Source organism: Zingiber officinale, chromosome 9B, assembly GCF_018446385.1.
Source record: "Zingiber officinale cultivar Zhangliang chromosome 9B, Zo_v1.1, whole genome shotgun sequence".
NCBI classification, from domain to species: Eukaryota; Viridiplantae; Streptophyta; class Magnoliopsida; order Zingiberales; family Zingiberaceae; genus Zingiber; species Zingiber officinale.
In genome coordinates this window covers 21,726,761-21,798,849 of record NC_056003.1, presented here as the reverse complement: position 1 = coordinate 21,798,849, position 72,089 = coordinate 21,726,761, and the positions used below count along the sequence as shown (strand labels likewise).

General features: G+C 40.7%; 2 protein-coding genes and 1 long non-coding RNA gene across 3 annotated transcripts; all 3 read left to right on the top strand.

Moving 5' to 3' along the window:
• Positions 1-5,209: 5,209 nt before the first annotated feature.
• On the top strand, positions 5,210-5,683 carry LOC122025748. The gene is made up of 3 exons (XR_006123823.1): positions 5,210-5,241; positions 5,409-5,494; positions 5,626-5,683. It is a non-coding gene; the product is annotated as an uncharacterized LOC122025748 (long non-coding RNA).
• A 36,543-nt stretch (positions 5,684-42,226) lies between these two features.
• Positions 42,227-43,063, top strand: LOC122025241 (NDR1/HIN1-like protein 1). Its single transcript, XM_042584007.1, has one exon. It carries the CDS (start codon positions 42,255-42,257, stop codon positions 42,891-42,893), a length of 639 nt encoding a protein of 212 aa, XP_042439941.1. The 5' UTR covers positions 42,227-42,254; the 3' UTR covers positions 42,894-43,063.
• A 620-nt stretch (positions 43,064-43,683) lies between these two features.
• Positions 43,684-49,177, top strand: LOC122025227 (peptidyl-prolyl cis-trans isomerase CYP18-2-like). Its single transcript, XM_042583996.1, has 7 exons — positions 43,684-43,834; positions 43,932-44,027; positions 44,119-44,180; positions 44,484-44,617; positions 47,535-47,619; positions 48,742-48,810; positions 48,926-49,177. Exons 1-6 carry the CDS (start codon positions 43,763-43,765, stop codon positions 48,785-48,787), a joined length of 495 nt encoding a protein of 164 aa, XP_042439930.1. The 5' UTR covers positions 43,684-43,762; the 3' UTR covers positions 48,788-48,810; positions 48,926-49,177.
• The last annotated feature ends 22,912 nt before the right edge of the window (positions 49,178-72,089 follow it).

Genomic DNA, 72,089 nt, shown 5'->3' with positions numbered 1-72,089 from the left:
TCTAACACTTCTTTGGCTCTATACCCCTTGGCCTTAAAAGGCCTCTTGGTCATTTTACCTTCCAAGCAAGATTCACAAGTTGGAAAATTTTCCAACTCTAATGAACCCAAGAGTCCATCGGCTATAAGCCTTTGAATCCTGCTTAAATTAATATGACCAAGCCTTATATGCCAAAGATATGCTTGGTTCATTTCTGAAGGTTCTTTTCTCTTATTTGAGTTAGAAGATGTGTTATTAATTTCCATATTTTACTTTGTGGGAGAAATTGGATTTAAAGTATATAAATTGCCAACCAATGCACCAGAACAGATAATCACTTTATTTCTCTTAATAACCACATCGTTACTAAAGGAAACTGAATATCCATCCAAAAATAGTTTAGAAACTGAAATTAAATTCTTTCTAAAACTGGGTACATAAAGATAATTTCTTAAAACCAAATTTCTATTTCTATTAAAAGATAAGTAGACGTCTCCCACTGTAACAGCCGCCACCTTAGTAGCATTGCCCATGTAGACGGTAATCTCTCCTTCAGTTAGTCGTCGAGTTTCCTGGAACCCCTGTAAGGAATTGCAGACATGATCAGTGGCTCCTGTATCTACACACCAGGTGCTGGTAGATAACACCGCTAAACATGTTTCAACAACTAGAGCATGAGATATACCTTTGTTGTTTTGATTTCTACGAGGACAATCCGCCTTCCAATGCCCTGACTGCTTGCAGATGAAGCACTTGCCATTCGGCTTCTTCATTTCAGCTTTAGGTCCTGTACTCTGAGATTTATTCACCTTCTTTGCTGAGCTAACTTGTTTCTTCTTCTTCTTTCCTTTCGGTTTAGAAGTAGAACCATTTTCAGCATAATAAATATGAGAATTGTGACGAAACAAACCTTCTGCTGCTTGAAGTTCTGTCAGTAGTTCCGCCAATGAATATACCCTTTTATTCATGTTGTAATTCAGACGGAATTGCTCAAAACTTCTAGGTAGCGTTTGGAGGATCATATCGATCTGGGTTTCCCCATCAATTTCTCCTCCAAGGATTTGTATTTCATTTAGATAAGCCATCATCTTTAGGATATGATCCCTCACGGGAGTACCCTCTTGCATGGTGGTCGTCATTATCTTTCTCATGGCTTCTTGCCTAGAGGCCCGATCCTAGTGACCAAAGAGTTCCTTGAGATTGTTCATAATATCATAGGCTGTTGGTAAATCTTGATGCTGATGTTGCAATACATTTGACATTGAAGTCAAAATGTAACACCGTGCCATCTCATCTGCTTTTACCCATTTCCTATGATACTCAATCTCCTCTTGGGTAGATTCACCATTGGGTGTATCAGGGCAAGGTTCAGTCAGTACAAACTTATAGCTTTCAGCAGTAAGAACAATGTCCAGGTTCCTTTTCCAATCTATGTAGTTAAGACCAGTAAGTCTATTCTCTTTTAGTATGATGGCCAGTGGGTTGAAAGTCATCCTATGAATCACAAATAAATTTTGGTCAGAACTCTAAATTTAGAATAATATTGATTCCTCAAACAATACTATTTTAAATTAACCAACACCTCAAAACACTGTGAATTTTATATGTCACGATAGTGTGGACGTATACAAATTCAACATTTGTAAAAGGAGGGTTTAACCCATTAATTTTATTATCTTGTCAACTTAACTTTTTGACAAATAAAATTAATAGTTGGTTTCCTTTGGTCACATGTATAATAGCAGTGACTCCGATGGGGAGGATACTATTAGACATGCCTAAGTGTATACCATTACTTGACACTAAGTCCATTAATAAGATTGTGCCCCTTCCGATAGGGAAGATCACACGCTCTTAATTAACTTCCTATAGTCATCCTAAATGGAAGTTTGTTCTAGTGATCCATAAACAAACTCATCCGATATGGAGGAAGGCACTCAGAGCCAACACGCAAGTTTGTTTGCATCACTTACAAACCAGTAATGGAGACCATGGGATTTATTTAAAATCCCTCTCCCACTTAGTTATTTAAAATGAGGAATTTTGAATATGCTAGCCTACTAAACATGTATACTAACATGCACACACAGCACAATATAAAAGCAATAAATAGAAAAACTAAATTTCAACTATTATGGCTTTTATCTATTGTTGTCCTCCGTGTGTTGTCATCCCTAGCTGCTGCCATCTTTGGCCACTGCCACCGGATCTAGTTGTCGCATCCATCTAGCTCCTTGTTCCGTTGTGCCTCTGGTCCTCAAAAGGTTCCACGCCTTGCAAGATTCAATCCGTGACATAAATAGAATTTTACATTTTTCGATCCTATATTCCTCGAAGGAATGTACATGTAAACTAGATCGAACATAAAATAAAATTTACATCCATCGATCCTATATTCCATAAAAGGAATGTACATGTAACTAGATCAAAAATAAAATACTAATAAAACTAAATACAGCTTCTGCTGTATTTTATAATACAACCATGCACACACAATAAAATACCCTTGACATGTCCAAGGGTCCAATCACACACATAATAACTATAAGCTATAATAGTTGGATCCTGCATCCAAAAAGTTAGCACATCCTACTATTTACCTGCCTAAATTATGTATGACATGTGCATAATTAAACTAATACCAAATACACAGAGGCAAAACCCTAGCTCTGATACCAATTGTTGGTTGCTACTCGGAAATCCTAACGGTTCCACTGTACAAAAAAAATTGTACAAAGGTCTGAACCTTTCCTAGCTACCATGTGTTCTTTTAAATTAAACTTGGATCGCCTGCGGAACTTAACACGTTTGATCCAAAGTTTAATTTACTTGTTCTTTTAGGTTTAGACTTGGATCTCCTGCGGAACTTAACACGTTCGATCCAAATCACCTAGGTTATTAATTCTATTAAATATTAATTTCCAGAATTGGCTTCCAGGACTGCATGGCGAGACACATGACCTTCTTGGATATGGGAACAACCACCACCGCCTAGGCAAAGCCTTTTAAGGAAAGCTAATATTTAATTTCCTTAAATAACTTTAGGTCAACCAAAAAGAACAATCAAATCACAAGGAAAATAACAACAAAAGAACACAACATCGAAAACAAATTCGAAATACTAGAATTGCATGCCTCTTGTATTTGGTATTTTTACATGAAGATAAAACTAGTATGATGCGGAAATTAAATACTAGTATACCTTTTCTTTTGCAAGCAAAAACCTCTAGGTCTTCTACCGTATTCCTCTTCTAACATCGGACGTTGTGTGGGCAACGATCTTTCGAGATGAGAAACCACCAAAGCACCTTCTTCTCCTCCTTGCAAGGTTCAGCCAAATCAAGTGCACCTCCAAGGAAGAAGAGAAACCACCACCAATGCTCCAAGGGATGAAAGCTTTCTCTCCTTCTTCTCCAAGCTAGAAACCGGCCACCACTTGATCTCCAAGATGAAGGAAGTTTTGGCCACAAGGATAGAGAGAAGAGAAAGGATGAGGCCGGCCACACCAAGGAAGAAAAGAGGGAGAAAATAATAGAGGTTGTTCACCTTGAAGGCTCCCAAAACCCCCTCTTTTATAATCCTTAGCTTTGGCAAAAAAGGAAATTTAATTACAACAAAATTTCCTTAACTTTCCTTGACATGAATTAATTAAGAAAAATTAAACAAAATTTCCTAATCCTTCATGTCATGGCCGGCCATCTCATGGAGAGCAAACAAGGCAATTTTCAATCAACAATTAAAATTCCTTATTTATCTTCGGAAATTTTTTTTAAAAAAATTCCCTTTAAAATCCCTTCATGGTTGATAAAAATAAATTTCTATAATTTTAATTTTTCAACATGTGAATAATTTACAAAGAAGAAAAATAAAATATCTTTCCAATCTACAAATAAGGAAAGAGATTTAATCTCTTTCTTTAATCTTTTGTAGAACCTTTTAAAAGAGATATTTTAATTTTTAATCTTTCCAATAAATTATATCTTTCACATAAGCAAATTTAAAAAAAAATCTTTTTTAATTTAATAGGGCCGGCCACCTAAGCTTGGGTTCAAGCTAGGGCCGGCCAATCATAAACCAATGGTTTGGCCGGCCCTAGCTTGATCCACAAGCTAGCTTGGCCAGCCCCTACACCATGGGTATGAAGGTGGGTATAGTACTCTATAAATAAGAGGCTACGATAGGGACCGAGAGGAGGAATTGGTTTTCGTCTCCCGATAAAATTAAGCATCCCGTGTTCGCCCCGAACACACAACTTAATTTTATCAATAATAATTCATTCCACTAGAGAACTATTATTGAACTACCGCACCAATGTCAAATTACATTTTTGTGCTCCTTCTTATTATGAGTGTGTTAGTCTATCTGTGTTTAAGATGTCGAATGTCCACTAATTGAGTTACTGACAACTCATTTAATTAATATCTTAGTCCAAGAGTAGTACCACTCAACCTTATCGTCATGTCGGACTAAGTCCACCTGCAGGGTTTAACATGACAATCCTTATGAGCTCCTCTTGGGGACATTATCAATCTAGATCACTAGGACACAGTTTCCTTCTATAATCAACAACGCACACTATAAGTGATATCATTTCCCAACTTATCGGGCTTATTGATTTATCAAACTAAATCTCACCCATTGATAAATTAAAGAAATAAATATCAAATATATGTGCTTGTTATTATATTAGGATTAAGAGCACACACTTCCATAATAACTGAGGTCTTTGTTCCTTTATAAAGTCAATATAAAAGAAAACGACCTCTGATCACTACAACAAAAATGTTAAAAGACAACACCCCAAAGACAACGGTTTTAAGAGAAACCGTTGTGAATTTGATCAAAGACAACGGTTTTTGACAAAACCGTTGTCTTTGAACTCCCATTAAATATAAAAGACAACGGTTTTGTGAAAACTGTTGTCATTGAGTGATTTTTTTTTAAAACAACAACACTTTTTACAACTGTTTTCTAAACCGTTGTCTTTAAGTGCATTTTTAGGGGCTACGACAACAGTTTTGATAAAACCGTTGTATTTGATTTTGGTCTTTTCCCCCCTAGTGCACAGTTTTACTTTCCCTCTCTCCGAATATCTTTTCGGCGCTGTGTTTTCTCCTTCACATTCCCGAACCCTAGCTATTTTTCCTTTTCCTCTCCATCGAGCCAGCAAGAAAAGGGTTGTTCTGGACTCTCTCACTTGCGGCTCTTTTTAAAGCACACCTCCGCAGCAAGAGGATTTGGCCGGGAACTTTTGGCAGCATTGTAAGTGAAAGACTTTTTTTCCCCTGAGATATGAAAAGTTGATCTTCTCAGATCTCATTCATGAACACTTGTTCCAGTGATCATCATCCTTTCTCTGACAATTGCTATGCCTGCTTATGTTTACCTTTCTATGTTGTTTGTTTTCTCTAATAATCCTTCTTGATCAGTGAAAACTGGCCCTAGCATTACCGATGCAGCCATGGGGAGGATTGCTCAGACAACTAAAGTCATAAGTGAAGGAGGCTATGAAAAGGTATTTCATCATACTTTTGAGAAACTTCCAGGAGAGAAACTCAAGAAGTCATATGCATGTTATTTATCGACATCATCTGGCCCCGTAATGGGGGTTTTGTACCTCTCTACTGCTAACCTTGCATTCTGCAGTGATAATCCTCTTTCTTACAAAGTTGGAGATCAGACTCAGTGGTCATATTACAAGGTACTTCACAACTCACTCTTCTATTTTTCACTGGTCATATCCTGCAGTGATAATTCTTTTACATGTTCTGCACTAATATTCGTTAAAAATTTCCCTTGTTAACTTTGAAATTACAATCATCTTGAGGAATTAAGCACCACATTAGTCCATTTGTGCCCGTTTGTGGTTTTGTTTCTTGTGACCTAGTTCTTCGTGTTACGTGCCTTCCTTTGAAGATTAGCTGTCATTCTGTAGGTATTTGGGAAATAACTTGCTTTTAGGTGGAATTCTAATGGAAATAGGGATGCTGAAGAACCTTACTTTGTTAGATTTGAGTGTAAATAGACTCATTGGCCCTACCTCCTATGCTTGGAGAGTTAACTGCCGTCACAAAATTGTACGAAGTAATCACTGCTTGGATTTTGAACGCTAGTGAATTTGGTGGCTAATTTGCGTTAATTGGCTTCCCTTTTTCATCTCTTTTTAGAGATCTTCATTCCAATGGTTTGACTGGTAAGATACCTCCAGAACTTGGTAAGTTGAAGAATCTTGTAGAGTTACGATTAGACAGGAACAGGCTTGAGGGACAAATTCCAGGAGTTACCATGTCAAATTTCTCAGCAACTTTACATACCATGTAAGTTATATTTGTATTATTTTTTATTTATTTTCTTCAAATGCTATGGCTACTAAACTTCTGTTTCCTAGTTAAGATATTATTAAAACTTCTCCACGTTATCAACAATGTCTTTTTCCAAGGAAAATATTCTTATACATCATTTCTCACATCATGGACATATACAACTACCCCACCTAGTAGGACAAGTTTGGTTGTTATTGTTATTTGTATGGACATATGCAACTCGAGAATAAACAATGAAAAATGACCTTATGTTTGTTTTTTAACTTAGTCGATCCAATCAATATGAACATTTCTCTTGGTAATTGTTGAAATTTTTTTACAATTAATTTTCAGTTGTCATTGGATTTTGACTGTCATCGACCCTTATGTGGAGATGGTTTATTTGTTCGATTCACTTAACAATCATAATCGTTATGAGGACTAGAAATATGTAGTGGATATGAGTACATTTTTTTTTAATTAAGCATGTAATTTATTACTCATATGTCAACTCTTGTTGTACGAAGAAGTTTGAAATTGTTCAATTCGAACAAGGAAAGGAAAGGGAAAACGAAGCCTATGTGTGAAGTTGTAAAGGTTTGTATATTATATACACACACATATGTTTACTTGTGATTAATTAAAAAATATTTAAATGTGTATTATTCATTGACAATTTTTTGTTAACATAGGGTCCTCGACAACCTCATGCGAAACAATGTGAATTTTATGTGATGAAATTTATAAGAGAAATTATTGAAGGAAATGCTACCCGTGCGAAAGATTCAATTATCTCAATGGTAATATTTGGCATATTCTCAATTTTCTTAAATAATTTCTTTTATTTGATTTTGCTTCTTCATTATTGATTTTTTTACTAATATAATCGGGGTTTCTTAGCAGTTCATGAAAATAATTTACTCTAACAAAGAAATTGACGAAGTGCGCTCCGAATGGGCAAATCATTCAGGATTTTCTAATATTGGTCCGAGAGTACTAGCCAGGAGCATAAAGCCAATCCAAAAGGATGAGGAGGTTTGCATCACTTATATCGACTTGCTGGAACCTAAGGTATTAAGTGCTGGTACTTGTTGGCTAGAAACGATAGAAGGTTCTAACTTGACTGTACTTAAGTTTCCATGTTTGATTTTACTTTTTGGGTACCATAGTAACTTTCTACACCCTTTCAAATTTTAGTTCATTGTAGAATACAGCTAGATACAAGTGATCTGATTCAGCTTTCCTCTAATGTCCTTTGCACGATTGGAGAGATGATACTTTGCATAGACAATTCTGACTATTAAAGTTTTTCTGAAAAAAGATTGAAAAGAGAGTTCAAAAATCGAGAATCGACTCAAAATTCCACTTAGGATTGTTGGTTTTCTCATTCACACTGCTTGTTGTCTTATTTCAGTCATCGGTGATGTTAGAGGGCAGGGGTTGATGTTGGGAGTAGAACTTGTGACCGATAGAAAGGAGAAGATGCCTACCAAGGCAAAGACAGTAGTCTTGTTTGAAAAACTCAAGGGTATGTTTCTCCACTTTTTCTTAACAAACTTCTTGTTACTATGCCAAACTTGCTTGTAAACAGATCTGGGAGTTTTGCTCGGGAAAGGAGGCCTTTAGGGTAATGTTTTTGGTATAAAGCCACAGATGTGCTTCACCAAAGAAGATGCAGTTATTCTTCGAGACTACGGAATATAAAAGAAGAATTGTTTAAGATGCAGGTGTTTTTGATGTAAGGAATGAACTTTGTTAGGTTGTGGATTGCCTTGCTAATGTCTACTTATGATTAATTAGTAAAACTCTGATATGTCCATTCTTATTGATGTATAAAGGAGCATAAGATTGTTTAATTCAACCAAGGAAAACAAAGGGAAAAAACAAGTTACATGGGAAATAATAAAGGTATGCATGTCTACTTATGATTAAATTATAAACAATTAAACATGTATATTAGACATTTACAATTTGTTTTTAACATGATATTAGACATTTATATATCATCTTTTGATTGTTTTTTTACTAATCTAATCTATGTCTTTGTTCACAGTTCATCAAAGCACAGTACTCTAGAAAAGAAATTGATGAAGTGCGTTCCGAGTGGGCAGAATGCATACAAGACTATATTTATGACTAGGTATGTAAAGTTATATAATGACTAATACACATTTCAGTATTTATGACTAGGTATGTAAAGTTATAATGCTTACAAGGCAAACTCATTCTCATTTCAGTATTTCTTCTCTCTCTCTCTTTATATAGTTCTTCTTTTTAAACCGAAAAAAAATCACAATGTTTTTAGAGTCCATGAAATCCCAAACAATCTTCAAATCACAATATAAATCACAGTTTGTTCAATTTATGTCAAGCTTCTGTTCTCTGAATAGTGTGTCTAAGCTTAGCTTGATCCAACCCGAACTGTTTGATTCTCCTTATTGGTGTTCATTGTTAATATTATCAAAGATATAGATTTGCATCGAGTTTGATGGAGGAATAAGATCCATTCTGTCTGGAATTAACATGATGATGAGATCTAACTCAAGATATGCCACTTATTGCATTGGTGAAGCTATGTACCATTACCAATCTTCAAATCTGATTTCATCTCTTCCCTTCTCCAACTGCAGATATAGTCAAGTTGATTTCTTAAGGAAGAAATTCTACTTGTATAATTGCACCCTCATTTCAAGTCTTGTCTCAGTGAAGAGTTTCAGTAAAGAGTTTCAGTTTAGGTGGTAGTGATTATCAGTTTAGAAAATCATATTCTGGATTGCATAAAGTGATTAACAGTTTAGATGGTTTAATGGATTAGTTTGTTCTGGCTTTTTTATAGAAATAATGTTGAAACTAGTTTCGTATACTGCTTTGAGATTTTTTGTGGTTTTTATGCAAACTGTACATCCTCAAGCTTTGAGATCTTACTAGAGTATTGCTGCTGTAATGTTGAGACATAAGGTACATGACTTCGATCCTTTATGATTTCATCTTTCTGTTGCTGCTGTTAGCTATTCTAGCTACTTTCACATAATACATGGTTCAAGATATAATGTCAAGTTTATATAATATTCATCAACTTTTTTCATGCTCACTTGCTTGACTACTCATGAAAATGTGAAGCGGCAACGTTTCTCGTGCTTATTTGACCATTCTTTTACTTCAACATTTCAGAAGGTCAAGATTTATGTACTTCACAATTTGGTTTCCACTGTGCAAAAGATGCAAAGCTGCAAGAAGTTTATAATTGTTTATACCTGTTGATAAGTTTTCGACTTTTGGGGTTTGTTTGTTTCAATTATCACTTTAGTTTGTAGTGGTTTATTAGATTATCCGTTTTAATTATCAGTTAACGTTTGCAATGATTATCAGTTTATACATGCATGTTTCTACTCTTTTTCTATGGCTTTAACTATATTTTATTTTCATAACAGGGAGAAATTGCTGGGTTTGCAAGCTGGGTATGCAGAAAAAGAACTAGTACGTGAAGATTATTGCACATCCGATCCTGACTTGATTTATTCAGAAAAAGGACAATTTAATTTACATGGTTGTGGTCTTATAAACTTAATTTTGTGGTTTCATCTTTTGTGGTTGTCATGATTGGATACTACTTGTGGTCATGTTTGGATAGCTTGTAGTAATTGTATAGAATTATTTATAAACTTAAGTGAATGTACACATGTACCGGTTTTTGGTTGAGACAAGATGTATATATAAATTAAAGACAACTGATCGAATGTATATATGTTGAAAACTATTTTTGTGAATGTATAAATGTTGTACCAGTTTGTGTGCAATAGCCATGGTTTTAACCGTTGTGAAAAGTACATATATATAGACATGCAACTGAATGTACAAAGACAACGATTTTTTAACCGTTGTGAAAAGTATTCTAAGACAATGGTTTTAAACTAAATTTTGAAGAAAGACAACAGTGTATATGTTGTTAAAAGTATATCTGCGATTAAATTTTTGCAAAACTGGCAATTACAACGGTTATATACTGTTGCAGAACTGTTGTCTTTGGTATTAAAAGACAACACTTTAAATCCGTTGCATGACTGTTGTCTAATGTGGTCAAAGACAACAGTTTTAAACCGTTGTCTTTTACCGCACATTTAACAACAGTGTCAGTTACAACGGGTTTGAAGGGCCTATGACAACGGTTTTTAACCGTTGTCTTTTAATGTTTTTGTTGTAGTGGATGGTCCTACTCAATATACTCTAAGTGTACTAGTGTAATTATATAGTTAAGATAAACTAATACCTAATTACACTACGACCTTCCAATGGTTTGTTCCTTTCCATTTTGGTCATGAGCTACTGTTTATAATTTATAAGGTACTGATAACATTATCTTCTGTATGTGACACCACATACTATGTTATCTACAATATAAATTAATTGAACAACTACAAATAAATGTAGATAATTTGACCAAATGTGATTCTGTATTTAAAATAAATGTTTACAAAAGCTTAGGCTTTCATTATACACTCTAACACTCGGAATATCGTACTGGTTCCCCTGTACAAAAATTTTGTACAAGTCCTGAACCATTCCTAACAACCTATTGTGTTCTTTAGAAATTAAATTTGAAATCGCAAATAGAACTTAACATTATTGATTCCAAATTCAACTTATCTGTTCTTAGTGGTTAAGACTTGGATCGCAAACGATGCTTAATATTATTGATCCAAATCCACCCATGTTACAAATTCAATAAATATTAATTTTAGAGATCGACTTCCAGGTTAAACATGACGAGGCACTAGGCCTTCTTGGGTATGGGAGCATCTACCACTTCCTAGACAAAGGCTTTCAACGAAATTCAATATTTAATTTCCTTATAGTAACCCTAGGTTTAACCAAAAAGAACAACCGAATCACAAGTTCGAAAAATAAAAGAAACACAAAATCGAAAACATAAATTCGATAACTTAGATTCATTAGCCTCTTGTGTTTGGCATTTCAAGATCTAAATAAAAGGATGAACTAGTTATGATGCGGAAACTAACAACTAGTTATACCATTTATAGCTTATAGACCTCACGATCTTCTGTCATATTTCTCTTCTTATCTCGGACGTCGTGTGGTCGACGATCTACCGAGACGAGAATCCACCCAAGCTTCCTTCTTCTTCAAGCAAATTTTGGCCAACAACAAACTCCTTGTGTTGAAGAACTTCGGCAACCAACCAAGCTCCAAGGGATGCTAAGAAACAATGTCTCATATCTCTCCTTCTTCTCCAAGCAAAATCCGGCCACCAAGATCTCTCCAAGAAGATGGTGTCGCCGGCCACTTAAGAAGAAGAATAGGGGAAGAGGAAGAAGAGAGGGTCGGCCACCACAAGGAAGAGAGGAATAGAAGATAGATTTGTAGGACCGTTGCGGCCAGCTAGGAGGGGGTTGGATATCCTGCAAACACAAAAAGACAAACCCTCCTCGAACTCTTTAAGCTAACACTTGTATATATAAGATAAGCCGATAAATTAAAATCATAAAGAAAAAATGAGGCGCAAACTATTTACTTGGTTACAACCGATGTGGTTGTTAATCCAAGGAAGATCAAGCTCACTAAAAATCTCCTTCGGGCGGAGAAGCCTCGTACAGCAATGAAGCGCAGAAAACAGAAGCTTAACTCTAAACTAAAGTGCACAAGCGTTGGAATTACAAGTAATGAGTTCGTTGAAAAGCTTCTGGACCAAGGGTATATTTATAGCCTTGGTCGAGGTGCCTGGAAGGGTTCCGGGTGCCCTGGGGGGATAAAACTTTATCCCCCAATGTTCAGAACGCATTAGACACGTTCTGGTCAATATTCAAGGTCCGGGCGCCCGGAAGGGCTCCGGGCGCCCCGGAGGGCTCCGGGCGCCCCGGAGGGCTCGTTGAAAAGCTTCTGGACCAAGGGTATATTTATAGCCTTGGTCGAGGCGCCTGGAAGGGTTCCGGGTGCCCTGGGGGGATAAAACTTTATCCCCCAATGTTCAGAACGCATTAGACACGTTTTGGTCAATATTCAAGGTCCGGGCGCCCGGAAGGGTTCCGGGCGCCCCGGAGGGCTCCGGGCGCCCCGGAGGGCTCCGGGCGCCCCGGAGCCCAAAGTCAATAGACGTTGACTTTTTCGTCCGGGACCTCTTCTCTAGTTCAGTCCCGCCTCAGTCCGGTTCTTCCGCTCCGGATCCGCTCGCTTGGGTGATCTCGGCAATCGGGAAAAGGGCTTACATGAACCCAACTTCCGGTCTTCTCGAGCAGCCTTCCACTCCGGCTTCTCGTCCCTCGGAATCACTGCATGTTTCCTTCTCGTCCACCAGCGTACTCATCCGCAGTCTTCCTCCCTCAGTCGCACCCCATGCCGACCTTCTCGCTAGCTGCGTCTCTTGCTCCCCGAGCAATCTTCCGCTCCGGCTTTCGTCCCTCGGAACCACCGCACGCTTCCTTCTCATCCACTGGGGTACTCTTCCGCAGCACCTCGGCCCTCGGACGCACCGTGTGCCGTCTTTCTCGCTAGCTGCGTCTTCCGCTCGAGTACCTGTGCTCCTAAGCTCCTGCACACTTAGACACAAGGTTAGAAACAATGCAGGACCTAACTTAACTTGTTGATCACACCAAAACAACCTTGGAGTTCCAACAATCTCCCCCTTTTTGGTGTGATCAACCCAAGTTAAGCTAGGGTCAAAACTAGACATAAAATTAAAACAAGTTATTGCAATAATGTGCAACAAGATAGAAAAAATTAAAATTTAAAAATTTTCAATTCAATTTCTACCTCCCCGTAGACTTATACTTTCCTTCTCCCCCTTTGATCACAAAAAAATGGGGTTCAAAGCAAGATCTAAAGGTTAATATAATGAAAATATATTTCAATGATTTTCAAGGAAAATATTTCCAAGTCAAGGAAAAATTAAAAAATAACTTTTGAAAAATTTCTTAGTTTTCGCCATAAAAATCTTTCTAAGTCCGAAACTTTATGCAAGAAAGTTTAAGAAAATTGATAACATTAAAAAAATTTCTATGCATTTATTTATTTACTTTATTATAATGCTTTTATCAGAAAGTTTTAAATTTCCATTTTAATTTATCATAATTTCTTAACTTTGAAGCAAGAAAATTTGAACATGTAGAAATTTGTAACAATTGTAACATGTCATTTTCTATTGTATTTTGAATTCCTAATTCGCAAAAATATTTTGATAGTATAAATTCTAACTTAATAAAAATTTTTGCCAATATTTCTGATTTGCAAACTTCGTTCGACAAAAAATTTTGTAATTTGCAAAAGTATTTTAACAACATAAATTTCAATTTGCAAAAATCTATGGATAATAAATTTTCTACTCCAAATTTTGATATTATCTCTAATTTGCAAGCTTTGTTCGAAAAAATATTTCGTAATTTGCAAGATTCTTTCGTCAAAACATTTTGAGGTTCGAAAAACTCTTTCGATAAGATAATTTGTAATTTGGAAAAATTTTTAGATCTGGAAAAAATTTTCGAAAAAATACTTTGTGATTTGCAAGAATCTTTCATCAAAGCATTTTGTAATTCAAAAAATTCTTTTGATGATTCAATTTTTGATTCGCAAAAATCTTCAGGTAATTTGATTAATTGAACCAGTTGTTCAGAGGGTAGAGGTCATACCTTACTTACCTCGTTGGTCGTTGGTTCTCCCCTTGTTGAGTTGCTTTCTTCCAATATCTCTCCCCCTTCATTGATATATGCTCACCTGGGATGAGCTTTCTGTGTCCTCGGGATGGAGATCGACTATCTCGCCATTTTCCTCATTCTCGGACTGTTCTGGCGTTGAATCGGTGTTGGATTCAATTTTGACTTGTTCTTCGTAGAGTTTTAAGAACTTTTCCCAAAGTTCTTTTGTGCTTTTATACTCTCCGACTCTGTCGAAATATTTAGTTGGTATTGCGCTTAGAATGTGAAATGTTACCCGACCATTTGCCATTGAATCGTCACATTGCTTCTTGTTCCAGAGGCGTAAATCGAGTTCTTCACCATTCGCGTTCTTCGGTTCCTCATAACCAGATTTAATTATTAGAAAAATACCAATATCTGAGTTTAGGTATACCTCCATTCTTTTTTTCCAGGAAGAAAACTCCCCCTCGAATGCTGGTGGGTAGTCGCTAGTTCCAACCATTGTTTTGTTGCTTCAGACAGCGGTTAGTCCTTCTGAGTCGTCTCGGCTCTGATACCACTTGAAGGACCGTTGCGGCCGGCTAGGAGGGAGTTGGATATCCTGCAAACACAAAAAGACAAACCCTCCTCGAACTCTTTAAGCTAACACTTGTATATATAAGATAAGCCGATAAATTAAAAACATAAAGAAAAAACGAGGCGCAAACTATTACTTGGTTACAACCGATGTGGTTGTTAATCCAAGGAAGATCAAGCTCACTAAAAATCTCCTTCGGGCGGAGAAGCCTCGTACAGCAATGAAGCGCAGAAAACAGAAGCTTAACTCTAAACTAAAGCGCACAAGCGTTGGAATTACAAGTAATGAGTTCGTTGAAAAGCTTCTGGACCAAGGCTATATTTATAGCCTTGGTCGGGGCGCCTGGAAGGGTTCCGGGCGCCCTGGGGGGGATAAAACTTTATCCCCCAACGTTCATAATGCATTAGATGCGTTCTGGTCAATATTCAAGGTCCGAACGCCCGGAAGGGTTTCGGGAGCCCCGGAGGGCTCCGGGCGCCCCGGAGCCCAAAGTCAATAGACGTTGACTTTTTCGTCCGGGACCTCTTCTCTGGTTCAGCCCCACCTCGGTCCGGTCCTTCCGCTCCGGATCCGCTCGCTTGGGTGATCTCGGCAATCTGGAAAAGGGCTCACTCGAACCCAACTTTCGGTCTTCTCGAGCAGCCTTCCGCTCCGGCTTCTAGTCCCTCGGAATCGCCACGTGTTTCCTTCTCGTCCACCAGCGTACTCATCCACAGTATTCGTCCCTCAGTCGCACCCTGTGCCGACCTTCTCGCTAGCTGCATCTCTTGCTCCCCGGGCAATCTTCCGCTCTGGCTTTCGTCCCTCGGAACCACCGCACGCTTCCTTCTCGTCCACCGGGGTACTCTTCCGCAGCACCTCATCCCTCGGACGCACTGCGTGTCGTCCTTCTCGCTAGCTGCGTCTTCCGCTCGAGTACCTGTGCTCCTAAGCTCCTGCACACTTAGATACAAGGTTAGAAACAATGCAAGACCTAACTTAACTTGTTGATCACACCAAAATAACCTTGGGGTTCCAACAAGATTGTTATGAGGTGAGGCACCTCTACCCTCTCTTTTATATTCCTTGGTCTTGGTAAATAAGGAAAGTTTTAATTAAAACTTCTTTAATTTCCTTGCCAATGAAAAGAAAATTTTAATTAAAAATTTCTTTTCTCTTGTTAATGTGGTCGGCCATATCAAATCCTCCATAACAAGGAAAGTTTTAAACACAAAATTAAAACTTCCTCATTTGTTTTCAGAAATTTTAAAATAAAAATTTCTCTTTTAAAAATTCCCTTCATGGTTGGTTATAAAATGAAACTTTTATAAATTAAAATCTCTCTATTAAAACATGTGGATGATTACAAAAAGGAAAGTTTTCTCCAAAATTAAAATCTTCCTTTTAACTACAAATAAGGAAAGATATCAAATCTTTCACTTAATCTTTTGTAGAAAGCTATAAAAGGAAAGATTTAATTTTAAAACTCTCTTTTTAAAATCATGAGGATGGTTACAAAAAAGAAAAGTTTTATCAAAAATTAAAATCTTCCTTTTAACTACAAATAAGGAAAAATATCAAACTTTTCTCTTAATCTTTTGTAGAAAACTATAAAAGGAAAGATTTAAATTTTAAACTCTCTTTTAAAACCATGGCTTCCACATAAGAAAAGATTTTAAAAATAAAATCCTTTTAATTTATTTTGTGGTCGGCCACCTAAGCTTGGGTTCAAGCTAGAGCCGACCACCTACTTGACCCATCCAACCTTGGTTTGGTTGGCCCAAGCTTGGGCTCCAAGCTAAGCTTGGTCGGCCACCTTAAGGTGGGTAAGAAGGTGGGTATGAGTGGGTATAAGACTTTATAAATAAGAGGCTACGATAGGGACCGAGAGGAGGAATTGGTTTCGGTCTCCCGATGAACTTGAGCTTCCCGTGTTCGCCCCGAACACCCAACTTGAGTTCATTAATAATATCTCATTCCACTAAAGAGTTATTATTGAACTACCGCACCAATCCCATATTACTATATGGGCTCCTTCTTATCATGAGTGTGTTAATCTCCCTGTGTTTAAGATATAGAATGTCCACTAATTAAATGAGTTACTGACAACTCACTTAATTAATATCTAGCTCCAAGAGTAATACCATTCAACCTCATCGTCATGTCGGACTAAGTCCACCTGCAGGGTTTACATGACAATCCTTATGAGCTCCTCTTGGGGACATCATTAACCTAGATTACTAGGACACAGTTTCATTCTATAATTAACAACACACCATATAAATAATATCATTTCTCAACTTATCTAGCCTATTGATTTATCGAACTAAATCGCACCCTTTGATAAATTAAAGAAATGAATATTGAGTATATGTGCTTGTTATTATATCATGATTAAAAGCACACACTTCCATAATAACAAAGGTCTTGTTCTTTTATGCAGTCGGTATAAAAAGAACTTTCCTTAAATGGTCCTGCTCAATACACTCAGAGTGTACTAGTGTAATTTTATAGTCAAGGTAAACTAATACCAAATTACACTACGGCTATTCCAATGGTTTGTTCCTATCCATCTTAGTCATGAGTCACTGTTTATAAATTATAAGGAACTGATAACATGATCTTCTGTGTGTGACACCACACACCATGTTATCTACAATATAAATTAATTGCACAATTACACTTAGCATATAAATGTGGACATTTGACCAATGTGATTCTTTATTTCAAAATAAATATTTACAAAAAATTAGGCTTTTAGTATACATTCTAACACTGTGCCCCCTCCCTGAGCTCTGGTACACTTCCACCGAATCCAGGTTTGACGGGACGATATTGGAAGGATGAAATCCACCTACCATTTTCCCTTCAATTACTAAGTTGTCATTCCACCTGCTTACGACCGGCCACACGAACCACCAATGGGTTTTTTGTTTTTTTTAAGGATCAGTTTACCGTTGGCCTTTAATTCCTCATTCATCCCTTTTTCCCACTGTTTGTAAATACTTCTATATTTCCCTTAATCAGCTAGTGTCGAACTCCTTTAGACTGTTGTACGGGGTCGTAGTTTTGTTTCGCCTACACGGCATTCCCTTGACTCCTCAGGCTTTTCATTATTTTTAGTATCCTTAATTAGCTGAGTCAAGGACCTTCTTGTTTCAAGCCCGAGTGGGTTCGATTTTTTTGATAAAATGTCGTCCTCCAATAAGCATTAGAGGGAACACTACTTCTTTCTTCGTTTTCCCGAGCGATCAGACTTCCCAACCGACTGGCAGATGGAAGTGATGAATCTACTATCACTTGGAAAGTACAGAAGCCGATCGGACTTTCTCCAGTAGCTTCTTGTTTGGTCGGTCAGAAGTATCATATTCACCGGTTGCTATTGGAGAGTGTCCTTTACGTGTTCGGCTTAAGCCCGATCTGCATGCGGCTTCCGTCTAGCCTAGGTATGTCCTTTCTTGTCTTCATCTTTGAATCTAACTTATTTTGCCTTCTTTTTTGCAGCTCGCATCATGTTAAGGGCATGTCTAGCCAACAAAAGCAAACTCGCGGATGCAAAAATTAATGTCGCAGCTATGGCCGAACTGGAGAGTCGGGGCCTACAGCCAGTCGGCTCGCACAAAGATCCGCTCGACGGGGCTGAAGGTGCACCTGCGTTGGATAGTGAAGGGGGAGCCAGCCAGACGGCTGCCAATGGAGCAGCTGCTACAACGAACCTTCTTCCCAAATGACCCTCGATGCTGCCGATCGCGGTGGCTTCTGAGTCGGCCACTTCCGGTGAACCTCTAGTACGACGTAAGAGGCACCGCGCAGAAGGGTCTTCCCATTCTGCTACTTCCGCCCTATAGACTCTAGCCCAAGCTGGCTCATGACCATCCTCCGAGAGGGGGGAAGACATCCATGTCTGCTCTTCTTGAGCAAGGAGCCGCAGCACTCCACACCTCCCTGTCATCTGACTGGACACCATCATTGTCCAGGTTGCCGCCAGGGACAATTTGTGCACCACCAATCGCCTTCATGCCGCCTCAATCCTTGCCAACGGCCCAAGTCTCTCGCATCTGACCGGCTCCAACACCCCAGTCTACGGGAAGAGCAACCTCGGAATCCTTTGGTCCGAGTGGACAGAGACAAATAATGGTAATTATCCATTTACTGCCATATAAGTGGTGCAGTTCGGACGACATTGCATCACACACCCCAAGCACTAGATACAGATTCAAGGGTTGCTCGCATAAATATAGGTCGATGCCCGGGCCCGTGAGGCTGTCATCTCTCCAGGGGAGCTCGGGAACAGCCATTCATAGATGTCCACTAGGGTATGTACGTTGTCTCTGTACTTTCTTCTTTTTTATCTGCTCGGCCCTTACCATTTCCATGTTGCTGCAGTACTGGGTTGAGAGCCTGATCATGTGCCAGAGGCTTTCCTTTTTTGGAACATGAAGTCCAGCAGCTGCACGCTCCAAGCAGCCAGTCAGTGGCTTCTGAGGTGCACTTGGAGCAATTGACTGGCGAGGTGGCCCATCTAAAGGTCGATTTGCAGAAGAGCCAAGCTACTGGAGGTAGAGATGGGCAAGAGTGTCGAGCAGGCTTTATAACTGGTGAGTCTCAATAAGCAGGATAGCTCCTTTGAGGCGAAGATCCTTTTGTCCAATACCAGGAAGGTTCGAGTCATCGAGGACCTGGATATCAAGAATAAAGAGGCTCGGGTCCTGGCCCAGAACCTAAAGGAGGCGTAGGCGGCTCTAAATGTCAAGCAGGAGAGTCGATCGGCTAAGCAAGCAACGGTGCAAGTACAGCTCGCCGCTAAGGATACCGAGCTGGCTACTTTGAAGGCTGAGCTGGAGGCCTCCCGAACGGAATTGGAAGTTTATCAAGGCACCGAGTCAAGCCGGTTCGAGATTCTGAAGTGAGACTATCTCCACTCGAACCCTTTCAATGACCGGCTCACCGATCGGGCACTCCGCCTCTTTAACCTCGCCATTGATGGGACGCTCGACCAGTTGAAGGGCGGCAACTATATCCCATCCACATTGACCAATAAGGTCATCAGTCGGGACAAGTTTATCGAGTCGCTGCCCAATGATGTGTTGGATTACCTCGAATAAACCTGCCCCCTACGAAACTCGCCTCCTTTTGTACTGCCCCTCACCAACTTGTAAAAATTTTCTAAGTCTTAATATATGATCACCCATTCGGCGTATCTTTGTTTATTTGATTCTGTATTTCATCATGCATCGTCGTTCGACATTTCTTTTCTTTGTTGGTTGTCGAGCTTGTTCATGCATGCTTCACCGTTTGGCTCGAGTAGGACTACGAACCACTTGCCATTTTATGAAACTTTTCTAAGTGTGGTTCCTTATCCTCCCAATCGTCGATTCAACTAGTCGCTGGGATGTCCGACCGATCACTTCACTATTGTCGAATGGTCTCATTTTAGCAGAGAAATGTTACTTCTAGGAGTAGTATGTTTCTTGGTCACCCTTATTCTCGGCTTGCATATTCGTCGATCCTTTTCATTTGTCATAGACTTGGTTTTAGAGCAGCCGATCTGCCGTTAATTCGTTGTAGACTAGGTTTTATAGTCGTCGCTCGGCTATTGAAGGTGCATACTTGGGTTTAAAGTCTCCACTCGATTGTTGATAAAGACCAGGGTTTAAAGTCATCGCTCAACTGTTGAAGAAGACTTAGGTTTAAAGTCGTCGTTCGACTATTGATGAAGACTTGGGTTTAAAGTCGTCGCTCCACTATTGACGAAGACAGGGGTTTAAAGTCGTTGCTCGACTGTTGATGAAGACTTGGGTTTAAAGTCGCCGCTCAACTATTGACGAAGACAGGGGTTTAAAGTCACCACTCGACTGTTGACGAAGACTTGGGTTTAACGTCGTCGCTCGACTGTTGACGAAGATAGGTGTTTAAAGTCGCCGCTCGGCTATTGACGAAGACCAGGGTTTAAAGTCACCGCTCGACTATTGACGTAGATAGGGGTTTAAAGTCATTGCTCGACTATTGATGAAGACAGGGGTTTAAAGTTGTCGCTTGACTGTTGACGAAGACTTAGGTTTAAAGGCGCCGCTCGACTATTGACGTAGATAAAGTTTAAAGTCGTCGCTCGACTGTTGACAAAGACATGAGTTTAAAGTTGTTGTTCAAATGTTGACATAGACAGGGGTTTAAAGTTATCGATCGACTGTTAACATAGACCGGGGTTTAAAGTTGTCGCTCGATTGTTGACGAAGACTTGGGTTTAAAGTCGTCGCTTGACTGTTAACGAAGACTTGGGTTTAAAGTCGTCACTCAACTGTTGACGTAGATAGGGGTTTAATGTCGTCGCTCGACTGTTGACAAAAACTTGGGTTTAAAGTCGTCGCTCGATTATTGACGAAGACTTGGGTTTAAAGTCGACGCTCAACTATTGATGAAGACAGGGGTTTAAAGTCACTGTTCGACTGTTAAAGAAGACAGGGGTTTAAAGTCACCGCTCGACTGTTGATTGACATAGATAAGGATTTATAGTCGTCACTCGACTTTTAACTTGGCCGATCGGTACAAGAGTCTGGAACAATTGAGATTTTTATTCATTCTCTTCCAACATCCATAAGATATACACTTATACAAGTACAGATTTATTCATGCACCTCTCGCTCAACCCTATAGGGTTAGAGATGGTTCGCGCTCTAAGGCTGTTCGAATTGTCTCCCGTCTTCTTCCTGCAGGTAGTAGGCTCCTGAGCGAAGCTTCTGTATGACCTTGTAAGGTCCCACCCATGGGACTTCAAGTTTGGTAACGTCGCTAACCGACTTTATTCTTTTCCACACCAGATCACCAACCTGGAAGGACCTCGGGATCACCCTTAGGTTGTAGTTTAGTTTCATTCACTGTCTGTACACCATGAGCTGAACGACGACCTTATCTCGAGCTTATCCACCAAATCGAGCTCCATGAGTCTACGTTTAGCGCTCCCTTCGTCGTAGAGTTGTACCCGGTCAAATTCTACTCCGACTTTCATGGGGACCACCACTTCGCCGCCATACACCAACTGGAATGGTGTGACATTGGTCGCCTCTTTTGGTGTCGTACAAAGAGCCATAGGACACTGGGGAGTTCATCGACCCAGCTGCCTTTTGTGTGGTTGAGCCGAGCCTGTAAACCTCTAAGGATCTTCCAGTTGGTGACTTTCGCCTGACTGTTGCTCTGGGGGTAGGATACTGAAGTGAAGGCTTGCTGAATGTCATAATCTTCGCACCACTCACTGAGCCTTTGTCTAGCAAACTGCCTCCCATTTTTCGAGATGAGCTGCAGAGGGATGCTGAACTGACACAAGATGTTCTGCCAGATAAACTTGATGATCATCTGTTCGGTTATCTTTACTAGCAGCTAGGCCTCTACCCATTTTGAAAAATAATCCACCATGACAAGTAGAAATCTTCGCTGACCGATCGCCATTAGAAACGGTTCAACGATGTCTATTCTACATTGGTTGAACGGGCAAGACATCGTGGATGCCTTCATCTCCTCTATCAGTCAGTGCAAGATGTTGTGATATTCTTAGCATGATAGACAAGTGACTACTGTCCGAGCGACATCATCTTGAAGCATGGGCCAGAAATACTCGGAAGGAGGATCTTTTGGGCCAGTGATCGGCCACCCGGATGACTTCCGCGGGAGTCTTGGTGCACTTCCTGAAGGATGTATTCCGTGTCCTCTAATCCAACACACTTGAGCAGGGGCCTGGAGAAGGTTCTTTTATATAGTTGATTCTCGATCAGGGTGAACCATCTGGCCCTCTTTTTCAATAAACGGGCTTCCACCTGATCGGCAGGTGTGATGGCCGATCGGAGAAACTCTATTAGTGTTGTCCTCCAGTCGCTAGGAAAAGTTATTCCTTCCATCCTATCGATATGTGCCACCAATGAGACTTGCTCGATCGACTACTCTATCATGATTGGCGACAGTGAACTAGCTAGCTTAGTCAATTCATCCGCAACATGATTTCCTGACTGGGGAATCTTTTAGATTACCACCTCTTGAAAACAGACTTTTAACTTCTCAAAAGTTTCTACATATAACCTGAGTCGGGAGCTGCTCATTTTGAACGTCCCTAATAGCTACTGAGCGGCTAATTGAGAGTCCGAGTGGATGAAGACTTTTGTAGCTCCGACATGCCGAGCTGCTTGTAAGTCGGCTATTAAGGCTTCATATTCAACTTCATTATTTATCCCTTGATAATCCAACCGAACGGACAGCTACATCCTGTCTTCCCGCGGCAAAATCAGAAGAATATCGATCCCACTGCCTTGCCAAGTGGATGAGTCGTCCACATATATCTTCCACGTTGCGTCTGGCTCAGCGTTCTAGACCTCGGTAACGAAATCAGCTAAGGCCTGGACCTTGATCACCGTTTGGAGTTGATACTGTATGTCAAATTCACTCAGCTCGTTTGTCCATTTGATTAGCCGCCCGAACGCTTCTGGGTTGAGAAGGACCCTTCCCAAGACATTGTTAGTCATCATGATGATAGGATACAAAAGAAAGTAAGGACGGAGTCTCCGAGCAATGAGCACTAGTGCATATGCCAACTTTTCAAGACAGATGTAGCGAGACTGTATTTTTTAATATATGATTTAGAAAATACACAGGCGATTGCTCATGACCATTTTGTCTTACCAATGTCGAGTCAACCGCATACTCGGTGGATGATAAGTAGATCCGGAGTGGTTCTCCAGCGCTCGGCTTAGCCAGTACAGGCAAGGAGTTAAGGTACTCCTTAAGCTCCTCTAGTGCCTTGTCGCACTCTGCATCTCATTGAAATTTTGTCGCTCGGCGCAACACCTTGAAGAATGGATAACTCCGGTTGATTGACTTGAAAATGAACCTTGATAGCACAATGATCCGCCTAGTCAGTCGTTGGGCCTCCTTCAAGTTGTGGGGTTGGGGCACGTCCTGTAGTGCCTTCGCCTTGCTCGGATTTGCCTCGATGCCCCGTTCGGTGATAATGTATCTGAGGAAGCGACCATTCTTTGCGTCGAACAAACACTTGTTCACGTTCAGCTTTATTCCATAGGCCCTCAAGGTTCAGCATGTTTCCTCAACGTCTATACAAAGGTCAATAGCTCGGAGGGATTTTATTAATATGTCATCGACATATACCTCCATATTGCGGTCGATCTACCATCAGAACATCTTGTTCATTAGCCTCTGGTAAGTGGTGCCGACGGTCTTCAATCCAAACGACATGACATTATAACAATAGGTTCCGTCGGTCGTTATGAAGTTGACCTTCTCTTGATCCTCTCGGGCGAGTGACACTTGGCGGTATCCTTGGTACGTGTCGAGCATGCAGATTAGCTCGCAGTCCGCCGTAGAATCCACCATCTGATCTATCCTGGGCAGCGATAGAAATCCTTCGGGCATGCCTTACTCAGATCACGGAAGTCGATGCAGACCCGCCACTTGTTGCCCTTCTTGGAGACTAACACAATATTGGTCAGCCATCTTGGGAATTGGACTTCATGGATGTGGCCAGCCTCCAATAATTTTTTTATCTCCGCCCAGATGATCTAGTTTTGCTCCGTGCTGAAGTCGCTCTTCTTTTGCTTCACAGGCCGAGCGTCCAGTCAGACATGAAGCTCGTGCTGAGCCACGCTCGACGAGATGCCCGGGAGCTCGTCTGAGTGGGGTGGATTTGAACCTCCTCCTTTTCTTCATAGACCAGCGTAGAAGGTTCTTCCCTGATAGCATTCACCTCCAAGCGCGGATTCTTTCGAGCGGCCCTTGCTTTAGACTTGACCATCTCGACATAGCATCGCCGAGCGGCTAATTGATCACCTTTGACTTCATCCACTTTGTTGTACACCGGAAATTTAATCTTTTGGTAGAAGATGGACACCACCGCTCGGAACTTGTTGAGGGTCGGTCGGCCTAGTATGACATTGTAGGCGGACGACGCATCCAACACAATGAAGTTCGTGGTCCTAGTCCTCTTGAGCAACTCCTCTCCAAGCGAAATGGCCAGCCATGCTTGGCTGATCGGCAACATTTCATTGCCTGTGAAGCCGTAGAGTATAGTCGTCATTGGTTGCAACTCGCTCCGGTAGATTTGTAGCTAGTCAAGCCTTCTTGAATATAATATTCACCAAACTCCCTATATCAACAAAGGTTCGGTGAATAGTATAATTAGTGATTACTGCTCGGATGATCAGGGCGTCATCGTGAGGGATCTCCACTCCCTCTAAGTCTCGGGGGTCAAAATTTATTTTAGGTCCTTTGGCCTTCTCCTTACTGCATCCCACAGCGTGGATCTTCAGTCATTGAGCGTACGATTTCTTCGCTCGGTTAGAATCATAACTGGTCGGCCCGCCAGCAATCATTCCAATTTCTCCTAGAACGGAGTTGCTCCTATTTTCTTCCTCCCAATCCGAGGGTCTGTTCCGCTCAGTAGAAGCTCGGGCGAGACTCATGTTGTTCCTTTGCTAGGGCAGATGATGGCGCCGCTCAGACGCCCCTCTCTCTTCCTCCTTCTGGTCGGTTAACCGGCGTCTATGATGTCGATTGGGTGATGGTGGCCGACGATGATATCCTCATGGAGCCGATTGGCTTGCAATCGGAGTTAGATCATAGCAGTTGTGCGTCGTCGACTGATTAAAGGAGCAGAATAATGGTGTCCATGCCTTGCCTTTTGCAGCCTTTGGGCGACCGGCTGTTACATGTTGTACGACGTGTGTCCTTGGCTCCTGGTGTTGTTGGGATCCTCCCGATCAAGGCCCCTGATCCAGCAGTAAGGACGGGGGACCCCCTTTGAAGGAAGTCAACGTCACGTGGAGGTCAAAGGTCAAATGGCCGGCCGGAAAAGGGGAGGCCGACCGGCCGAACGGGGACTAAGCGGAAGCAAAGACAACCCGACAAGGAGTCGGGTCTCCGACGCTCATGATGAACAAGGTCGCCAGGTCGAGCGGGTAGCCCGCTCGGCCGAGGCATAAAGCAATAATGCTGTGAACAGTTCCATCTGAGCATACGACCCGGAATCTCCCAAGCGGATCAGTACCTACGTCCGGTCGGACGTGATGGGACTGCCGAGCGGCCAGACGCTCGGCGCGGGAACAGAAGAGACAAAAGGACAAGGGAAACATCGAGAAACATCTTCTGACAACAGGCGTGTCCAACGACTAAGTCATACGCTGACTTGAACCTTACTACAGAAGATTATGCCGTCCTATCAGAGAGGTGCTTGGACTGTAGCAGTATGGTGTCAGGCAAGCTCCTCTGACAAGCCCATACTGAGGTATGGTTAGAGGACACGTATTCGCCTCGGTATGTGTGCATGAGCCTCTTCACAGCTCTATATAAGGGTCCTCACACTTCGCCGGAGGTACGAATTCTCCGATATTCGAAGCCACCCCATAGTTTCCTCTTGCCTGACTTGAGCGTTGGAGGGTCGTCGCCGGGAACCCCTTCCCGGCCCGACTTCCTTGCAGGTTCGCCGGAGACCCCTACGACCGGCCAGAGATCCACGTCATCAGTTCGGAGAGCGCCACGTGCCCAGCATCCGTTGATTCAGCGTTCGGATAGGATCAAATTGGCGCCGTCTATGGGAACGCACCTGCATCCGAACGGAAGCAATGGACAAAGCTGGACGACCGCATATGGTGATGCTCTCCACGGAGGAGCTCGACACTCTGATCGAGGCAAGAGCAGCTAAGCTTGTGGAACAACAGAAACAGAAGGCGTAAGCCGAGCGGATGGAGCAACAAGCGGCGTCCGCGTCAGGAGGCCGAGTGGAAGCACCACTGGCCACGGTTCCGTTTCATCGGGCCCTATTTCGTATGCCTCCTGAAGCCGCAACAGTTAATCGTGACCGAAGATCTTCATCCGACGAGGCGCCTATGCGAGACAACAGAAAAGGCAAGGCTCCCCGAACGGATGCCTCCCCCGAACGGATCAACCGGCAATTTTCAGAGGCCATCCTGCGGGACCCTCTGCCAAAACATTATGTGCCCCCGGCTATCGGGGAATACAACGGAACCACCGATCCGGACGACCATCTTGGTAAGTTCGACAACACGGCTACCCTACATCAGTACACAGATGGAGTAAAGTGTCGGGTGTTCCTCACCACCCTCTCGGGATCGGCGCAACGGTGGTTTCGGAGGCTGCCGGACGGATCCATTACAAATTTCAAGGAGTTCCGCACGGCCTTCCTCCACCATTTTGCAAGCAGTCGGCGTTATCAGAAGACCAGTGTCAGTCAGTCTGTTTGCCATCAAACAAGAGCCCAGGGAGCCGCTCCGAGCTTACATCCAGCGGTTCAACTGGGTGGCCATGGATATTCCAACTGTCACCTCAAAAACAATGATGAATGCGTTCACTCAAGGCCTCGTGGACGGTGACTTCTTCCGCTCACTCATTCGGAAGCCGCCCTGAGACTACGATCATATGTTACACCGGGCCAATGAATACATTAATATGGAGGAAGCTCAGGCGGCCCGAAGAAAAGAAGCTCCAACCGAGCGGCCAGCCCCAGCCGAGCGGAATCCGCTCGCTGGCCACCAGCCGCCCAGAGGACCTCGAGCTGAAGCAGTCCGCCCTCATCACGCAAGGTCCCACGCCGTTCAAGAGGTAGCTGCCGAGCGGCCTAAACCAAAAAAGAAATGGACCCCGATGTTTTGCTCGTTCCACCGGACCGACACGCATAACACGCGAGATTGCCGAAGCCTTCCCCTGATCACCCATCCCGCTCCTCGGAATAGCCGTCGTCAATCGCCATCATCCGACAGGCAACAGCGACACCATGAGGTCGATCGGCGGATACCCGACAGGCGACAGCAATAGTCTCCCGAGCGGCATTATCCTCAGAGGCACGAGGGCAATCCTCGTGTTGGTTGCTACTCGGAAAACCTAATGGTTCCACTGTACAAAAATTTTGTACAAAGGTCTGAACCTTTTCCTAGCTACCATGTGTTCTTTTAAATTAAACTTGGATCGCCTGCGGAACTTAACACGTTTGATCCAAAGTTTAATCTATTTGTTCTTTTAGGTTTTGACTTGGATCTCCTGCGGAACTTAACACGTTCGATCCAAATCACCTAAGTTATTAATTCCATTAAATATTAATTTCCATAATTGGTTCCTAGTACTGACGTGGCGAGGCACATGACCTTCTTGGATATGGGAGCAACCACCACCGACTAGACAAAACCTTTTAAGAAAAGCTAATATTTAATTTCCTAAAATAACTTTAGGTTAACCGAAAGGAACAATCAAATCACAAGGAAAAAAAATAAAGAACACAACATCGAAAATAAATTCGAAATACTAGAATCGCATGCCTCTTGTGTTTGGTATTATTTCCAAAAATAACTAGTATGATGCGGAAAGGAAAAATACTAGTTATACCTTTTAGAAAGACCTCTTGATCTTCTACCGTATTCCTCTTCTAATCCCGGACGTTGTGTGGGCAACGATCTTCCGAGACGAGAACCACCAAACCACCTTCTTCTTCTTTCCTTCAAGTTTCGGCCAAGCAAGACTTTCAAAGGAAGAAGATCCTTTTCCACCAACCAAGCTCGAAGGGATGCAAGCTTTCTCTCCTTCTTCTCCAAGCTAAGATCCGGCCACCACTTGATCTCCAAGAGAAAAGAAGGTTTCGGCCACAAAGATGGAGATAAGAGAAAGGGAAGGGCCGGCCACACCAAGGAAGAAAAGAGGGAGAAAAAAAATAGAGTTGTTCTTACATAAAGCCTCCTCTACCCCCTCTTTTATAATCCTTAATCTTGGCAAATAAGGAAATTTAAATAAAAACTTCCTTAATTCTTTTGCCATGAAAAGTAAAAATTTATTTAATTAAAAATAATTTTTCTTTTCATTATAACATGGTCGGTCACTTATTTCCCCAAATCAAGGAGAGTTTTAATTAAACAAGAATTAAAACTTCCTAATTTGTTTCTAGAAATTTATAAAAATTTCTCCAATAATTTTATCCCTTCGTGATTGGTTTATAAAAAGGAAATTTAATAAATTAAAATCTTTCTTTTAAACATGTGGATAAAAAGAAAGTAATCTCTAAAAATTAAAATCCCATTTAATCTACAAATAAGGAAAGATATCAAATCTTTTCTTAATCTCTTGTAGAAACTTATAAAAGAGAATATTTAATTTTTAAACTCTCTTTTAAATCATGAACATGGTTAAAAAGGAAAGTTTTCTTAAAATTTAAAATCCACCTTTTAATCAACAAATAAGGAAAGATTTCAAATTTTAAACTCTCTTTTAAACATGTAGATGATTTACAAATAAGGAAAGTTTTTACCAAAAATTAAAATCATCCTTTTAATCTACAAATAAGGAAAGAGATTAATCTCTTCTCTTAATCTTTTGTAGAAAGCTATAAAAGGAAATTTTTAATTTTTAAACTCTCTTTTAAAATCATGATATCCACATAAGAAATAATTTTAATAAAAATCCCATTTAATATTCTAGTGGCCGGCCACCTAAGCTTGGGACCCAAGCTTTGGCCGGCCACCAACTTAGCTCATCCACTTGGTCTTGGCCGGCCCTAGCTTGGGTTCCAAGCTAGCTTGGCCCGCCCCATTGGATGGGTAAGAAGGTGGGTATGTGGTGGGTATAAATCTCTATATACAAGAGGCTACGGTAGGGGCCGAGAGGAGGAATTGGTTTTGGTCTCCCGATAAAATTAAGCATCCCGTGTTCGCCCCGAACAAACAACTTAATTTTATCAATAATAATTCATTCCACTAGAGAACTATTATTGAACTACCGCACCAATCCCAAATTACATTTTGGGCTCCTTCTTATTATGAGTGTGTTAGTCTCCCTGTGTTTAAGATGTCGAATGTCCACTAATTAAGTGAGTTACTGACAACTCATTTAATTAATATCTTAGTCCAAGAGTAATACCACTCAACCTTGTCGTCATGTAGGACTAAGTCCACCTGCAGGGTTTAACATGACAATCCTTATGAGCTCCTCTTGGGGACATTCTCAACCTAGATTACTAGGACACAGTTTCCTTCTATAATTAACAACACACACTATAAGTGATATCATTTCCCAACTTATCGGGCTTATTGATTTATCGAACTAAATCTCACCCATTGATAAATTAAAGAAATAAATATCAAATATATGTGCTTGTTATTATATTAGGATTAAGAGCATACACTTCCATAATAACTGAGGTCTTTGTTCCTTTATAAAGTCAGTATAAAAGAAACGACCTCTAATGGTCCTACTCAATACACTCTAAGTGTACTAGTGTAATTATATAGTTAAGATAAACTAATACCTAATTACACTACGACCTTCCAATGGTTTGTTCCTTTCCATCTTGGTCATGAGCTACTGTTTATAATTTATAAGGTACTGATAACAAGATCTTCTATATGTGATACCACACACCATGTTATCTACAATATAAATTAATTGAACAACTACATTTATCATAAATGTAGACATTTGACCAATGTGATTCTTATTTTTAAATAAATGTTTATACCAAAAGCTAGGCTTTTAGTATACATCCTAACACCTCGAGTATCTAGGGAGCGGCCTAGGCCGTCCGCACGGGAGGAAGAAAATAGAAGCAACACGTCCCGCGGCGAAATCAACATAATAGCTGGCGGCCCGACCGGAGGAGACTCCAACAGAGCAAGGAAGGCAAGTGTCAGGCAGCTCCAGATCCATGCGGTCGGCTGCAGTCAAGAACGGGCGAGCGGGCCCGAAATCAGTTTCGGGCCCAGGGACCTCGAGGGAGTTGAAGTGCCACATGATGACGCCCTCCTCATCAAAGCGGTAATAGCTAACTATACTATTCACCGTATTTTTATCGATACAGGCAGCTCGGTCAACATTATCTTCAAAAATGCCTTCGACCAACTGCAAATCGATCGAGCCGAGATGCTGCCCATGACAACCCCCCTCTATGGGTTCACGGGCAATGAAGTTTTGCCCGTCGGACAGGTCCGACTGGCTATTTCGCTGGAAGAAGAGCCGCTCAGAAGGACTCGGACTGCAAACTTCGTCGTGGTCGACTCTCCCTCTGCATACAATGTCATCTTGGGGTGACCGGCACTCAGTGAATTCCGAGCGACCGTCTCCACCTTTTACCAAAAAATTAAGTTCCCTGTTGAGGATAAAGTCGGAGAAGTGTGAGGAGACCAACCGGCAGCTCGGCGATGCTACATCGAAATGGTCCGGGCAGAAGCTAATTCCACTCGGAAGACGCCGCGGATCGAGGTGAACGCCATTACCGAAAAACCACCCTCTTTGGTTTATGAAGAAAAGGAGGAAGTGCAGATTCACCCGACCCGATCGAAGGCCACCATATTTATTGCGGCCGATCTGGAGGAAAGCCAGAAAAAGGAGGTGATCAAATGTCTCCAGAGAAACTGTGATGTCTTCGTTTGGTCGACGCACGAGCTGCCGGGAATCTCGCCAAGTATCGCACAGCATGAGCTTCACGTCCGACCGGACGCTTGGCCGGTGAAGCAAAGGAAGAGGGACTTCAGCGCCTAACAAAACTCCATCATCCGAGTGGAAGTCGAAAAGCTCCTGGAGGCCGGCCATATAAGGGAGGTCCAGTTCCCGAGATGGCTCGCAAATGTAGTGCTAGTCTCCAAGCCGGGCAACAAGTGGAGGGTTTGCATCGATTTCCGAGATCTCAACAAAGCATGCCCAAAAGATTTATACCCTCTGCCTCGGATTGATCAACTGGTGGACTCCACAGCCGGCTACGAGCTGATATGCATGCTAGACGCCTATCAGGGCTACCATCAAGTGCCGCTCGCCCGAGAAGATCAAGAGAAGGTCAGCTTCTTCACAGCCGACGGCACTTATTGTTACAATGTAATGTCGTTCGGACTGAAGAACGCGGGAGCAACTTACCAGCGCTTGATGAACAAAGTATTCAAGGAGCAGATCGGACGCAATTTAGAAGTGTACGTGGATGATATTCTCGTCAAATCCGTTCGATTGGCTGATCTTTTTACGGACATGGAGGAGACCTTCCGAATGCTGAGGAAGTATGGAGTCAAGCTGAATCCTCAGAAATGTCTGTTCGGAGCAAAAGGCGGGCGTTTTTTGGGCTATATAGTGACCGAGCGGGGCATAGAGGCAAATCCCAGCAAAGTAAAAGCGTTGCAAGATATGCCGCCCCCAAGAAATCTAAGGGAAGTACAGCGCCTGACCGGTCGGATAACCGCGTTGTCAAGATTTATCGCCAAGACTGCCGACCGGAGCCTCCCTTTTTTCAAGATCCTGCGCAAAGCTACTAAGTTTCATTGGGACGAGGAATGCGACCGGGCGTTCGAAGAGCTGAAGACATACTTGAACTCCTTGCCCATATTAGCCAAGCCAGCTGTAGGTGAGCCGCTCTGTATTTATCTATCTTCAACCGAGCGGGCAGTCGGCTCGGCCTTAGTGAGGACGAGCGGTGAAGAGCAACCTGTGTACTTCTTGAGCCATATTTTAAAAGATGCTGAATCCCGCTACACTGGGCTCGAGAAGCTGGATTTTGCTTTGGTCCTCGCCGCTCGGAGACTTCGTCCTTATTTCCTGGCACATACAATCATCGTCCGGACGAACAACCCATTGGGAAGAGTACTGCTGAATCCAGAAGCGTTCGGACGGCTCATCAAATGGACGACGGAATTGAGCGAATTTGACATTCAGTATCAACCCCGATTGGCGATAAAGGCGCAGTCCTTGGCAGATTTTGTTACCGAAATGCAAAATCCCGAGCCCGAAGCAATGTGGAAAATATTTGTGGATGGATCGTCTACTCGGCTCGGGAGCAGGATAGGTGTGCTATTACTCTCCCCCCAGGAAGAACGGATGTACTTATCCGTCCGGTTGGACTACAAAGTCACAAATAATGAAGCGGAGTACGAGGCCCTCATAGTCGGCTTGCAGGCAGCCCGAAATGTAGGCGCCGGTCAGGTAACACTCCATTCAGACTCCCAACTGGCCGCTCAGCAGCTCTCAGGCACTTTTGAGATTAACAACGCTCGGCTCAAGTTCTACGCCGAGGCCTTCGAAAAGCTCAAGGCTCACTTCAGATAAGTCGTTATCCAGAAGATACCCCGGGCGGAGAACCAGGCGGCAGATGAGTTAGCCAAACTCGCAAGTGCAATATCACCGGTCGTCATCTAGCAGCCAATTAAGCAAGTATCCTTGGTGGAGCACATCGACCGGATGGAAGGCCTCTCATTTCTGAGCGATTGGAGGACAGCCATCATGGAGTTTTTATGCTCAGGTGCTACACCTTCCGATCGGGAGGAAGCCCAGCTATTGAGGAGGAGAGTCGGTTGGTTCACGCTCGTCGGAGACCAACTCTACAAGAAGGCATTCTCCCACCCACTTTTGAAGTGCGTAAGCTCGGAGGACGCGAAGTACATCCTTCATAAAGTGCACCAAGGATCGTGCGGAGGACATCCAGGCGGACGATCGCTGGCTAAGAAGATCTTGCTGGCTGGGTACTTCTGGCCAACCCTACAAGCAGACGTCGCTCGGACCGTCGCGACGTGTCTCTCCTGCCAGAAGTACCACAACGTCTCCCACCGACCGGTGGAAGAAATGAAGGCATCTACAGTGTCTTGTCCGTTCGATCAGTGGGGAATGGATATCGTGGGTCTGTTCCCTATGGCTACCGGTCAGCGGAAGTTTCTACTGGTGGCGGTCGACTACTTCTCTAAATGGGTGGAGGCTGAGCCACTGGCCAAGATCACCGAGCAGATGGTCAAAAAGTTTATCTGGCAGCATATAATCTGTCGGTTCGGCATTCCTCGCCGGCTCATATCTGATAACGAGCGACAGTTCGCCGGGAAGCAGCTCGAAGAATGGTGCAAAAGTTATGGCATCGAACAACACTTTACTTCCGTGGCTTATCCCCAGAGCAATGGTCAAGCAGAAGTAGCCAATCGGGAGATTCTTCGCATTCTTCGGGCTCGGCTTGACCATATGGGAGGAAGCTGGGTGGACGAGCTTCCGGGCGTCCTATGGGCTATCCGCACGGCCCCAAGGGAGGGAACGGGCGTCATGCCATTCCATTTGGTGTACGGCGGCGAAGCGGTTATCCCGGTTGAAGTCGGTATAGAGTCCGTCTGGATCCAGAACTATGATGATGACAACGCTGAGCGGAGGAACTTGGAGTTGGACTTGATCGACGAAGAGCGAGCCAAAGCGTCCGTCCGGCTGATGGCGTACCGGCAGAGAATGAAGCAGAACTACAACCGGCGCGTGATCCCTAGAGCGTTCCAGGTCGGCAATCTAGTGTGGAAGAAAGTAAAGCCGGTCGGGGGCATTGGCAAGCTGGAGGCTCCTTGGGCGGGCCCCTTCAAAGTCATCGAAAAGCTCCGCTCGGGTGTCTATTATCTAGAGGATGAAGACAGACGACAACTGGATCGACCATGGAGCGCGAACCACCTCCAACCTTACCCGGCGGGGTGAAAGGTGCGCCAATGTAATGAATATTGTATATTTTCCGTTCGTCTGTATATTTGAAATGCAGGAGTAAAAAATCAGGAAATTAGCACAAGTATAAGGCATCGTCAGACGAATCGGAAGACCGTCGAGCTCCGACGTTAAAAATCGAGAGTCGCGCCGGCGACTATAAACCCTCCGGCCGAAAGACCGTCGAGCTCCGACGTTAAAAATTGAGAGTCGCACCGGCAACTATAAACCCTCCGGCCGGAAGACCGTCGAGCTCCGACGTTAAAAATCGAGAGTCGCGCCGGCGATTATAAACCTTCCGGTCGGAAGACCGTCGAGCTCCGACGTTAAAAATCGAGAGTCGCGCCGATGACTATAAACCCTCCGGCCGGAAGACCGTCGAGCTCCAACGTTAAAAATCACCCTCCGGCCGGAAGACCGTCGAGCTCCGACGTTAAAAATCGAGAGTCGCGCCGACGACTATAAACCCTCCGGCCGGAAGACCGTCGAGCTCCGACGTTAAAAATCAAGAGTCACACCGGCGACTATAAACCCTCCGACCGGAAGACCGTCGAGCTCCGACGTTAAAAATCTAGAGTCGCACCGGCGACTATAAACCTTCCGGTCGGAAGACCGTAGAGCTCCGACATTAAAAATCGAGAGTCGCGCCGGCGACTATAAACCCTCCGGTCAGAAGACCGTCGAGCTCTGACGTTAAAAATCGAGAGTCGCGCCGGCGACTTTAAACCCTCGAGCTCCGGCGTTAAAAATCGAGAGCGGCGACTATAAACCTCCGACGTTAAAAATCGAGAGTTGCGCCGGCGACTATAAACTCTCCGGCTGGAAGACCGTCGAGCTCTGACGTTAAAAATCGGGAGTCACGCTCGCGACTATAAACCCTCCGGCCGGAAGACCGTCGAGCTCCGACGTTAAAAATCGAGAGTCGCGCCGGCGACTATAAACGCTCCGGCCGGAAGACCGTCGAGCTCCGTCGTTAAAAATCGAGTCGCGCCGGCGACTATAAACCCTCCGGGCGGAAGACCGTCGAGCTCCGACGTTAAAAATCGAGAGTCGCGCCGGCGACTATAAACCCTCCGGCCGGAAGAAGACAATATAGAGGTCGATTTTTAAGTCGTTTAGCCGATCGGCCAAGTAACCAAAGGTACTTCGTGAACATCTGGTGGAAATCCCGTTTGCGAAACAGGATATATTCAGCCGAGCGGACTGACTACACAAAATACTTCGTAAAAAACCCCTTTCGAACACAAGAAAGGTGAGATGAAAAGCGAATAGCGAGGAGAAGTGAAGGAACATGAACAACGGTAGTTGACGAGACGAGCGGATAGCACTCGTGTTGATTAGCAAAAGAAAAAGCACACAAAAGCATATTAGAGAAATTAAGGCCGAACGGCCGAATTACCAAACAAGGATAGTTTTTGGCCGAGCGGTCGAATTACATATAAACTTCTATTCTAGATAATCGTAGAGATCCTTCGGGATGGTGCCGAGGAGCGTCGCCTGGTCTTGGGCCGGGATGAGGACGGAGTCGGGAAGATGACCCTTGGACTTCAAGTAGGTCGTGGTAGCATTCATAGCAAGCTCGAAGGCAGTGTACATCCGTTCGCAGACTTTTTCAGAGAATTCGACCGAACGGATGTAATTTTGCCTTAAGGCGGCGACCCGGCTCGGCTCAGCCTCCTGGTATTCTTTGAGGGCTGCTCGGGAAGCATCGGCAGCTGCCTGATGTTCTTGCAAGGCAGCCTCAAGCTTCTTCACTTCATCCGATCGGGCTGCCTTCTCGCCGGCCAAATGATCCATCAGCTCCTTAACCTTTTGCTCCAGACCCCGAGCCTCGACATTCTTCTTCTCCAGATCGGAGATTGCCGTTTTCTTCCGCTCGGTGGCGAGGTTTTTCTTCCGCTCAAGCGTCTTCACCTGCCTTTCCAGTTCTCCCAGAGTGTAGGCCTGATCGACCGTTTTCTTCTGCTCGGCTGCCAGTAGATCTTGGGTCTTTTTGAGCTCCCTCTGCAGCTCGGCGTATGATGGACCCTGGGAGGGCGCCACCCAAGCTCCTTAACCTTTTTAGCTCCTCGTCCACCATCGCTAAACGGTTGGAGACGGTGATCTCCTCCACCCATCTCTGTCAATAAATAAGATCATTAACAGTCGATCGGAAGAGGCGTATAAAAGACTTGAAGAAAACAAACTTACCCCCGTGGCCTGTTGCATGTGGCTGTTGGCCAGATTGCTGAGTGGAATCATGGTGACGCGTGCCCGAGCGTCGGCCCACATTTCGGCCAGAGGCCCCTTCATTGTGATCATGTGCTCGGGCGCAGTTGGCCGAGCGGACTCGGGCAGCAGCTCTTCGGTGGGAAGATGCAGGGTAACCCTGATGGTACGGTGCCGACCGGGAGTCGTCTGGGCGGAAGCTAGGGAAGGATCGGAGGCCGGTGCAGACATCTGGGACAAAATGGCCGAGCGTTCGACTCGGCGTGGAGCGGGCGGAAGGACGCTGACTGGAACGGCCTCAAGGGGGTCCGCATACGCGTTCAGTTGGGATGGAGTCCGATCGGACGAAATAGCCTCAACCGCTGGGGCTTTGCCGCGAGAATCGGTGGTGGCCGCTCGGACAGCTGCACCGCGGAAGTAGCTGAGCGCATCGGTGTCTCCGCTCGGCGCCTCTTTTGTCGAAGAGGACGCTCTTCCTCCTGAGCGGAGCCTTCCTCCCGAGCGAAAAGCCCTCGGCTGGAAGTTACGCCAACCGCCGGCTCCGGGAGAGAAGCCTGAGCGGCCAACTCCCCTGCATTCGTGTCGCTCTCTCCTTCGTGCGAGCTGACCGGCTCGATGCCAAGCACCTCCATCTCTTTGGCAGCCGCGGCCTCGAGCGCCGCCGCTTTCCTCTTCAAAATGTCGGCCATCACGGACTCCATGACGATGTCCACTGCAAAGGAAAAAAGGAGAAAATCAGTTAGCAATCAAGACAAATGCGCAAGTAAAATTCTTACCAAAGCCGCTCGGAAGGGGGGTCCTGATCGGACTCAGGCCAAATATGTACATCACCCCTTCAGGCAGGAACTTATTGATGTCAAACTTCAGACTGGCTAACATGTTGGCAGCATGCAGATAATCTGTTCGGGTCTTGAACCTTTTGAGCTCTGGGGAGACTGGCTGTCCGACCTGCCATTGGGTTCGGAAAGTGGCCCGCTCGGGCATACGAAGGTAGAAGTAGAATTCTTTCCAATGCTTATTGGAAGAGGACAACTTATTGAAGAAAACTAAACCGGACCGAGCTGGAACATATATATGCCCAGCTCGGACTGTTTAGGGTAATAAAAATAATAGAAAACCTCCGGTCGGAGGGGGATATTGTGGATTTTGAACAAAACGACGATGCCGCATAAAAGGTGGAAAGTGTTGGGGACTAGGCTTCCGAGCGAAATGCCGAAAAAAGTACAAACTTCGGCAATGAAGGGATGAATTGGAAATCGCAGACCAGCTGTGAACTGGTCGCAGAAAATACAAAAAGCTCCGCGCGGCGGTTTGTGTGGCCGAGCGGAGAGAGAAGGTAAGATAATTTCGAAGTCAGACGGGATGTCAAAAGTATCCATCAGAATATCGGCGTCGCGCCGATCGAAGCACGACTCCATGGTAGTATACCATGGGCCGAGGGCTTGGTCTTGGGGCTGAGAGGAGCTAGCCATTGTCCGAGCGGACGAAACCAAAAGAGATGAAAGGTAGAGGGTAAAGGAAGAAGATGATAGATGAAATAGTGTGCAGAGGACGAAAATACGACAAGAAACACAAGGCTAACAAAGAAAGAAAGAAGAAGAATCTTACAGAGAAGAATGAGGATCGGAGAAGAACACTGAATCGCCGGAAAAAGGAGAATCGAAGCCGCCGGAGCACTGGAACGCTGAAGGAAGCTTCTGGGCACGCGGAAGCAGAAATGTGGCGAAGGAAGAAAGCGGAGGCTTTATAGGGTGGAGCCTGAGCGGCCTCAGCCATCAATTACAGGTCACGGGAACCGAAACCCGCATCTTACCGTCCATTTCGAACTAAGGCGGTCCCATCGAAGGTAACGCCGCCGCCGTACACTGACGGCATCAGGGGTGCCACGTGGCGTCGCAACATAAGTCACATTTAATGAGCGCGTGCTCGGCCTTAATGATGGAGATTGACGCAAACGTCGAGGAGATCCGAGGAATGTTAGCGTTGACGGACGTTTTTAGCTGCCCCCGTGGGGGCCGAGCGGAGGGTAGTTGCATATGAACGCCGCTCGGCGCAACTGATGGTCCAGTCAGTCGGACTAATCACCTCCTTCGACTAGACTTGAAGGGGAGGCAAGTGATCCAGCAGTAAGGACGGGGGACCCCCTTTGAGGGAAGTCAACGCCACGTGGAGGTCAAAGGTCAAATAGCCGGCCGGAAAAGGGGAGGCCGACCGGCCGAATGGGGACTAAGCGGAAGCAAAGACAACCTGACAAGGAGTCGGGTCTCCGACGCTCATGATGAACAAGGTCGCCAGGCCGAGCGGGTAGCCCGCTCGGCGGAGGCATAAAGCAATAATGCTGTGAACAGTTCCATCCGAGCATACAACCCGAAATCTCCCAAGCGGATCAGTACCTACGTCCGGTCGGACGTAATGGGACTGTCGACCGGCCAGACGCTCGGCGCGGGAACAGAAGAGACAAAAGGACAAGAGAAATATCGAGAAACATCTTCTGACAACAGGCGTGTCCAACAACTAAGTCATACACTGACTTGCACCTTACGACAGAAGATTATGCCGTCCTATCAGAGAGGTGCTCGGACTGTAGCAGTATGGTGTCAGGCAAGCTCCTCTGACAAGCCCATACTGAGGTATGGTTAGAGGACACGTATTCGCCTCGGTATGTGTGCATGAGCCTCTTCATAGCTCTATATAAGGGTCCTCACACTTCGCTGGAGGTACGCATTCTCCGATATTCGAAGCCACCCCATAGTTTCCTCTTGCCTGACTTGAGCGTCGGAGGGTCATCGCCGGGAACCCCTTCCCGGCCCAACTTCCTTGCAGGTTCGCCGGAGACCCCTACGACCGGCCGGAGATCCACGTCATCAGTTCGGAGAGCGTCACGTGCCCAGCGTCCGTTGATTCAGCGTTCGGACAGGATTAGCCCCTTTGGGGATTGATGACTACTCGATGGTCGCTACTCGGGCGCTGCTATGGGCTCAGCAGGCACCTCCTTTCTTCTGACCTCTTGGGCTTTCTCCACGTTTATGTATTCCGTGGCCCTCCTGAGCAGATGGTCGAAATCCCTCGGCGGTCGAATGAGTGATCGAAAGAACTCTCCTTCGGTGAGGCCTTAGGTGAAGGTGTTCACCAATACTTCTCCAGAGATCGAGGGAATATCCATGACCACCTGGTTGAAGCGCTGGATATAGGCCCGCAATGCCTCCCTGAGCCCTTGCTTCAAGGAGAACAAATTGACGCTTATCTTCTAGTAGCGGCGACTACTAGTGAAGTAGTGTAGAAATGCCGTTAGGAAGTTCTTGAAGCTGTGGATTGATTCGTTTGACAATCTCTTGAACCAACGTTGTGCTAATCTGGAGAGGGTGCTAAGGAAGATCCGACACTTTACCCCGTTGATGTACTGATGAAGTATGGGCGCATTGTCAAACTTGGCCAAGTGATCGTTCGGATTAGTAGTTCCGTTGTATTCTCTGATCGCCAGCGGGGTGTAGTTCTGTTGTATTCTCTAATCGCCAGCGGGGTGCAGTGCCTGGGCAGAGGGTCATCCAGAATCCCTTGCGAGATTTGTTGATTGATCCACTCGAGTGAATCATTGTCCCTTGGTGCTTTCCCCTTTCGTGCATCCTGAACGAGTGCTTCATTAGAGGAAGACCCCTGGTCCTTGTTCGCTCGGCCCCATTCCTCTGATGGAGTCCGGAATAGCACTCGATGAAAGGGGATTGGCGCATTGGGTGCCTCCCCATATATTCCAATCAGCTTCTTGTTCTATCCCTAGGGATGTAAATGAACCAAACGATTCGCGAGCTATTCGGAGCTCGATTCGGTAAAAAGCTCGTTCGAGTTCGTTCGTTTATCTTATCGAGCCGAGCTCGATCTCGATTTCGAACTCGATAGTTTTATCGAGCCGAGCTCGAGCTTAAGGATATTCGGCTCGTGAGCTCACGAACATGTTCATTTATAGGCTCGCGAGCCAAAAAAAATGAGTCTTAAAACGAATCTTAAACCAAGCCAAAAAACGAGCTCTAAAATGAGCCAAAAAAATGAGCTCTAAAACGAGCCTTAAAATGAGTTTTAAAATGAGCCAAAAAAACAAGCTCTAAAACGAGCCAAAACGAGCTCTAAACGAGCTCAGAAACGAGCCTGAGCACGAGCCTGAGCTCGCTTAACGAGTTAGGCTCGTTAACTTTGATAATCGAGCTAATAACGAGCCGAGCTCGAACTGTTCGCGAGCTTGATAATTCTAAAACGAGCCGAGCTCAAGCCTTGTGATAAAAGCTCAATTCGAGCTCGAGCCCGAATATAACTTAAACGAGCTGAGCTCGAGCCTAATACTGTTCAGCTCGGTTCGGCTCGTTTACATCCCTATCTATCCCTGAACGGATACATGCTTTGCTTGATTTCTATATCCTGTTTGATGCTTGCCGCTGATGTCGCAGGCTTATGCGCTTGGCGTTTGGCGCTTAACCAACACTTATTGTTGTTGTTGCTTCACTATCCTTGTCGCTCGGGCTTGTATAAGCATATCAAGATCCTCCTTTGTTAACATCACCATGGTGAGTCATCCAGCGTCCTCTATCTTCTCGTTTCAGATGCATGTTATGTTCCCATAGATGGCGCCAACATGATCCTGTCCGGAAACGGGAAGATGAAAAGTTGGGGATGTGGCTGCTGCATTGACTGGATGTAGATGGGTCCCGCTCTGCAAAACAAGCAACGTCAGTGCCGAGTCAGGGAAGGGGTCCCCAATGTTGTCCTTCTGATGCTCAAGTCAGTCACTAGAACTATAGAGGAAAGCGGAGCAACAGTAACGCAAGCACAAATGGTGAATAACGCGTACCTCCGTCGGTACTTGGACCCCCTTTATATAGAGCCCTGGTGGGCGACGCGCATGCTCCTCGAGGCATGAACATATTATCTAATGTGTCCTATGAAATGACTTGTCAAGAAAGTGGCTCTGACACCATACCTTAACTGGGTATGCATATCCCTGACAAGATAGTAGAAGCTTCCTTCATACGATCCATCTGTTGATCATACCTCGTGTCAATGGCACTATCTTCCAAAAAGATATCGAGAGATATAACAATAGTCCCGCTGCTTGGCCGAGCGGGGTAGTCGCTCGACTGGGACTCCTCTACTCTGTCGGCCTCAGCCGCTCTTCATTGTTGTGACTAACGTAGTAGCTTGTCCCTCCCGATTGGACAAGCTCTTCAATCTCCTCAACGTCCTGTTGCTCCGCACTGAGCGCTTGACCGTCTTACCGTATTGTCTAGAGTTGGACGGGTGGTCAGCTCGGACAAGTCTCTTGTCGATCGAACACTGAATGCCCCAACCGACCTTACTAAGGTCCTGCTCGACCACCGTAGGTGAGTCTTTTGACACTCTGACATTGACCATCTTAAATTTAACCTCGATCTTGATAATTGACCAATGCTAGATAGACCCCTCTTTATCACTGCATCAGTCTACAAATAGATTATATATATAGATAACTTGATTTCCTTAAATATCAACAGGGAGAGTATTGTAATAGGTAAAGTCCAATCGTCAAAGTATGAGATCATTAATCTCCTAGAAACATATGAACTTTAGGTCAAACATGAAGGTAAATTAGGAAATGGTTACACCAACCAAATTGCCTACACAGTCTCTAATCTAATATTTTAGGAAAAAATAAAACATATAAAAATTAATTATTATTTTATTTAAAAATTCAAATAAGATCATCTAATATGTATAGCAAGTTAAAATTTATTTGATTGATAATATGCATTCTATTGAAATGTAACTATTAATAAAAAATTTATCAAACAGAAAATTCTTGTAATTTTCTTCTAGCTAACTTCAACTCGTCATGCAAGTTCCCTGATCGTTTTCTCTCCTTAATAATATATCACTAAGCTTCAACTAATATTCTCCAAATTAACTAAAATACTCTCATCTACTTTACCAAACAACTAATTTAGAGAGACTTTAATCAGATTAAATTTAAAATTATCAAATTGATCGTAGATTATTTTGTCCATTTTCTACTGCCTTTAAATATTCTCGATTATCGCCTTGATCCTCTTGCCCACACCTTCTCATTAGTCTAGCCGGGCCGGCATGTCGATCGACGACTGTGGCAACCACGGCCGCTGCAAGGGCCGACGATTGCACCTCTATCTCTCCGCCGCCGCACTCATTTTTGTCTTCCTCATCCTCCTCACCATCCTGATCATCTGGCTCCTCCTCCGACACACCAAGCCCGAGTTCTACCTCCAGAATGCCTCCGTCCAGCAGTTCAACCTCACCGCCGGCGACTCCAACTCCCTCACCGCCGTCCTGCAAGTCTCCCTCTCCTCGCGCAACCCCAACGATCGCGTCGGCATCTACTACGACAAGCTCGACGCCTTCGCCGCCTACCGGGGCCAGCAGATCACCGGGTGCACTGCGCTCCCTGCAGGTTACCAGGGCCACCACGCCGCCGCCGTGTGGTGGCCGTTCCTGGTCGGGGAAGGCGTCCCCCTGGCGGAGTACATCGCCGTGGCCATGGAGCGGGACGCCGCGGCGGGGCTACTCCTCCTCGACGTGAAGATAGAGGGGAGGCTGCGGTGGAAGTCTGGGTCGTGGAAGTACGGCCACCGCCACCTCCACGTCGACTGCCCGGCGCTCATCTCCATCGACCACGGGACGGGGACCAGTGGCAGCTCTGCGCCGTCGTTCCACTTCCGGCGGACCACGTCATGCACCGTCGACGTCTGACCCACCTAATTAATGGTGGGAATTTAATTAATTGATAATCATACAATTTGCCACTGTAATTGAATACCTACAATAACTGTCAATAAATAAATATATATTGTTTAGTTAAAGGAGATTTGTAGTAGATATGGAGGAATTAAATTGTTTAGTTAGTTATTTCATTTATAAAGTCGGCTGCCTGCTCCTTTGTAGTATTGATCGCATTGCGGGCTCAATGAAATTAAAAATAAAAATAAAAATAAAAATAATAAAAAAGGCTGCATCACAAGTGCAATTAGGACTTAAGAAATTTATTAGTGTAGGATTAGAATAACAATCTCGGTTACTGCCGTCTTATAATTTATATATATCATTAATTAGAAAAGAGCTTGCAGTCCACTTGCTCTAATTCATCCATCAGTATATAAATCCAAAGTACGTTATTAGGAATGGGTAGAAATATTCTATCAAATTAAAAGGTATTAATAGAAAACTAGACTTGGGACAAAAATATTCTAACTAGACTTGGGACAAAAATATTCTATCAAATTAAAAGGTATTAATAGAAAAACTCCCTAATAGAGATCCTCCAAAGAAGGTTAGATAGTCCTCTCTAAATTTTATTTTAGCATTTAACTAAGTTTTATTTAAAATTTAATCAATATTAAAATATAGTAAATATTTTTAAAAAATCACGTTAGGAATTTTAAATAAACTAGCTTTCAAATTCTAAAATCAAATTACATTTTAAATATAAAATATTTTTTAAAAAAATCAATATAAAAAATATCTTCGCAACTAAACCGCCTCTTGTTGTGTAAGTGAGCAGTGAGAGGCTCTCCGGCCTCGGTTTTCAATTTGCGGTTCCATAAAAACTAACTCGCTGCACCATGTGGGGGAGCGCCGACGGCGGCCCGCCGGAGGTGACCTTGGAGACCTCCATGGGACCTTTTACAGTCGAGGTACTTGTTCCTCCTCTCTCCACCTCCTGTCTTCTTCCTTCTCGTTTGATTTGTGCCATACGATCCCTCTCCGACATCACATTTTTATGGATCTTAGATGTACTACAAGCACGCTCCGAAGACTTGCAGGAACTTTGTTGAGCTCTCTAGGAGAGGTTATTACGACAACGTCAAGTTCCACCGAATCATCAAGGTTCTTTCTCATCCTTCCTACGTCGATGACCTAATCTCATTTTTTTCTTCTCTTTTTCTGTTTTCCTAACTATTTGGCTTACGTTCCATAGGATTTTATTGTCCAAGGCGGTGATCCGACAGGGACTGGAAGGGGTGGTGAATCCATTTACGGGTTAGTTACTGTCTTGATTTCCAGTGGCTGTAGAGGGCGTTTGTTTTAGTTGTTTACAGGAAAAATCTGGCAGCAAATAGATTAATTTGAGCTTTCTTGTTGCTTGACTTTGCAAATTAGCAGCTTTTTTGGATTTCGTCACAGATCTGACGGCCACTGCTACACGTCTCTTGTGATGCGTTTTGATTATAATGGGATTTTAGTTGTGTTACTATGAATTTTTGTCCCTAGTCCCTTTTCATTGCTATTGTAGTCAATTACCTTAGTCATTGACTGATAATATTTTCCCTTCATTCTTACCAGTCCAAAGTTTGAGGACGAGATAAAACCTGAGTTGAAGCATACTGGAGCGGGCATACTATCAATGGCAAATGCTGGTCCTAACACAAATGGTAGCCAATTTTTTATAACATTGGCACCATGCCAGCCATTGGACGGTAATAAAAAAAGGAGAACTAGTATTGAAGAGTCTCTCTATTATTATACTATGCTACTTGAGTGATGTGGTCGCTTATCACTTATTTGCTCAATTTCTTCAAGTACAAGAAATAAACTGTTGAGCACCAACTTTTGGCATTGGCTGCATTTATATTATCCTGCTACTAAACTCTATATAAGATTATATGGATACTATTACCTACCACTTCTAAGTCATTTTTAATTGTGTTAAATAGAGTTTTCTTAAGTCTCCTTTCTTATCTTCCCACCTTCAATTCAAATTGTATTTTTTAGGGAAAGGTAAGGCCAAAAGCCTACCCACATCTAGATTCTTAGCTATTATCAGGCTTGGGAAAAGAGAGGGCCAATTCCAATGGTGTTAAGTTTTATCTTGGCTTGTAAGTTCATCTAGAATAATGCAAAAGGATTAGAACTTATATTGACCTTGATGTAATCCTCTAATTATAGGAGCATAATTTGTTATACCTTCAGATTTTAATAACTCTAACACAAATAACTACACTATTATGTATGTCCTTTATCACATCACTATATTACTATTGCTTTCATCTTCAAAACCCATCACAATAAGTTTCTCATTTTGGCTGTACCACGACTATGAGTTCTCAAACTATACTCATGCCCACTTATATATAACATAAAACAATCTATCAAAGACAAATTCTCTAACATTGCTCAGTGATAAGGATGTTCCTTGCATATAGTGTGATAAAAGTTTGTATAAATATGATAAAAAAATTGCCTACATATATAATTTGTTTAAATTCACTAGCACTCCTCAATTTAAATGTGTTGCAATTCTTTATCAATTTGCATATGAACCTAGAGTTGTTACTAATATTAGATCAAGATAAAAACGTTTTGAAGAAAATGAAGGTAGGTGGCACAAGCAAGGAATTGATGTTCAAGAAAGTTTTAGATGATTCAAAAAAGGAATTGATTTGAATTGATTGGAAATGGTTTTATTTTGCCCATTGTGTAGTTTAGCATCTTTTAATTTGTAGGATTTTAATGGCTATTTTTTAGTTTATTAGGACTTCAATTGAGTTATTATATTTTTTAACTTGTCATATTTATTTCCTGTTTTGGAATGTTTAGTTAAAAAAGTAACGCCATTTCAATTTATTTTCATCATTCGAGTAATAAAAAATTCTCCTTTGTCAATCTATATGGGGTTTTATTTCTTTATTTGAGAATAATTATCTCTTTGCTTTATCTATTTCGTTTGTATTAGTATGTTTTAATTTGATTTGATGTTGCCTCAATTTAGAAGAACATCTACACTCGCAGGACTTATGGGTTATGCGCCCACTATTCATTTGCCGCATTTGACAATGTTTTCTATGATTTCAAACAGGAATATTTTAACTTTCAAATTTTTATTTTGGATTGATTAAAAGTTGTTCTATTTGGATTTGGGGGTATCATGTAGATTAGTTTAGTTTAATGGGTAGCTTTTAATTTAGTAGGAGTTTGTGATATTTATCTCCTATTTTCTATAGGTTGAGTCTCTATAGCGTTGTTGTAATATAGTTTCAACTTATAAAAAAAATTTCTTTGTCAATCACTGCATGAGATCTTTCATCTTTGTATGCGATAATTATTCCCTTGTTCCATTTATTTCATCTCAATTCTCTGTGTGAGTTTCAGTTCAATCTGGTGTTGCATTAATAGTTAAATTGTTAGGTTGAATGATACTGCAATTTAATTTGGAAGTAGTTATTTATTAAGTTTTTTTGGTTAATTAAGTTATTTATTAAAATTTTGAGAATTAAAAAGATGCTCTAGAAATTAAGGAAAAGATTTTAGAATCTATTTGTAGGAATAAGGGTGATATATAATATTATTTTAATTATAAAGGTTTTAATTGATGCGTCTATACCATGAAACTTTAGAAAACTTCTATGCTAGGAGAAAGGAGATAAAATGTCGGATTTAAAAAATCAATTTGGTACAATGTCTACAAGAGCAACCATAGATGCTATTTATTCAAATAAGAAAACTAATTAAAAATAGATAGGATTTGGAGAAAAAAGAATATTGAGCAATTATATTAATGCAATAAAAGATATGTATAATGTATTGTTACTAATGCTAGAATTACTAGCGAAGGCATATGATTTCTCTATAACTATAAGTTTATATTAAAGGTTAGCTCTCTATCCGTATCTTTTTGTATAGTAGTGTTAGATGAACTAACCAATTATATTAAGAATAAATCTTCTAGTGTACATATATATTTAAGATAAACCTCCTTAGTATATGCTACACAGACATACTGTGTTAATTCATGATACTATATTGAAGCTCAAATTGTGAAGAAAAGACTTAAAACTAAAGATTTTAATAAAAGCAGAACTAAAATTGAATTTATAAATTGTAATGTTAATAATAAGAAAGAATCATTGGAATAATTAAGTAGATACTTTTAAAATCTTTATAAATTAAAAGGATTAGATATTTTAGATTTGTTATTCAACAAGAATGGGATATTGATGAAAATACCATTAATGGGACAAAAATACATAGAAAAACACTAGTCAATTCAATAAAGAATGATTTAATTAATTTGATCATTACAAGAAATATAGTTTTGCATAGAGTTGGGAAAAGATTTTTGTAAGTTGAGACATACACTCTGTAAACATGTTGATGAGTTAAGTCAATAACCACAAGTAGCTGAAAATTTGGGATAATATTAGATAGTAGTTATAGCCTTATAGGATCTATGTGGACTTGTTTTAGATTAGTAACTTGTTTTTCTAAATCTCTGATAAATTTGCTAATGTTATCATTTTGTTCTTTTATTTGGATTTATTATCATCGGCAAGAAGTTAAACTAAGTTATTTCTCATGTTTTAAACATTTTTTTGGATATGATTTGTCCTTCCACAGGGAAGCATACCATTTTTGGTAGAGTCTGTAGGGGGATGGAAGTAATTAAACGTCTTGGAAGTGTGCAAACTGACAACAGTGATAGGTAATTCTGAGATTTTTCTAAACGATATAAATCTGCATTTGCATTGTGAGTCTGCAACACGTCATGCTAGCATATAAGTGGATACTGATAGTTACATTCTGGTAGTTGGTACCCTGCTTTTTCTTTATCTGAAGAAGCTATTTTTTTTCCTTTAAACTCCCATGACATTGTTGAAATTCTGAAGCACCCATGCAATTTCTTTTGATGGAGCCACGAAGTATTTTAACTTTTTTTTTCCACATCTTGATGTTTAGAAGCTCGTGCTTGGTGGATTTCGCGTGGAATGGGTTTTAGTAACTATGACTAGAAATCCCACCTAATGTATTGTTCATCTGTAATTACTAGTCATAATTTTATACTGGTTATTAGTCTTGTGCCTGTGTAATAGAATTCTTTGTAAAGACCACCTAGGGTTTAAATACCAAACTTTTCCATAAGGGAATATTATTCAAAAGTTTCTTCAACCGGCAAGAGAAGTAGGTAGTTCCTATTGCAAAGGTGGAAATTATGGCTAGTAAATTGCATGCCATTTGGCAGACGAAGGGATATTTTTCAAAGTCTCTTCAATGGGAAAGAGAAGTAGGTGGCTGCTATTACAAGGCCAGAAACTATGGCTGGTAAATTGCATGCCAATTGGCAGAGGAGGATGGGCAATTGTATCTTTTTCTCCAAATGGCCTTCAGGCAGGATAGTTGTCTTCTGATTATCTTGTTAACTGATCTATTTTAAATTTCTACTCGTGAAAAAGTTGTCTGCAGTGTGCGAGCGTATGAGCTAGGAGCCTTCTAAATCCTTGATCATATTGCAGATGTTCAGATTTGATATCTAGCAAATCACAGTACTTGCACAACTATTGTAATAAATGATTCACATTATAACTTACCACAAGGATGAATCTGATGGAACTCAAAAGTAAACACTACATATTCCAATAAAACCCAAAACAAGAGGGCTGGACATATATAAATTATTGTAAGAAAGAGAAGAGGCCCCATGATTTATAAAGTCAGCACATGTCCTACATTCAGGTTATGTAGCTCATACGCTCATACACTGCACTTTCTTTTGCCTCCATTTTTTATCTCTTTTTCCGTCTCATTTCGTTTGTCTTTACTAAATCAGGCCAATACACGATGTGAAGATACTAAGAACAATTGTCCAAGACTGAAGTGCTCAAGTCGCAACGAAAAGGTACCAGGATATACATAACAACATTCTTTTCTTGAGAGTTATCCTTCATGTTTTTTTCTACATAAGATTTCCTTATTTCTCATGAAGATGTTGCCTTCCTCATTGTGTATATCAGGATAATCCTAGTAAAAAGTGCTAGATACGATGCAGCTAGTGACCTTCACTTGGCGCAAAGTGTTACTTGTCCTTAGTTTGACTAAATTTTCTCCAGTCTCCTTTGATGATGGATTATTGCGTGAAGGGGAATTGTTTTATTTGTACCCAGATTTGTTGTAATTTTATTTACTTTGTCAACTCAATTTTCGATGGTCAACGGTTGAAAAATTTTTAGGAGTAACAAAACAAATAAAAAATTATCATTGTGAATTGCGTACGGACCAATGAAACTAGGATCTACGTGTGGCTTGTAATTTCGTCAACCATTGGGAGATTGGAAGTCCGATCCTGTCGGCCTGCCATTTAACCAAACCCACCATTCTCTCCCTTTCTTTCCCCTCCCTTCCCCCTCTCTTTATATCTGAACAAGGAGAGGGCACTCCAAGCTCATGCATCATCGGCCATACAACTTAATTCAAGGAGTGGGAGAAGTGTGTTTGTTCTTCAGACAGTGATCATCGGTGATCGTGGTGGTGGCAATGGCTGACGATGACCAAGCTTTCCCGGCCGGGAATGCGGCTGCGGAGTTGAACAGAGACAAGCCCGATCAATTCCCTACTGATTCCGTCTCCTCTAATATCACTGCTGCCCGCAAGAAAGTATTTTAAATTCTTGCTTACCATCTTTTAAAAAAGATATATCCTTACATGAATACATATTTTAGTGGATTAATCTAGATAATTTAGTTCTCATCAGTTTTTTTTTTTTTTGCAAAATTAAAATATTAGAATGACATTTACATGATATTATGTTAATTCAGCAAATATTAATTTGAATATTGGCATTATCTATGATTCAATCGCAAGAATAATCTGAGAAATCTTTCGAAGTTTGTTATTTAAGATCAAACTTTGAACTCAAATTTTAGACACAAGTGGAAATTGCTGACATGGATGCATGCATGGTTTCTGCTAGAAGGAAGCTGCGGCTGCTGCGGAGGCGGCGGCGTCGAGGAGCAGATCCGGTGGGAAGTGCGAGCTCGGCAGCAGCCTGAAGTCGACCTTGGTCATCTCCGGCGTGGTCGTCGTCGCTGTAGGGGTGGCGTTCTTCGTCGCCAAGAAGCTAAAACAGACGTAGACAAACTGTTTCGATTTTGGTGGATCATCGGATTGAAGTTTCATATCTTTGTTTTCACGTTTCATCGTTAAATCTCTTTTCGTTAATTATGTAATTGCTCGAAGATATATACCGACCGCAATCTTTGTTTTCTGAAAGGATTCTTTAATTCTGTTTAAAAATCTTACAGTTTCTCAAATCATTCATCTTGATCTACAAAAATATTAAGCAAACACAGGGGGCGGTTAGCTTGTTTAAGCGGTTAATTAGATATTTAAATGTCAAATTCTAACCGCGGTGAATTATAAGAATTTTTTTTATTGAGATGATGATTCTAAGAATGTGCCGTTTCAATGGACCTCTGTTAAGTGTTTTCTAATTTATACGTGCGGTCGGTAAAAAATTTATATGAGATTGAATTGTCATCTTTAAAATTAATTGATTTGGAACATTGGATACCGGATTAAAAAAATATTAACCAAACACAAAAACACATATTATTATGTTATTATTGGGGTAGCAACTGCAATAACATTTGAAAGTACATGCTATTATTGAACTCATACGACCTCCAGCTAATACTGGAGATTTCAGTAAAATGGTCTGGGTTTAATCCCCTTCATGGCTTCATCAGAATCAAATAGATTTCTAGAACTAATAAACGAAAATAGAGAATTCGAGATGTATTTTAAAATTCAAGGAGAATTTATTATTATTATTATTATTCACATTTGGGACTCCATAGAACTGGCAACTCATGTTTCCACCTTTTCTACCAACATTGGCTAAACAAATCTCAATTTTTTTCCTAAAAATATCTTAGGTGAAAAGTTAAAAATACCCTTCTTTTAGTAAATTTATAAATCTTCCTCTTCTCTTTCTCCCTCCTCCGCCCTTCTCTTTTCTCTCATTTTTTCTCTTTATAACCTAATATCTCTCAAAATATAAAGATTATAGTAACAAATCAATAATAAACCATGAAGATTCAATTCCTACGAACAGTATAAACTTCTTTTTCATTTTTTCCATGCAATATGACTGTATATTGTATTCTCACAATTTAAATTGTAGCAGTGTGAAAGTGATTATTGTAGAGTCATTGTGCATATAAAAGCCAGGATGAATCGAGTGGTTTTAAAAGTTTGTCTTTTTTTATTTATAAAATAAGTACATAGCAGAAAAAATAAAAATAGAAACGAAAAAAATAAGAACTCAAACGATTTTACTTGGTTCGAAGACTTCGGTAACCCCTACTCCAAGACCTAGATCCTTTAAATCTATCAATGGATAATCCACTAACTCCTCTTCCGGAAGCACCGGAAGAGTGATCGAATACAAAGAAATAAGATAGAAAGTGTAACAGTCCTACACTTTCCTTTTGTAGATATGTATAATAAATATAACTGTAAAATAAATTACCAACACAAAGATATCAAAGTAAGAACGCTCGTGTGTTGGTGGTGGTCTGTCTGTGATAGTCAAATATAGCAGGGTTGTAGAGAACAGCAGCACGAAGTTGGAGTAGTCGAAACGTTGCATGATTGCGTAGAAGCTCGTAGAAGAAGTGTGTTTGAAGCCTTGATCGAGTAGCCCTTTTATTGAGCATTGAAGGCGTCTTCAAGCCAATGGAAGGCGTCTTCAACCCCAAGGTTTTATCCCCAAAAATTTGGCTCTTATCATCGACGAAGTCTTTTGCCTTATCCGACCCAAGGCGCCTTCAAGGCTCTCCAAAGCACCTTCTATCGCCCAACTAAAGGCGCTTCTTTCACATGGAAGGCACCTCGAGTACTGTTCACTCAAGGTATTTTATACTCCTTTCACCTTGCAAAATGTGTTAGTTCAACAAAATGAAGTATACCCTATAAGACGAAGTTAGCACAATAATAAAATAACAGTATTAATTAGATTCTATTTTCCTGAGACCAGGATCTAATCACGGTCTCAATTTAGGTTTCCAAAATGGATCTAAATTGAACCTACGCCTAAAGTCCCCAAATATAACTCGTCCTCACTGGAACACTCTCCTCCAGTGACTTACTTTACTTACCATGCAGAACTGTTTGACTCCCTCATGGTCTACCAAGTCTTCCCGCCAGTTGTTAGGTCTGCGGACCCAACTGGATTTCGGTCAGTTGTCAAGTCCCGCGGACCCAGTCGAATTTCTTGTCATATATCGGATTACTTCTTGATTTATCTAGACTTTTACACCAGCTATCAGGTCCTCCAGACCTACTTAGATTTCAGCTTGGTGTCAGACCAGTCAAGTACTGCACACTTGGTATAAAAGGTTAGATCACACAATATATCTAACTTTCATCCATTTGTCATTCATCAAAACTTAAGTTTGATTATTTGTGTCAACTGCACAAACAATCTCTCCCTTTTTGATGCAATGACAACCTGGGTTAAAGCTAGAAAAATATGCAAAAAGAAATAGCAATAAAAAATCATTCAAGAAGAAAAAACTAAGTAAATTCTATTTTATTCTCTTGAGCATTTTAGGGTTAAGATTTTAAAATTTTTAATTTTACCTTTAGGTTTTGTTACTTAACCCTTGCCCTTCCCCTTTGACATTCATCAAAAATTATACACCTTAGCAAGTGTAAGCAAATAAAAGGGAGGATGTAGAAAAATTAAAACACGTAGGTATATCAAGTAACACATTTTTCAAAGGTAAAGTTTGTCTTAAAAACTTGCAGATCCATTTTAGGGAGAAGTTAATGATAAGAAAATTGAAAGAAGTTAATGATAAGAAATTTTTTCAAAGTATTTAAGGAAATTGTCAAAATTTTGCGAAAGGTTTTCAAAATTTTGAAAATTAAAATTTTTCAAAAACAAAACATTTTACAAGGATAAACTGTGCATGAATTTTGTAAATCATTTTTCAAGATAAATTTCAAAACACTTTTCAAAAGTAATTTTTAAAATAATTTTCAAGATGGTGTTGCAAAGTAATTTTTAAATTTTAAGTAATTTTTAAATTTTAATTTTGCAAAGTAACTTTTGAAAAGAATTTTTCAAATTGTTTTTTCAAAATATTTTCAAAGCAATTAGCTAAGGGAACATTGTGAAAATGCATTTTTCAAAGGTTTTTCAATGTAAATTTGAAGCAAATTTTTGAATAAGCTCTACAATTAGAGTAAAAAGTAATTTTCAAAACATCTTTAAAGAATTTTGGAAGTATTTGCAAAATACTTTTCAATAAAGTTTCAAAAGAATTTATAAATCAACAATTTGAAAACAAATCTTTTAAAAGCAGTTTTCAAATATCCCCCCTTAACCTGATATTACTTTAAAAATAATATTCATCTACAAATTTTCCTTAAATGTCTAACCTTTAGTTATTAACTAATTACCAGAAGATAGCGTTTACTTGATTACTTAAATTAAGTAATAATATCAAGTTAGAAATTTATTGAAAAAGGACTACTTAACTTGATCAATGTACTGTTATATTTTTCACTCAGACTTATGTTGATGCACTGATATAAGCATCTGAAATCCAAGCAAAAGGCCTACACATCTCACGTCATTTTAAGTTTTTGAATACACAATCAAGGTAGACCTAGTGTGCTTGTAAGATGCTCATTACCTATATCTATAGGATCATGCTTTCTAGGGATTCATCCTAGACTAAGGCTAAAATAAATTTTGAAACACTAGAGAAATGGGAGTTTGAGAAAATATAATTAATGAATTTTTCTAGAATTTAAAAGTTGTTTAAGGAGAAACACATCCTATCCTTTAATTAGATTTTCAAAAAGGAATTCACTATATTATCACAATAAGGTAGTCAATAAGTAACTGAATAGATAGATCAAGTCAAGTAAATAAACAATATATACAAGTGCACTGAACAAATAATGTCTATTCATCATCGGCAGGTGGAGGTGGGGTTTGATCAATCAGTTGTAAGGCCTGAAGTATGGTCTGCATCTATAGATCTAGCCGCCTAAAGCCAGTGGTCATCTCACCACAAGAGAGGTGAATCCCTCCGAGATTGACTGTCGGATCTATGTCGAAGACTCCTCAAGTCTAGTAAGGCCATCCTCTACAGAAAGCGAGGTCGAGGGCTGGGTCAGAGTCGGAAGAGGTGCAAAGAGCTCATCAATCGTAAATGTTGGCATCTCCTCCCCCATGGTTGTAGCTACCTCATGACCTCGGTCGGTATGATTAGTGGGACATCCTCCTCAGCCTCGTTTGGAACGGTTAGCTGAGGACTCACTCTCCAAGCCAGTCCCCTTGAGCGGTAACCTTTATATGCACTAATGCAAGCTAACGCTAACCAATCTCATCATACGTGCTAAGGGAAGTAAGTGTACCTTGGGTCATATCTACCCCTATGGTCGAAAATATAAAAGTCAAAATGTGATAATAGGGTATATGAACATGTCTCATAGTTATGAGACTAGATGCATGAATGATATTTTGAAACATATGTAATATAACATCGATGTCTAGTCACTGACATAGTTCATAAAGGAGGAAAGAATGTGAGGATCGCATCATCACAACATTGCAAGATGTGATCGATAAAACGCAGGTCGTAAAAACTCTATATAGGACATAGTCTTGAACCCTAAGAGAGAAAGACCTTAAGTCTGTCACAGTAGGTACTCTCTCCTCCCTAAAAAAATACATATGGATAGTATTCAATGTAATATGGGAGTAGAGTTTACCAAATGACAAATTCCTACTAGGATAACACAAAAATGGGCATGCAAACCGCTTAAATCCCAAACTATCATATAGTAGAGTGGGTGAGAACCTAAAGTCCTTGCCACCTACTCTGGTGGAGTATGTCAAGTCATCTATTTTAACTAAGTTGTTATAAAATTATGCACATAAGTCTAAGTTTACTAAATAACTATAGTAAACTAATCTATCTAACTTATAACAGTCTATAACTTCTATAATTGGGGTACAATAATAGGAAAAATGTCCTACTTAGATATCTAGATTTTAATACAACATATGTACGATCCAAAAAATATAGCCTAAGACGCTCAGTAGGAATCTGGCATCGGCAGAGGGGACACTACTAGAACTAGCCTGGGATGAAATAACATTTTGTCACTTCCTAAAGTAATATATACATATAAATATTCAAGAAAAACACACAAATTTAGAGAAATAACTAGATAGATTGAGTTAGAGTATATGTAGGAGGCATGTTTGTTATTTGAGAGGTGAATAGAGGAGAAAGAGGTGTAAAAAATTGCTGGAAGGCGCCTTCCCTACTCAGATTTCGTGAACAGAGAAAGTCTCTGCTCGTTGTTAAAATTTAGGTTGAAGGCACCTTCAGGCCAACGGAAGGCGCCTTTTATGCGTTATGGAGGGTTCCTTCAAACGCATTGAAGGTGCCTTCACTAGATTGGGCGGGAGTTTTGTTGCCCTTCTGCGGGGCACCTCCAATTCTATCAAAGGCTCCTTTGATACCAAGTTTTTTTTAGAGTTGGATTTAAGTTGTTAATTTTTAATTCAATTTTAGTTTAATTTTACATTTTAGTTTGAGTTTAATTTTAATTTAAGTTTAATTTTAATTTGATTTTAATTTTAAAATTTTTTAAGTTAAGTTTAAATTTAAATTTTAAGTTTTAAGTTTAAATTTTAATTTGAATTTAATTTTAATATTTTTTAAGTTAAGTTTAAATTTAATTTGAATTTGATTTTAATATTTTTAAGTTAAGTTTAAATTTAATTTGATTTTAATTTTAATATTTTTTAAGTTAAGTTTAATTTTAATTTTAAGTTTTAAATTTAAATTTTAATGATCTAATTATCTCACTCAATCTAAGTTTTCAGAGGTATCTTATCATTTTATGAGATGAGTTAAATTCAATTTTTAGGGGTTGGTTTAATTTATGTTAGATTCAAGTTTAGCTTTGGGTTAATCAAGCAGGCATTTTTTGAATAAATTTCTAAGTTGTGGTGAGTCACACAGACATCATTAGAGTAATCACGTTTCGAGATTATTTAAATAGTCCTGCCCAAAAAACTTAACACAAAACTTTGGTCTAACAAATTTAGATTGGTAAGGGGTAGCTTCAGTTAGTTCTACTAAGCCAAATACACCAGGTCAAACACATATGATTCTTCCTAAACGTGCATAGATAGAGCTTCCTTAACCTACTATCATCCTAAACTTCTCTAGTACTGTTTGTTAGGTTAAATTAGTCCCTAAGTTATCTAGTCCTAATTACCAGTTGGGTAAACTATTATTTTGGAGGCCTCAAGTTTAGTGTCTACCCCTGAATTATTGAACTTAGGTTAAATTTTAGGTTTGTGTTGATTTATTTTATAGTTATAATAAACTTGATTATAGCTTGAATTTAATTTGATTTTGTAGTCATTTAATTTAACTTTAGTTCTTTGGTTTGAATTTGATTTGTTTTGATTTTATTTTATATTTTAGATTTGAACTAGTAGGTTTAAGTTTTATTTTTGGGTTTGATTTTGAATTATTGGGTTTATTTTGATTTGGTTTTAGGTAGTGAATTTTATTTTTGAGTATATAGTATTGATTAAGTCCTAGTTGCTTAGTTAGACAAGCTTTTGGAACTCAAACTTTTGTTTGTTTCCTATTTTGGGTTACTAGTGATATAAATATTTTATTTGTCGAGCTGGACATATATCTAAGTTCGGATTTATTATACACGGCTAGTTGTGATCTAAGTATCATATCTATGTATTTAGATCTTGTTATGAATTTTTCTAAAAATTCCCTCAACTCAACAACTTCACTTTTCAATTTGAAATTTTCCTCCTCAAGTTTTGCAACTTGAATTGAATTTCTAGATTAAACTGAATTTCTAGATTAAACTGGTTCAGTAATTGAGTTTGATTTTAGTTGTTCTTTTAGATTTTGATTTTCATTAAGGAGTTGATTAATTTGTGTTTTTGATTTTATTAATTTTCTATTCATGCATGCTATAATTTTAAAGAAGGTAGTAGACAAGTCATAATTTACCTCATTGGGGCATTCAGAAATGAGTATGAATTCATGGCTTGAATCATATTCAGACTCATCATCTTTATAAGTACTCCGTGATGGTTTTGATATGATCAACCAAGTCAAGTTAGGTCCTGTTATTATTTTGATGCCTTGTGTCTAAGTGTGTAGGAGCTTAGGAGCACAGGAAGTCGAGCGAAAGACACAGCTAGCGAGAAGGACGACACAGGAGAGAGCTGACGGGCTCAGTGTGTCTGAGGGATGAGGCGCTGCAGAAGAATATGTTGGTGCGGGAAGCATCCGACGATCGAACCTAAGTTTTGATAATGGCAAAGGGATTCAAAGTTAAGATTCTTTGTTATCTAACGTGTGTGAATAAGTTTGCAGGAAAGTCCTAATTGCGGTTAGGCAGGTAAAAAACCCTAGGAGGTGGTAACCCTAGGTAGTGAAAAACCCTAAGGGACGGCAATCTTAGGTCCTAGGGGGTGGTAACCCTAGGTGGTGGAAATCCTAAGTGGGGGGGAGGGGGTAACCTTAGGTCCTAGGGAGAGATAACCCTAGGTGGTGAAAAACCCTAGGGGGTGGTAACCCTAGGTAGAAAGAACAGTCGGTCTGGAGGACCAGATTGGCATTTGGTATGCTCTCCTGAGTGGAGTAGGTGAGGACGCATTCCCCATAGAGGGAATAGTAGGAGTCGGTTCGACCTAGGATTTTCGGTCAAAAATTCGAAGTCAGAACCGGATAGTCCGGTGACTATCATACATTCTTGTTTACGTTATTATTTATGTGCTAACTTTGTTTTGCATGATATATTTTTTTCTGTGGACTAACCTATCTTGCAAGCACAAAAGAGCACTTTGTGCCTCGGATGAACAATACCCGAGGCGCCCTCATGGAGCTTGGAGATGCCTCGGGTGCAAAGAAGAAGATGTGTGTGCAGCAAGGCTGGAGGTGCCCTAATGGAAGCTTGAGGCGCCTCGGACAGGCTTGAAGGCACCTTCAAGGGGTATGGAGGCGCCTTCAAGAGGATTAGCGAGGACTTCTTCTGCGCTCATCCACGCGGCTGACTTGGTAATGATGGAGGAGCCCTCAAGGGACTTTGAGGTGCCTTCAACAACCATTATATGCAAGTCTCGACCAGCAGCTCAGATCATCAATTCCCAAGCGATCCTTCTTCCGCGTGCTGCTCAAGAGACATTCCAGAAGTGTTGTAACAAGCCACCGACAACTTGGAGCTTCAGTTTTTTGATTTCTAATTGCCAGTATAATTTCTAGTGCATTTAATTGTAATATTCAATTATAATCTTTTGCGATATTATAGTTGTTGCCCACCGAAAGTGATCAACGATCGTGGGCCTTGGAGTAGGAGTCGCCCTAGGCTCCGAACCAAGTAAATACTTGGGTCCTTCTGTGTTATGTTTTCTAATTCCGCTGCTCTTTACTCGTACGTTTTTCGAATATAAAAAGTGAAAGTCACGAGCGCTATTCACCCCCCTCTAGCACGTCTCGATCCAACATAATATACTGGTGGACAAGAAGGAGGCGTGCGGCATTTCTGAGGGACGAGAAGCCAGAGCGGAAGACTGCTCAAGAAGGCCAGAAAATGGGTTCGGGTGAGCCCTATTCTGGATGGCCGAAATCACCCAAGCGACCGGAGTCGGAGCAGAAGACCTGGATGAAAAGTCAACTTGAAGTTGATTATGGTTCGAGCGCCTAGACCGGTCTAGTTCAGCCGGGGCACCTCGCCAAGACACCCCTGGGTAAAGGTGGTTCGGGCACCCGGAACCCTTCCAGGCTTCCGAACCAAAAATTTTATCTAGACCCATTCTGTCATGATCTGTTGTGACGTGGATAAACTTTTATTCACACCTAGGGGCCCGAATCAGGCCTATAAATGTAGTCTTGATTTCTGTAGTCAGAACAACACTTGTAAAAACTTTTGTACTTACACTTCTAGTTCTTCTCTACTACGTTTATAAGCTACCAACGTTGTAAAGAGGCTACTCCATCCAAAGGAGATTTGAGTGTACTTCATTTGTCTAGGATTAACAATCCTCTGATTGTAAACATAGTAAATTCTCTTACTTCTGCTTTTTAGTTTATGCATTTACTTTCTGTTATTATACAAGTGTTTTCTTAATTTAGTTTAAAACGTTGAGGAAGGTTTGATTTGTGTTTTTAGGCTATTCACCCCCCTCTAGCCGACCGTCAGGGGACCAATAATTGGTATCATAGCTAGGATGCTTCAGAAGGACTAACCCTCAGACCGAAGCAAAATCAATGGCCAGACCAAGCCTCATCCCACCAAAGTTTGAGGGGGAGTTCGCACACTGAAAATGTCGAATGGAGATATTCCTAAAAACTGACTTTGAAATTCTTTTAATAATTAAGTACGATTTTGCAGTTCTAAAAGATCAACAAGGCGTAGAGAAAGAAGAATACCTCTGGACGAAGAAGGAGCAAAGTGATTTCATAGCCAACAGTAGAGCGGAATATCACTTATTAAGTGTATTACTGCCTCAAGAAGTAAATCGCATCAGAAGCTACACATCGAAAAAAGACCTCTGGGAGAAGTTTTTGGAACTTCATGAAGGAACATCCGAAGCAAAACTAGCATGATGGGGCATTCTTTGGGACAAGCTAACAAACATCCGTCTAGAAAAAGGTGAGAAAATAGCCGAACTACACGCGAAGATCAAGGAGTTGATCACCAGACTGGTCAACCTCAGTGAAATGGTAACCAACCGGGACTCGGTATACTATGCACTCAACGCTTTTCCTAGGACTTCAGAATGGACTTCAATAATCGACGCTTACTACATTTCGAAGGATTTGGAGGTAAGTACCCTAGAGTAATTCTTTTCAACTGTAAAATTACATGAAACCAGATGTACAGGTATAACAAAAGAATTAAGCTAGAATCTGGCACTAAATCCCACAAAGAAGGATGAACCCAAATCAGACTTAGATCCAAAAGGAGACCAAGAAGCTTACATGGTAAGGAAATTTAGGAAATTTTTTAGATTTAACAAATTTAAAGAAATGCAGAATAGGAAAAATCCAAGAAATAGAAGAAATGTTTGATGCTACCAATGTCAAAAAGAAAGATACATAAAGGATGACTGCCCGGAACTCAAAAAGGAAAAAGACAAGAGACCCAAGCAAAACAGGCACAAGAATCTCAAGGCCACTTGGGACGAAAGCTCATCATCCGAGTCAGAAATAGAAGCATATACCAAATTAGCACTGATGGCTAGCCACGAAGAACAAAGCACCTCAGAAGTTAGCATCAATGAAGGGGGAGCAACTTCAGATGAATGCAACGAAGTAAGGGAGAATCAAGCTTCAAATCTAACATGGTAAGTGAGGTATGCCTCTTGCCTCCTGATCAACTATATTATGATATTGAATCAATATCTAAATCTATGTGCAAATTGAAAATAAAAAATGATAAATTGAAAAATAAAAACTTAGAAATAAAAATAATCTTGGTAAAATCTTACTTAATAGAGGATCTTGAAAAATTAAAAATTTAAAATACAAATTTAAAAGATCAAAAGGAAAATTTTTAAAATTATGCATGTTTCAATTTCTCTGCTTCAAATTTTAGGAAGTATAAAGGATTAAATTGGTATTATAGGTTTCACAAGGGTCAAATCAGAAAAGTAATAAAAACATATATCCCTAGAAAATATCTGATTAACCCAGTTAGAAGGAACCTATGTTGGGTTATAAAATCATGCTTAGTTTACATTATGCATCTTTCTAATTTCAATTTGATTTAATATTTATCTTTTAATTCCCCAATGTGCTAAAATAAATTTCTTTGTACAATTTCTATTCAAAATTAATTAGTTATTAATTTTTTTCAAAAGAGGATTTTATTTCTTATTGGTTGAAAAATTTTAAAATTGTTTCACCATTGTATTATTTTTTATGAATTTTCTTTTAAATATTATATCTTACAAATTAAAAATATCTCACAAAGTTATTTTTACAAAATTTATTTTTATGTGAAAATTCATCACATTCTCTGTCCAAGAAATTTTTTTTATTGCTATTGAATTTTATATGAATTTTCTATTAAAATACTAACTTTTAATATTAAAATTTCTCAAATACTTAATTTTTGAAAATTTATTTTTTTAAAAAAAAATATTTACTCTATTATATTCTCAAAAAAAATCAAGATTTTTTCGAACCTCAAAACTTTTTTTTTTGCAATTTTAAGAAAAATTCATCTTTCTGTAGTAAATAATTATTTACCACTTAAATTTATTTTACTTTTTTTTTTTGAAAATTTTATCTCAATTTTAGATGTGTCTGATTAACCATTACAAAAAATTTTAGAATTTTTCAAGAAATAAAATAATTTTTGAATTATTTTTGTTTAAAATTGATTTTTAATCATAAAATCAGAATTTTGAGTATAAATTTTTTCCTTGGTGTAAGTCACTAGTTTTAATTTTCAAGTATAAATTCCTTAGACTTTAATTTTAACTTAATTTAGTAAGAAATCCCTACTTTTAACGTGACCAAAGGGGAAGAGTTAGAAATTAAGTTTAAGGGGAGGTGTATTTTTCTCAAAATATTGCATATTTACTGTTTCATTTCATTTAATGTCTTCAATTTAATATCTTGTTTTAACCCTAACTTAACTTGGGTTGATCCACATAAAAAAGGGGGAAATTGTAAGTGTTGGAACCCTAAGTGTTTTGATGTGATCAAACAAGTTAAGTTAGGTCCGGTGTTTGTTTAACCCTTGTGTCTAAGTGTGCAGGAGCTTAGGAACACAGGAAGTCGAGCGGAAGACGTGGCTAACGAGAAGGACGGCACGGGGAGAGAGCCGACGGGCTCGGTGCGTCCGAGGGACGAGGTGGCCGCGGAAGAGTACACCGGTGGACGAGAAGAATGTGCGCGGCGTTCGAGGGACGAGAAATCGGGAAGGAAGGCTTCTCGAGGAAAAGGCCGGAACTTAGGTTTGGGTGAGCCCTATTCCGGATGGTCGAGATCACCCAAGCTAGCAGAGCCGGAGCGAACAAGACCCGGACCGAGATGAGCTGAACCGGAGACGAAAAAGTCAACCTGTGTTAACTTCAGGGCTCAGGGCGCCCTGAGCAGTCCGGGGCGCCCTGAGCAGCTCGGGGCGCCTGGAACCCTTCCGGGCGCCCGGACCTGGATTTTGATCAGGATCACGTCAAACACGATCTGATCGTTAGGGGATAAAATTTTATCCCCCCCAGGGCGCCCGGAACCCATTCGGGGCGCCCCGACCAGTGCTATAAATATAGCACTGATCTGCACAGTCAAATTAACTCACTTGTAATTCATTTCTTTCTGTGCTTTCTATTCTTTTGTACTGTCAACGTTGTAAGTGGCTACTCCGCCCAGAGGAGAATCAGATTGTGCGCCATCTTTGCCTTGGATTAGCAATCCTCTGATTGCAAACCAAGTAAATCCTCTGTGTCTGATTTCTGTTTATTTAGTCTCTTCTTTTTATTATTACAAGTGTCTGTTAATTAGTCGATATATCCGAGAAAGGTTTTGTGTTTATTTTTGTAGGGCAATTCACCCCTCCCCTCTTGTCGGCCTCCAAAGGGACCAACAAGTGGTATCAGAGCAAGGCGCGCTTCAGGAGGACTAACCACCGATCGAAGCAACGAGATGGCCGGACCAAGCATCGTTCCACCAAAATTCGAGGGGAACTTCACAGAATGGAAGCGTCGTATAGAGGTATTCCTAAGATCTGATTTCGAAATTCGGTTTATAATGAAGTATGGTTTTTTAGCTCCGACGAATCAAGATGGAGTAGAAAAAGAAGAGAGCAATTGGACAAAGAAGGAGCAGAATGAATCTGTAGCAAATAGTCATGCAGAATATCACCTGCTGAGCGTGTTACCGCCTCAAGAGGTCAACCGCATCGGAAACTATTCATCTGCTAAAGAACTTTGGGAGAAGTTCCTGGAACTCCACGAAGGCATGTCTGAAGCGAAGCTCGCCAAAAGAGATATCCTCCGGAACAAGTTGATGAACATTCGTCTAGAAAAAGGTGAGAAAGTAGTCAATCTACACTCGAAGGTAAAAGAACCAATTACTGATCTCGAGAACCTCGGAGAAACGGTAACAAATCGGGACAGCATACGCTACGCACTCAATGCGTTTCCCAGAACTCCAGAATGGACATCAATCGTCGACGCCTACTACATTTTGAAAGATCTGGAGGTAAGTACTTTAGAAGAATTGTTCTCCACTCTTGAATTGCATGAAACCAGGTGTGCCGGGATAACAAAGGAAGCAAGCCAGATGATTGCACTAAACGCAACCAAGAAGGATGAACCCGAGTCAGATTCAGAAGACGATCAGGAAGCATACATGGTAAGAAACTTTAAAAAGTTTTTTAAGTCTAATAAATTTAAAGAAATGTAGAATAAAAAGAATCCAAGAAATAGAAGAAAGATGTGATGCTACCAGTGTCAAAAGGAAGGACATCTAAAAGAAGATTGCCCAGAACTAAAGAAGGACAAAGGCAAGATTCCCAAGAAGCATAAAAACCTAAAAGCCACTTGGGACGACACTTCATCATCTGAGTCCGAGATTCAAGAATATGCCAGGATAGCACTGATGGCAAGCTACGAAGGGCAAAGTACATCAGAACCCAACATCGATGAAGGGGGAGCGACCTCAGATGAAAGTAGCGAAGCAGGGGGAGACTCAGGCTTCAAGTCTGATATGGTAAGTGAGGTATGCCTCTTACCCCCTAATGAACTTTACTTTGGTATTAAGGCAATGACTAAATCCATGTATAAATTAGAAAATAAAAATAGCAAATTAGAAAATGAAATTTTAGAAACAAAAAGAATTTTGGCAAAATCATGTCTTATAGAGGATTTTGAAAAATTGAAAATGAAAAACTAAAAGAAGAAATAGAAAGATTGAAAAAATCTAATGGTTCAAATATTTCTACTTTTAGAAATTATAGAGGTTTAAATTGGTATTATAGATTTCATCAAAATCAAATTAGAAATATATCAAAAGTCTATGTACCTAGGAAATATTTGGTTAATCCTGTAAGTAGGAACCTCTATTGGGTTCCAAAAACCTGTTTAATTTAAAATTAAAATTAGACTTAGCATTTTCAGCAAGAAAATTAAACAACTAATTTCTTTATAAGGCTTTGTCTAAGGAAGTGGTTGTTGCTCCAATAACCAAGAAGGCCTAGTGCCTCGCCATGACCTGGAAGCCAAATATCGAAATGAAAAGTTTAATTAACTAACTGAAAAAGTATTAATTTAAATTACTTAATGCTTTAAAAAAGAGTTATTCAATTTCTGTTAAATTTTTTTTTTTTAACTTGACTTAGAATTTTTTTTTACCTTAGAAATTATTTATGAAAATTGACTTAGAAATTTTTTTTATGAATGTTAACTTAGAATTTTCTTTGCCTTAATATTTAAAAGAAAAAAAAATTTGATAATATTGCCTTAGAATTTTTTTTTAATTGACTTAGAATTTATTTTAAAAAAATATTGACTTAAAATTGTTTCTTATGAAAATTAACTTAGAAATTTTTTCTGAAAATTAGAAAAAAATTTTAGGAAATGTTGAAATAAGTTTCAAACTTAAAATTTTAGAAAAATTTTGTTAAACACTTTGACTGTTTTTTTCTGAAAAATGTTTTACTTAAAGTTTTTTTTTACCTTAGGTTTGTTTATAACCCCAATTTTTATGTGATCAAAAGGGGAGAAATATGTTAAGTCTAGAGGGAGGTAATATAATTTTTCAATTGAAAAATATTTGGACTTATTTGAATATAAATTGTTTCTATTGCATATGTTTACCCTAACTTAACTTGGGTTGCTCACATCAAAAAGGGGGAGATTGTTGGAACCCCAAGTGTTTTGATGTGATCAAACAAGTTAAGTTAGGTCCTGTGTTTGTTTAACCCTTGTGTCTAAGTGTGCAGGAGCTTAGGAACACAAGAAGTCGAGCGGAAGACACGGCTAACGAGAAGGACGGCACGGGGAGAGAGCCGACGGGCTCGGTGCGTCCGAGGGACGAGGTAACCGCGGAAGAGTACACCGGTGGACGAGAAGAACGTGTGTGGTGTTCGAGGGACGAGAAACCGGGAAGGAAGGCTGCTCGAGGAAAAGGCCGGAACTTGGGTTCGGGTGAGCCCTATTTCGGATGGCCGAAATCAGCCAAGCTAGCGGAGCCGGAGCGAACAAGACCCAGACCGAGACGAGCTGAACCGGAGACGAAAAAGTCAACCTATGTTGACTTCAGGGCTCAGGGGCCCTGAGCAGTCCGGGGCGCCCTGAGCAGCCCGGGGCGCCCGGAACCCTTCCGGGTGCCCGGACCTGGATTTTGACCAGGATCGCGTCAAACGCGATCTGATCGTTGGGGGATAAAATTTTATCCCCCAGGGCGCCCGGAACCCATTCTGGGTGCCCCGACCAGTGCTATAAATATAGCACTGATCTGCACAGTCAAATTAACTCACTTGTAATTCATTTCTTTCTGTGCTTTCTATTCTTTTGTACTGTCAATGCTGTAAGAGGCTACTCCGCCCAGAGGAGAATCAGATTGTGCGCCATCTTTACCTTGGATTAGCAATCCTCTTATTACAAACCAAGTAAATCCTCTGTGTCTGATTTTTATTTATTTAGTCTCTTCTTTTTATTATTACAAGTGTTTATTAATTAGTCGATATATCCGAGAAAGGTTTTGTGTTTATTTTTGTAGGGCAATTCACCCCTCCCCTCTTGCTGACCTCCAAAGGGACCAACAGTAAGTACCCCGTGATAATTTTGATGTGATCAATCAAGTTAAGTTAGGTCTTGCTATTATTTTGATGCATTGTGTCTAAGTGTGCAATAACTTTATAGCACAGGAAGTCGAGCGAAAGACGCAGCTAATGAGAAGGACGGCATAGAAGAGAGCCGATGGACTTGGTGCGTCTGAAGGACGAGGTGTTGCGGAAGAGTATGCTGGCAGACGAGAAGGAGGTGCATGACGTTTCTAAAGGATGAGAAGCCGGAGCGGAAGACTGCTCGAGAAGGCTGGAAAATGGGTTCGGGTGAGCCCTATCTAGATGACCGAAATCACCCAAGCGAGCAGAGCTAGAGTGGAAGATCTGGATAAAAAGTCAATTTGATGTTGACTGTATCCAGGTGCCCGGATCAAAAATTTTATCCAGACTCGTTCTGTAGCGATCTGTTGTGATGTGGATAAACTTTTATCCACACCTAGGCACCCGGAATCCTTCCAGGTGCCCGGATCAGGCCTATCAATGCAGTCCTGATTTCTGTAGTCGGAACAACACTTGTAACAACTTCTGTGCTTACACTTCTAGTTCTACTCTACTACTTTTATAAGCTACCAACGTTATAAAGAGGCTACTCCGCCCAAAGAAGATTTGAGTTAACTTCATTTGTCTAAGATTAGCAATCCTTTGATTGCAAACCTAGTAAATTCTCTTACCTCTGCTTTTTTAGTTTATGCATTTACTTTCTATTATTATACAAGTGCTTTCTTAATTTAATTTGAAACATCGAGGAAGGTTTGATTTGTATTTTCAGGCTATTCACCCCCCTCTAGCTGGCCGCCAAGGGATCAACAGTCGTGATCCGCCTCACTTTTTGATTCTGGTCTGGATGCCATCAGCGCGAGGTGGTTGCATTGCTTTGGTTCTTTAGCGTCCGATTCTTCCGAAGATGACTCGTCTAAAGTCGCTTTGAGTGTCTTCTTTCTTTTGGTTGTCTTGGGTTTGTCCTCCTTAATTTTTGGACACTTATGTATGTAGTGTCCTTTCTTGTTACACCCGTAGTATGTGGCGTTGGCCATATTGCTGTTGGAGGTAGACTTTATCTTCTACAGATCCTTCCTGGAGAAATCCTTCTTTTTCCTAGTGAATATTTTTCTTATCAAGTTCACTAGAAGTTCTTCAGTATCTGAGTCAGAGTCAGATCGTTTAGGTTTTGTTCTAGACTTGGATTCTTTAGATGAAAATTCAAGACGAGTGATTCTTTCTCAACTATTTTGGAGTTAGTTTGCTTGTGTAGTTCTAATTCATAAAACAATTCATCTAATTTTAATTTTGAGAGGTTCCTAAAAATCTTATAGGCATCCACAATAGATGCCCATAACACATTCCGAGGAAATAAGTTTAGGGCGTACCTGATGATGTCTTGATTTTCCATCTGGTGGCCGATTGTGTGGAGTTCGTTGAGGATGTCCTTGATCCTCACATGTAGTTGGTTAGCCGTCTTTCCTTCCTGCATTTTGATATTAAATAACTTATTTAACAAAAGATCATGTTTTCTTACCTTAGCGTCAGTTGTTCCTTTGTGTAACTTGATGAGTTTGTTCCATAGTTCCTTCGCATTCTCGTGTGGACTGACACGGTGCAATTCTTCTTTTGTGAGTTTGCACTAAAGTGTGTTTACGGCTTTGAACTCAATTTGCGCCTTCTTCTTCATCTCTGGATTCCAATTCTCGAGATCGAGAGGTGCTTTTGTAGCTTCGTCCATTAATGCCTTGTATCCTCATTGAATCAAGAGCCACTAGTTGATGTTAGTCTTGAGGTACACTTCCATCCGCTTCTTCCAGTATGAGAAGTCATCTTCGTTAAAGAGCGGGGGATGAACAGTACTGTATCCTTCGCTTTAGGCCATGAATAATTGAGAGAGAAAAAAACTAAACAAATACCAAGACTTGGTCTTGGGGTAAGTAGTGTGGGAGGAGGAAGAACAATAGAATAAAACATGAGGAAATTAAAGCGAAAAAAAAAGAACAGAAAAATGAACCCCCTACTTGATTGATGGTTTTACCAATTCAGAGTTAATAGGGCTCTGATACCACTTATAGGATTGTTGCGCATGTGTGGGGGGTGAATCACGTAATTTTTAAAACTTATCTTTTTGATTTATAAAATAAGTACGCGGTGGAAAAGATAGAAACAGAAATGAAAAAGAATAAGAACTTGAGTGGTTTTACTTAGTTTAGAGCCTTCGACGACTCCTACTCTAAGACTCAGGTCCTTCGGACCTATTGATGGGTAATCCACTAACTCCTCTTCTGAAACTGCCAGAAGAGTGATCGAATACAAAGAAATAAGATAGGAAAGTATAACAGTCCTACACTTTCCTTTTGCAGATATATAAAATAAGTATAACTATAAAACAAGTTACCAACATGAAGATGTCAAAGTAAGAGCGCTCATGTGTCAGTGGCGGTCTGTCTACAGTAGTTGGGTGTAGCAGGGTTGTAGCACAAAGTCGGAGTAGTCGGGACGTTGCATGATTACGTAGAAGCTCATAGAAAAAGTGTGTTTGAAGTCTTGGTCGAGTAGCCCTTTTATTGAGCATTGAAGGCTCCTTCAAGCCAATAGAAGACACCTTCAACCCCAAGGTTTATCCCCAAAAATTCATTTCTTATCGTCGACGAAGCCTTCTGCCTTATTTAACCGAAGGCTCCTTCAAGGCTCTCCAAGACGCCTTCCATCGCCCAACTCAAGGCGCCTTCCTTCGCATGGAAGGCACCTCGAGTACTATTCACTAGAGCCATTTTATGCTTCCTTCGCCCTGCAAAGTGTGTTAGTCCAACAAAACAAAATATATCATGCAAGATAAAGTTAGCACAATAATAAAATAATAGTATTAATTAGATCTTGTGTTCCTGAGACCAAGATTTAGTCACAGTCTCAATTTAGGTTTTCAAAATGGACCTAAATTAGACCTATACCTAAAGTCCCAAAATAGGACTTGTTCTCACTGAAACACTCTCCTCCAGTGGCTTACCTTACTTACCACATCGAATCGCTTGACTCCCTCATGGTCCACTATGTCTTCCCACTAGTTGTAAGGTCCAACTAGATTTTAGCCAGCTGTCAGGTCCCACAGACCCAATAGGACTTCCCACCAGATATTATATCACTCCTTGATCTATCTGGACTTCTACACCAGCTATCAGGTCTTCCAGACCTAGTTAGATTTCAGTCTGGTGTTAGACCAGTCAAGTCCTATACACTTGGTAGAAAAGGTTAGAACACACAACACATCTAACTTTAATCTATTTGTCATTCATCAAAACTTAGGTTTGATTATTTGAGCCAACTGCATCAACAATTTAAATGCACAGTGTTCGGTCATACCAATTCAAACACTTTAAGCAACATTTGACTATTAGAAATCAAATATAACAAAATATTGATTAACTATCATCTCATCTCCACGAGTATATTGTTGGCACTAAAGATGTGGCGACAAATGTGTTGGTTGGTCCTAGGAAGATCGTACCAGTTACACTGTATAAAAATTTTGTACAAGTCCTGAACCTTTCTTAATAACCTATTGTGTTCTTTAGAAATTAAATTCGGAATCGCAAACGGAACTTAACATTATTGATTCCAAATTTAACTTATCTGTTCTTAATGGTTTAGACTTGGATCGCAAACGATGTTTAACATTATTGATCCAAATCCACCTATGTTATAAATTCAATTAAATATTAATTTCTAAAATTGACTTCCAGGACTGCATGATGAGGTACTAGGCCTTCTTGAGTATGAGATCATCCACCACCGCCTAGACAAAGTCTTTTAAAGAAATCTAATATTTAATTTCCTTATATAACTCTAGGTTTAACCAAAAGGAACAATCGAATCACAAATTCGAAAAAAAATAAAAAAAAAAAGAAACACAACTTCGAATATCTAATCCGAAAATCTAGAATCACTAGTCTCTTGTGTTTGGAATTCATACAAAGAAAACTAGTATGATGCGGAAAATAATTACTAGTTATACCTTTCTTTGTAAGCAATAACCTCTTGATCTTCTACCGTATTCCTCTTCTTATCTTGGACATTGTGTGGGCAACAATCTACCAATATGAGAACCACCAACACCTTCCTTCTTGCAAGATTCAGCCACCAACCTTCAAGCTCCAAGGGATGCAAGAGCAAAGCCTCCTTTCTCTCCTTCTCCTAGCTAGAACCGGCCACCAAGGACTCCTCTTGTGTTGATGCCGCCGGCCACCAAGGAGGAAGAGAAAAGGAGAAGAGCAAGGAACTTATGGCCGACCACTACCAAGGAAGAGATGAGAGGAAAATAGAATAGAGTTATGTCTCATGAAGGCACCCTCTCTCTCTCTTTTATAATCCTTGGTCTTGGAAAATAAGGAAATTTTAAATAAAAACTTCCTTATTTTCTTTGCCATGAAAAGGAAAATTTAATTGATTAAAACCAATTTTCTTTTCTTAAATCATCATGGCCGGCCACCTCATAGCTCTAAGCAAGGAAAGTTTTAATAACACAAGAATTAAAACTTCCTAATTTGCTTCCAAAATTTTTAATAAAAATTTCTCTAATAATTTTTCCCTTCATGGTTGGTTATAAAAGGAAATTTTATAAATTAAAATCTCTCTATTAAAACATATGGATAATTCCCAAAAAGGAAAGTTTTCTCTAAAATTAAAATCTTCCTTTCAATCTACAAATAAGGAAAGATATCAAATCTTTTCTTAATCTTTTGTAGAAACTTATAAAAGGAAATATTTAATTTTAAAACTCTTTTTTAAATCATGAACATGGTTACAAAGAAGGAAAGTTTTATCAAAAATTAAAATCTTCCTTTTAACTACAAATAAGGAAAGATATCAAATCTTTCACTTAATCTTTTGTAAAAAGTTATAAAAGGAAAAATTTAAATTTTAAACTCTCTTTTAATACCATGATATCCACATAAGAAAAGATTTTAAAATAAAATCCTTTTAATTTTATTAGGGTCGGCCACAACAAGCTTGGGCTCAAAGCTATGGCCGACCCCCTCAACTTGACTCAACCCTTGGCTTGGTCGGCCCAAGCTTGGACTCCAAGCTCACTTGGCCGGCCACCTAAGGGTGGGTAGGAAGTGGGTATGCGGTGGGTATAATTCTCTATATACAAGAGGCTACGATAGGGACCGAGAGGAGGAATTGGTTTTGGTATCCCGATGAAATTAAGCTTCCCGTGTTCACCTCGAACACCCAATTTAATTTCATCAATAATAATTCATACCACTAAAGAATTATTATTGAACTACCGCACCAATCCCAAATTATATTTTGTGCTCCTTCTTATTATGAGTGTGTTAGTCTCCCTGTGTTTAAGATTTCGAATGTCCACTAATTAAATGAGTTACTAACAACTCTCTTTAATTAATATCTTAGTCCAAGAGTAGTACCACTCAACCTTATTATCATGTCGGACTAAGTCCACCTGCAGGGTTTAACATGACAATCCTTATGAGCTCCTCTTGAGGACATTATCAACCTAGATTACTAGGACACAGTTCCTTCTATAATCAACAACACACACTATAAGTAATATCATTCCCCAACTTATTGGGCCTTTTGATTTATCAAGCTAAATCTCACCCTTTGATAAGTTAAAGAAATGAATACTAAATATATGTGCTTATTATTATATTAGGATTAAGAGCACACACTTCCATAATAACTAAGGGCTTGTTCTTTTATTAAGTCAGCACAAAAAGAACTTACCTTAAATGATCCTGCTCAATACACTCAGAGTGTAATAGTATAATTTTATAGTTAAGATAAACTAATACCAAATTACACTACGACTATTTCAATGGTTTGTTCCTATCCATCTTAGTCATGAGCTACTGTTTATAATTTATAAAGAACTGATAACATGATCTTCTGTGTGTGACACCACACACCATGTTATCTACAATATAAATTAATTAAACAACTACACTTAGCATATAAATGTAGATATTTTTGACCAATGCGATTCTTTATTTCAAAATAAATGTTTACAAAAGCTAGGCTTTTAGTATACACTCTAACAAAATGGTCATTGTGATCTTCAATCCATTGCTGGCCTACTTGGTTTTGGTGAGGACGCATGGTCAAGGGTGTGACGGGACCTTCTTGAGATCACACATTTCAAAATATTATATGAAGGTATATTAAGTGAAGATGGTCATGTTAGAGTAGTAAAGCACAAGTTGAATTAGTTTGATGAAGTAGTGTCATTCTCACATTGGATGACTTGCTGAAAATGGGTTATCTTTGTAGGATCATAAAAGTGCGCTGGGAGGGGGGGGTGAA

Bases quoted from the DNA above. Each gene is read 5' to 3' on its own strand.
- LOC122025241 (XM_042584007.1), top strand. From the start codon at position 42,255: ATGTCGATCGACGACTGTGGCAACCACGGCCGCTGCAAGGGCCGACGA.
- LOC122025227 (XM_042583996.1), top strand. From the start codon at position 43,763: ATGTGGGGGAGCGCCGACGGCGGCCCGCCGGAGGTGACCTTGGAGACC. The intron at 44,028-44,118 runs GTTCTTTCTCAT...TACGTTCCATAG, and splicing joins AGTTCCACCGAATCATCAAG to GATTTTATTGTCCAAGGCGG. The intron at 47,620-48,741 runs GTAATTCTGAGA...TTACTAAATCAG, and splicing joins CAAACTGACAACAGTGATAG to GCCAATACACGATGTGAAGA.